Below are 72,089 nucleotides of genomic sequence, written 5' to 3' on the forward strand. Positions count from 1 at the left end.
GTGGGTCTCAAAAATCCACTTTTGAATGGAGACAAACTAAGATCCGAAATTGATAGGGTAGGGCTTAGAGATGTCGGTGAAGCTAGTGGTGGTGGTGGTTTGCCGTGGGTGGCGGCGCAAAGGGTGGTTTTAGGCCAAAGATGTCCAAATCGGAAATGGAGATAGATAGGCTTCACCGGTGACGGATCGGAGCTGGGTTGGGTCCATTGGTTTGCTATGAGGTCGAGGATGAAGTGGTGAAGAAATGATGGCCGGAGGTGGCGCGACGGCGGCGCGCGAACTAAGAGAAGGCCGCGGCTTGGACGGTTCGTGAAGGCTAACGGCGGCGTGATAGGAGCTGAGACTGGAGGGAGGTGGTTGCCGACCGGTGGGGGAGTGAATGGGCTGGGTGGTGAGGGCCACGACGGCGTGGCGGCGGTGGGCTGGGAGAGGGACGAAAACGCACGGGGAGAGAGAGTGAGAGTGGTGTCGTGCTGGGGGAAAGGGAATGCAGTGGAAAAGAAAAGAAAAAAGGAAAGAAAAAGAGAAAAAAGAAAAGTGGAGAAAAGAAATAAGGTCCAATCCTCACCTCTTGGGTCACAAAAATAATCCAACGAAAATGATTTCAAAACAGCAAGTTAAATAAAATAATTTAAACGTAATGATACAATGAAAATAAAATAATTAAATTCAACAATCAATTAATTTAAAAAGAAAAAAAATTTAATGCATAACAATAAATAATATTAAGAAAACATATCAAATTTAATTTCCACAATTTAAAGATCGTAAAATAAACCATTTAAAATATCCGATAATTTTAAAACAAGAGAGTAAATTTTTGAATTATTAAAATAATCTTTCAGTAAAAATATACTAAAATAAGGGGTGTTACAATTGGCACGGAGCCAAGCAGTATGATTAACACATTGATTAGTAGGAGAAGCAGTAATTGAACCATCAATGAAAGATACCTTGTTCTTGTTCTTAAAGAGGGGGGGGGGGGTGTTGGAGTATAGCCTCACAAATTGAGCAAATGGAATTAAAGTCTAAAGAAGCACGTGTTAAAGTAGGAAAAGATGTAGAAAGTTAGATATTTTTCTGTTATTATCTTTTATCTCAATAAATACATTCTGTACTTGTATTAATTCATCAAGTCAATTACATGAAAGTTTTTCCCTTCATCTCCTCTGCTTCTGTTTTGTGTTCATCAGAAAGTTGAATTACTTTCGGTTTTCATTAATTTCCAACGCTCAGTTGAATTACTCTTTAGTTCAAAAATAAAATCCATCCAAAGTGATTGGGGAGGTGAATTTCGCCCCCTCAGTCATCTTCTTAAATCCAAAGGAATTTTACATCGAATTTCTTGCCCTCATACTCACCAACAAAATGGTGTCGTCGAGCGCAAACATCGACACATTGTGGCTTAGCACTCATGGCACATGCCTCACTGCCTCAACATTTTCGGGCAGATTCCTTCCACACTGCTGTGTATTTAATAAATCGTCTTCCTTCTCCCTTACTTCAACAGCTTAGTCTGTTTGAAAAATTGTTCTCAAAACCTCCTAATTACACTTTTCTCAAAGTTTTTGGAACTACTTGTTGGCCTCACTTACGACCATATAATCGTCATAAATTGGATCTTCGTTCCTCACAATGTCTTTTTATTAGGTACAGTGACTCTCACCATGGCTATCGTTGTCTGCATCTTCCTACAGGACGTCTCTACATCTCAAGAGACGTTGTGTTTGATGAGCAACTATTCCCTTTTAATCACACCATCATCTCGGATTCAAGCCCATCCCTAACGCCTCTCCCCTCTATTCTTGGTCCTGGTCCCACTTAGCCTACACGCACTGAAAATCCACAATCTGAAAACAACCAAGCATGGCCTAACCAACCAACTCAGCCCACATCTCCCTTACCCAGCTCACCCTCACCCACAGAACACGTAACACAACCCCACCCTTCATTTCGGCCTCTTACAAGTCCAACCATCCCAACAAATGAGCCCATCATGCCCCAAAGCCCATCCTCATCTCCTACTCAACCTGATACTCCTCAGACCCCCTCTCCTTCCTCAAACACTCTTGAACCTTCTCACCAATCTCTACCATCTGCTGCGCCTCCCCCCCCCCCCCCCAAATCAGATCATCACTAGATCACAAACAAATTATCTCTCTCCCAAAACTTTCACTGATGGCACTATTCTCTAGCCACCCCCCGAAGCTTTCTCACAATTTCTTCCCCCATTTCTGATGATCCTACGTCTTTTACTGAAGCTTCAAAACACCAAGTATGGAGGTCAGCCATGGCATAAGAGTTTCAAGCACTGATGAACACTAACACGTGGACTCTAGTGCCCTCTTCAGGAATCAACAACTTGGTAGGATGCAAATGGGTTTTTCGCACCAAGAGACGTTCGGATGGCACCATCGACAGACACAAGGCTCGTCTAGTCGCCAAAGGGTTTCATCAACAGGCAGGTATTGACTTCTCTGAAACTTTTAGTCCAGTTGTGAAGCCAACCACAATTCGCATAATACTTTCCATTGCTGTCACCGAAGGATGGTCCCTACGGTAGTTAGACATCAACAATGCCTTTTTGCATGGGGACTTCCAAGAACAAGTTTTCATGACCCAACCCATCGGTTTCATCCATCCAGATCACCCAACCCATGTCTGCCGCTTGAATAAGGCCATTTATGGCCTTAAACAAGCACCACGCGCTTGGTTCTCCAAGTTGAGTACCAAGGTTCTTGAGTTTGGCTTCACACAATCTCTGTCAGATCCCTCGTTATTTTTGTATAAACACTCCTCTGTCACTCTCTTTTTCTTAGTGTACGTAGACGATATCATCCTTACTGGTTCCAGTATGGCTGCTATCACCATTGTGTTACACTCACTCAACTCCTTCTTCCCAGTTAAGGATCTTGGATCCCTTAGACTTTTTCTAGGACTTGAGATCCAACAACTCTCACAGGGTCTACACCTATCACAAACAAAGTATGTTTGTGATCTGCTCAAACGGACCAAAATGGACCTTGCCAAACCTGTCTAGACCCCCATGGCCTCCTCTACTCGACTTTCACTCGCAGATGGTTCTGACTTTCCTGATCCAACCCTCTACCGCAGTACAGTAGGTAGTCTTCAATATATGTCTCTTACCAGACCCGACATTGTATTTGCTATCAATAAAATTTGTCAGTTTATGCATTGTCCAAAACTACCTCACTGGCAAGTAGTCAAGAGGATCCTCAGATACCTCAAATCCACTGCTCACTACGGTCTCCTCATCCGCCCCTCCTCTACTTATAAATTACATGCATTCTCTGATGCGGACTGGGCAGGATGCCCTGATGACCGTCGCTCCATTGGCGGTTTTTGTGTGTTTCTTGGTTCAAATTTAATTTCCTGGAGTTCCAAGAAGCAGCCCACAGTTGCAAGATCCAGTACAGAAGCTGAATACAAAGCACTGGCAAACACTACTACTGAACTACTTTGGCTTCAGTCCCTGCTCAAAGAACTTGGTATTTTTCTCTCTCAGCCCCTACCCTCTGGTGTGACAATTTGGGGGCTACATATCTTGCAGCTAATCCTGTTCTTCACTCACGCACAAAGCACAAGGAGATTGATTTTCAATTTGTGCGTGACCCTGTCACTTCCAAGTCTCTACAAGTTGCCTTCACTGCCTCTCGAGATCAAGTTGCTGATATATTTACCAAGCCCCTACAATCATCTCGGTTTCTTCAATTAAGAACGAGTCTCACAATGGTTCCCATCATGGACTCGCGGGAGGGTGTTAGCAGGTCAGCCAAACCAAGATCAGACTCCAACTCACCTTAGCAAACTCTCACAAAATCCACCTCAGCAATACATGCATCAGTCAAGCCTTCTCAGCATGAAGACTCTTCCAGAAACTCCTAGAATACCTTGCTGAAATTCTTTGATTGGTTTCTGTTATTCCTTTGTAAATGGCATCTTGCAGTTACAACAATAGGCCTGTAAATAGCTCTAGGCAACACACACACCATGTGCTTGATCAAATGTCCAAACTACCCTGTAATTCTCCTATAGAAAGGAGACCTTGTAAACAATATTGGGAATGATATGAATATAGAAATTCATTAATCGTTCAGAAATCAATTTTTTTGATAATCTCATGATCATTCGTGAAATTATAAAACATTTTGATTTCCCGCCCAAGTCGCACATGTAGTTTAACCTTAAACAATTCAGTTACGATTGTAATGTGACAATAATGCAACCCAATTACAACTTATACATAACATAAACTACTGCAAAAATATGATATTTTTTTTATAATGTACGTGTACTAAATATATTAAAATTAATCACACTAAAAATATCGCTCTCATTTATTTTCAAGAAAACATTTTGGGCATTTTTCATTTTTCAAATTTTTTTTCATTATTTCTCTTAAATATACAATTGAAAATAGACATTGAATTGAATAGTTAAAGTAAAAAAAAAAAAAAAAAAAAAAAAAAAATGAAAGTATCGCGACTGAATATTTGCAAATCAAGATAGTCAAATTAATAATGTGTTTAAATAACAAAACAAGCAATATCCATATATAAGATATCCTTATATGAAAAACAAAACAAGAGATCGACATGCCACATGACAAGCTATTTGTTGGAAAACTAAAAAATCTAAAACATGTTTTAGCTTCAGAAAAATTTAAAACATATTAAAAATAATTTAAAACTTAAAACATGTAAGAAATAAATAACAAATTTAAAGATCTCAAAATATATTAATATAGCTTCAAAAAAATTAAAACATAGAAAGGGTGAGAGAGGAGGAAGATTAGGGAGAGGAAGGAAACCGAGAGATCGAGGGAATCGGTGAGAAATTGATATTTCTGAATATTAAACTAAAACCAATTTTCAGAATAGAATAGAATAGAATGTTTGATTTTTTATTGATTGAAACTATTTAATTTTCATTTACTGATCACTTTTTCAAACACCACCAGAGAAATTATTTACGAAAATTGTTTTATGGTGAAACAAATTAAATATCATGCATTCGATGCACAAAAACTTTGGTGAGAAAATATGATTTTTCTTTATAATATTGACCAAATTGAAAGTTAAACTTAACACACTATAACAGAATATATTTGCTAAATTAAAAAAAAAAAAACACAAGAATATATTTGCTCCGAAAAGATGAGAAGTAATTACTTGTCGGACATGTTGTCCAAAACTGAAGCGTATCTTATAAAATCTCACTTAGCCGTCGGACGGGACGGCTAAGGATATCGACCACAAGAGAATTTTTTTTTTTTGAAAATAACCTCAGTATTCATTCATTGATCTGAACCAGTATTACAAAGTTTTTCCTTATACAATATACTCTCAATACAAGCTGGAACCTCTTCTATCCAAACAATTTCAGAAAACAAAGATAAGGCTTCTTTAGCTAGGCAATGTGCTGCTTCATTTGTTTTTCTGTAAACAAATTTGACACTCCATTGACTTCTTCCCTTTAACAGTTTCTTAACATCTTCAATGACACATCCATATCTGGAAAAATCTTTGTTATCTTCATTGACAGCATTCACAATGACTTGAGCATCACCTTCAAAAACAACTCTGCTGAAATTAATATCTCTACAAAATTCCATAGCTTTCCTTAGTGCATAACCTTCTGCTGCTGCAGGATCAGATACAAGACTTCTTTGTTCACCAGCAGCAGCCATAATTTCACCTTCCTCATTTCTAATTACTACTCCAAGGCCTACCTTTTTTCATTCTTTATCAACAGCTGCATTCCAGTTTGCTTTTACAAGACTCTCCCTTGGTCTGCTCCACATTGACTCTCCTTCTATTACTCTTTGCTTTCACTCCGCAATTTTGTTTCCATCAAAAAGATCACATTTGGCCTCTTCTTCTTTACCAAATGGGAAAGGTCTTGAATTGTCCGAGGGTTGCCAAGCCCTCCGCAGTTCCAACTTAGTGTTTTCATAATGATTGGTGGGGCTGTCCACAAGCCTCCACCAAAACAATTTGTGTCTCTTTCACCTCACTATTACTACCTTTTGCTTTTTTCCTCTCCCTTTCCACCACTTCTCGTTCCCCATCTTGTCTAAATAGCCTTTTTGGTAAGCAAGAAGCACTGTTAGAAACCATAGAATTGTGTTTTTCCCTTGCTTTCCTCTTCCAAACCCCCATAGTTCTTCCTTTTGCCTTCATTAAGCAGTCAATTGTATCAATTCTTTCACCCAATTCACTCCTTTCCTCTCTTGATTCCTCACTCTTTTTCTCTTGATTTTCTGTTGTAGTTTCCTTCCATGTTTCAGTACTAACCATTTTTGCATTCCCCCTTTCATCTTCTTGAAAACCTTCGCTTTTACTCATCACCTCCTCACTTCCTACATTAAGTTCTTCCTCGCTCTGAGTTTCATCTTGTTTCTGTCTTCCTTCCTTCTCCTTCACACTATTATTCTTTTCCTCATCCTCTACTCCAACTACATTTATTGCTGTCGTTTTTTGTTCCCATCTCACATTTCTACCCTCCTCTTTCTGCTTAAATTTTGCCCTCATCCCTGCCCTCATCCAAGTACCAAAGTGAATCTCTTCCTCCTCCTTCCCCAAACATCCTCCTTCTCCATGGATAATACAACCACATTTAAAATAGAAATGTGGAAGTTTTTCAAATTTCAGAGGAACCCAGTAAGTTCTCCCTTTAATGGCGATAGTCCTTCCCCTAGGCAATGGTTTCCCAAGTTCTATTTCTATTAAAATCCTCAGAAATGAACCCCACCCACTCCCATCATCCTGTGACTCTACTTCTAGTACTCTACCCACAGTCTCACCTAGTTTTTCTCCTCTTGCCTTATTCATACATACTATTGGTAAGTCATGAAACTGAACCCAAAACCTCTCCCTACTGAAATCCATCTGCTGTGGTGGTATGAATCCATCTAAGGGAAATATCACAAACATCTGGTTGTCGAATAACCATGGTCTCCCATCAAGGATCCTCTGTTTATCAGCTTGGTTAGCAAAGGTGATTACAAATATATTTGTGCCCACCTCGTGAAACTGAGCCTTCCTGCTTATCCTCCACACTTTAGCCATCATTGTTTCAATAACTCTCTGACTTATATTTCTTTCCATCCATATATTTCCCACCAGACTACATTCCCCCTTATTTTTCAACTCCTCCGATATCTCATCATCCAGGTCTACTTGCTGAGATTCTTCCTCCGTCAACTTCAAACATTCTCATTTTTTTGCAAGATCATTCATCATTTCTAACCACCCCCTTCCACCTCTTTAGCGTAAGGAATGAAAAAAACAGACCCCCGACTCTTCCACCACCTTTCTACCACCACATTTCTCTAGGTTATTATGCCAAAGCAGATTTGAAAATGTCACCACCACCTCTCTACCACCACTCAGCTACGTAAAGCAGACTAAACCAACCCTTCCACCACCTTATTGCCACCACTCAATGCCGTTGCGCACACATCCCGTACCCCTCTGCTACCTCCTAATTCTGTTAGAATATTCGTGGACCCCACTTCACCTCACACCTGACACAGGAGTGTTTGTAGATCAGCCCAATGAATCCAATGAAGCCACTAAGCCCAATGACTCCAAAGACCAACTCATTACCCAACCCATTGTCCAACACGTTATTTGAAACGTCATTCTGGGAAGATTCTGGATGAATTATCCAGCAAGCTATATCTCATTGGAAAGCCTTATGTCTCTAGTTTCCAATCAACAAACGGTGTGCAATTTGGAGTTTTCTAGAGGAAGTTATAAGGATTTTACTAAAGGGCGTGCAAGGCTGGTGGGATGTTGCGAATTTTCAGATTTTTCTTGTCTTTTGGAATTCTCTAGGCAATAGTCTTTTGAAATTCTCATGTCTTTTGAATTACCCATGCTTGGAGGGTTGTTCCAAGTTTTTCCTATATAAACCCCTTTATGCTAATGAAAAAGATAGACTTGAGTTGATTACAAAAATTGAGCTTTTAGCTTGTGAAGAAGAGTTTCTTCTTATAACTCTTATCCTTTGGTGGATTCCGATAGGTGGCAAGTTCTTGCTCTGTATCCCTTGTGAGTTTCCTTTGGGTGGTGATTTCTGTATCCCTTTGGTGTTCTTATTTGGGTGGTAAGCTTATCTTTCTTTGGGTGGTGATATCTGTATCCCATTGGATCCCCTTATCTTTTATCTTTTTATTTCCTATCATAAGCCCGGTATCAACACCCCTCCCCGAGAGAAAAGATAGAGAGAAGAATTGCTAAGGATGTAACTTGTGTATGAGTTGGGATTATGTTGAATAGGACTTGACCACACGGGAGTTGAATACTACTATATATATACGAACTAAAAAGAAATGATATCGACCACACAGGACGGCTAAGGATACTAGCTACTACGAGATCAAGAATACCCTTTTTGTTTTTTTACCAAAGAGAAGAGGACTCGAGTCATTTTTTCTTCTTATTTTGACAACTACCACGAGATCAAGAGGATATATAGTGCATAGTGCAAGTTATAGTTGGCGACGTAAATATAAAATCAAATCCTTTCACTGTTTCACATGCTCATTTGGCCTCCTTCAAAAACTTCCATTATAAAATAATGAGAATGATAAAAATTGTAACGGAAAATGATATTTATATATACTTGCATTTTTACACATACAATCTTACGTCAGCAATTGAAATTGTGAAAATTTTAAAATTTCAGTTTTGAATTATATTAGAAGTATTGTATTATTCATTCAGTTTCGTTAGCTTAGTTATAAACCAAGTTACAAGTTAGTTAGTTAGTTAGTTTTCAATTTACTTTTCCCACCTATTTTGGCTTGTATATAAAGGGCACATATGTACTCTGCTTAATTTATACATTGTTACAAATTCTTGTAAACCTCTGAGGTTCTCTCAAGGCAATGGTCCTCGAATTTTTCAATTACAACAATCCATTGCATCTCTTACACAAGATGATCTTTCTATCAGTGCGTATTTTACTCATATGAAAGGCCTTTGGGATGAATTGATGAACTACCGTCCCCTACCTGTTTGTTCTTGTCGTGGTTTACGATCCTTGATGAATATGCATCAACATGACTATGTCATGCGCTTTCTAGTGGGATTAAATGATTCCTATTCGCATGTTAGAGGTCAGATCCTTCTCATTGAGCCTCTGCCTCCTATCAACAAAGTATTTTCTCTGGTTCTTCAAGAAGAATGACAGCGTGATATTGGATCTGTTTTAGTTCCAAACATACCATCTGCTGCTTTCTCTTCCACTACAAAACATGCTTCTATGGCCAATCATTCTACTCGTAGACCTATTTGCTCTTCATTGTTCTATTCTAGGGCATACTATGGAAAAATGTTTTAAGTTACATGGATATCCTTCTGGATATAGATCCAAAGGCAGATCCTCCAATTCTACATCCACCTCTCATTCTTCTGTCAATTCTGCTCATCACAGTAGTGTCAATGTTGCCAATTCTACATTGAATCCCTCCATGCTTTTTACTCCACAACAGTGTCAACAACTTCTGGCACTTCTTCATCCTGCATCCTCAGATTCTTTACCACAAATAGCTAATCTGGTAACTTCTCCACTTGATCAACTTTCTGGTAAGTTCTCTTTTTCTTCTATACATTCTATCTTTTCTCTAAACATAGCAAACATTACTTCAAGTATTTATGATGAATGTATCATTGATACTGGTGCCACAGATCACATGGCCCATTCTATTTCTGTGGCGCCCCGACTCCCACATAAAGAAACGCGGGAATCGTGACATCGGGATGATGACAACACGGTCACGCATCCCAACGATAAGTGCCAAATATGTGTACATGCAACAGTGTACAATGAACAAAGCAGCGAATAATTTAAGTAAGTCAACTAAGTATCAGAATTGTTTAATACAAATTTACTTACATAAAACGTTTAAAAAGAGGTATACAGTTATCTCAAAAAATATAATACAAAGACTGAACACATGAACGAGTGATCCCATATCACTCCTCCGGCGGAGCCAAATCGTCCGGCTCAACATCAGCATCATCTGCATCACAATCTGCGATACCATAAAACGGTACCGCAAGTAAGTAATAATCCAAACAACCCATGAGATAAAAATGCATTAATGCAACTAACAATTATGCATGCATATGATGAAGTATGCATTATGCCCAAAACATCATTTTTCTTGAAAATGAATATTTTCCAACGCACACCAAAATCCCATTTTGGCCCAAAACATCCCATTAAAACATTTCCCGCCATTTTCTCAGAAAATGGCCTAAAACAATAATCCACCATTTTCCCAGAAAATAGTCCACATAAAACCCTTTTATCCAAAATACGCCATTTTCTCAGAAAATAGCCCATTAATCCATTTTTTTATTGTATGCACCATGATCTCCCCTAAGGACCATCCGCACACCCTGGCTCCCTTCGTCACACCACTGGTAACGACAGTGCGAGTAACTTCGTAACGAGCGATGCCTAGTTTCGCGCCCAGCGCGTTCGTGGCCAAGCATCCTCTAGCCCCCGCCAGCAAGAGGGGCCACGGAGTCGGCACGAGAGCGTTACCATCCCTTCGATTCCGTTGTCGCCCAGCGACAACCTAGGGGACGTCACTCAGTATATTCCGCTTCTGAGTGACCATCCACTGAGATAATGCCCCATCTCGGCTTGGGGTCGTGATACACACGCACCTAAAATCTATTTTCTCACATGAAAACCCAATTTTCAAATATACACATGAACATGTATGCAATTATGCGAAAATCCAGTTTTCATTTACAAACATGAACATGCATGCAAATATGCGATGTACATGACACGACACAAATATCCAACAACCAAAAAATCCCCGTATAACCCAATCACACAACAACTTCATCCACCAACCCAACCGACCCCCTTACTCCTCGGACTCAGTTCGGCACATCCAACCAGTTCACAGTAAATATGAGTTAGTGTAAAAATACATTTAAATCTCAAAATTTCTTTGGAAAAATACTTACAGCGCTATAATATACTTTTCGAAGGGTCACGAAGATGCTAGAAGTGGCGGTACGGTAATGTAACAGTGTATTTTAGATTATGGCCTTGGGTCTCAAAAATCCAACTTTTGAACGGGGACAAACGAAGACTTGAGATTACTAGGGAAAGGCTTAGGGGTGTTGGTGAAGCTAATGGTGGGGGTGGTTGTGGGTGGCGACGCACGAAGGAGATCGGCCAACTTTGAGGAAAAGAGGTTGTGGGAGAGTGTGAGAGAGTGTGGTTGCTATGGGTAACGGTGGGGCATGAGATTGGATAGAGGATGTCATTGGTGGGTGGGGAAGCCGTTGGTGGTGGTGCGGTGGCCAAGCGATGGTGAACGGCTGCAACATGGAGGAAAAGTCATGGGGCTTGGTGAGTTTCGTGGGAGCGGACGGAGGCGAGTTAGGGGCTGAGCTTGGTGGGGGATGATGGAAGGCGGGAGGGGAAGTTGTGTTGGTGGTGGTGGCGCCGTTGGGTGGCGCCCGGCGGCACAGAAAATGCACAACCCAAATGGGTTCCACACAGCCAGCGGAGAGAGAGAGAGAGTGTGTGTGTGGGGAAGGGAAACTGGGGTGAGGGAGGTCACCAGAGGGTGGTGAAGCTGGTGGGCTGAGCGGTGACGCTAGATGGCGGCACACGGTGGTGGGCTGGGGGGAGAGACGCACAGAGAGAAAATAGAGGGAGGGGGATCGCACGGGCTGGGAGGCAGGGGAGGGAAATGAAGAAAAAGAAAGAAGAAAATAGAAAAGGGAAAAAGAAAAAGAGGAAAAAGAAAAAGGGAAAGAAATGAGATTCAGGCTTTTCATCTTGGGTCTCAAACTGATCCAACGAAAATTAATTCAAAACAACAATTTAAATAAAACTAATTTAAACATAGTGACTAAGTAAAATAAAATAATAAAATCCAACAATAAACTAATTTAAAATAAAGATCATTTTAAATAATGAACAATAATTATAACAATAAAACACATTGAATTAAATTTCACAGTTAAAATTCATAAAATAATACCTTGTAAATCATCTAAATTTAAAACAAGAAAGCCCATAATCCTAAGAAATGCAATAATTACTTAGTCAAAATATATGTAAATACGGGGTATCACAATTTCCCTTTTTCAATCCTTTAAACCAGTTCACAACTCGTTTGTCAAATTGCCAAATGGTCTTTCCGCACTAGTTATACATATTGGATTTGTTCATTTGTTTCCTCAACTTGTTTTGCACAATGTGCTGTGCATTCCTTCTTTTCATTACAACGTCCTTTCTGTTAGTCAACTTACTAAATCATCCCCTTGTTGCATAACCTTTTTCCATGATACATGTGTCATACAGGACCTTATCCATTGGAGAATGATTGGGAAGGGTAAAGCCAAAGAAGGACTTTATTTGCTGCAACCACCAGATTCGCCTGTGAATTGCTCCAAAGATTTGTCATCTTCACATTATGTTCTTGCTTTGCAGTCTAGTCATCTTTCTTTTGATGTTTAGCATAAGAGATTGGGACATCCATCTCTTCCTAGGATGCAAATGTTATCTTCAATTGTTCCTAGTCTTTTTGTTAATAATTCCACAATTTGTGATGTTTGTCCTCTTGCTAAACACAAGAGGTTACCTTTTCCTTCTCATAGTCAACATAAATCAACTTCTTCATTTGAGCTTATACATTGTGATATTTGGGGGCCATTTCAATCTCATTCATTGGATGGTTTTAAATACTTTTTGACTATAGTAGATGATTTCTCTCGCAACACTTGGGTTTATTTGTTAAAATCCAAAACTGATACTCGAGCCTTATCACAGCATTTTATTAATATGGTTGATACTCAATTCAATTCTAAAATCAAATTCATTCAAACTAATAATGGTAGTGAATTTTCCATGCACGGTTTCTTTTCTAGTAAGGGCATTATTCACCAACTTTCTTGCGCAGCTACTCCCCAACAGAATTCAATGGTTGAAAGGAAGCATTAGCACATTTTAAATGTAGCTCGTGCTTTCCTTTTTCAATCAAATCTTCCCTTATATTTTTGGTCAGACTCTATCCTCACTGCTGTGTATTTAATCAACAGAATTCATTCTCCTCTGTTGAACAATAGAAGTCCCTATGAATTACTCTTTAACAAATTGCCTTCTTATGCTCCTCTCAGAGTGTTTGGCTCCCTCTGTTATGCTTCTACATTAACACATAACAGGTCTAAATTTTCCCCTCGAGCTAGAAGATGCATATTTCTTGGTTATCCTCTAGCCATCAAAGGCTAAAAGTTATATGATCTTGATAATCATACATTTTTTGTTTCCTACGATGTTGTGTTTCATGAACACATTTTTCCCTTCAAAACCCCATCTCCCCTTATTCAACTTCATGTTTTTGTTGTTCTTCCTCAACCAATTTTAGATCAAATTTTGTTTCCTGTTGCCTCTTCTGATTCTATCCTACCTACTGCCTCCAATTCTGAGTCCCCTGAGCATACACATCTTTCTTCAGACCAACATACACACATTCCTTCAAATCCACCTGATTCTTCATCTATTTCCCATGTTCCCAATCTTAGAAGGTCCTCTTGAGCTCACAGGCCACCTGGGTACTTGCATGATTTTCATTGCGATCAGGCATCTTCCAAGGCTTGCTCTTCTTCATTTTCCAATGAGATTTCAGCTTCTGTTTCAGGTACTCTATATCCTCTTTCTAATTCTATTTCATATTCCCATTTGTCATCTAAACACAAGGCTTTAGTCATAGCTCTTTCTATTATATTTGAGCCTAAATTTTTTCAACAAGCTGTTAAACTTCCACATTGGAGAACTGCTATGGCTGAAGAAATCATAGCCTTAGAACATAACCAAACATGGACTTTAACTAATCTCCCCCCTAGTAAGAGTACAATAGGCTGCAAATGGGTCTATAAAGTGAAGATTAGTTCTGATGGAACACTTGAGAGGTATAAGGCTCGATTAGTTGCTAAGGGCTTTACACAACAAGAGGATGTTGATTATTTTGACACATTCTGTCTAGTTGCTAAGATGGTGACAGTTAAGTGTCTTCTTTCAATAGCAGCAGTTAAGGGTGGGCATCTCATTCAGTTAGATGTCAATAACGTTTTTCTTCATGGATATTTGTTAGAAGAAGTTTATATGGATTTACCCCCTGGTTTTGGTGATAAGCATGATAAAAGGGTTTGTCGATTGAATAAATCCTTGTATGGATTGAAGCAAGCTTCCAAGCAGTGATTTGACAAGTTTTCCACTACCATCATTTCTCTTGGTTTTACACAATTCAAGACAGATTATTCACTCTTTACAAAGACTCAAGGATCTAGTTTCATGGCTCTATTGGTTTATGTCGATGACAATCCTTATTACCTGCAATGATATGGTCTTTGTTAATACCTTCAAAGCCTTTCTTGATCAAAAGTTTAAACTTAAAGATTTTGGACCATTGAAGTATTTTTTGGGCCTTGAAATCACAAGGAATACATCTGGCATTTCTTTATCCCAAAGAAAATATGCTTTAGATATCCTCTCTGATACTGGTTTTCTTGGTTATAAATCAGTTAAAACACCTATGGAACAACATCTAAAGCTGTCCAGAACAGATGGTGTTCTTCTTGATGATCCCAAATCTTATAGAAGGTTGGTTGGCAGGTTACTTTATCTTACCATTACCAGGCCAGACCTTACATTTGCAGTTCATGCATTGAGTTAGTTTATGGATTCCCCTCGATTCCCCCATTTACATGTTGCTTATAGAGTTCTTCAGTACATCAAAGATTCACCTGGTCAAGGCCTCTTTTTTCCTTCCACTTCAGATTTAAAACTCAATGCATTTGCTGACTCTGACTGGACAGGGTGTCAAGACACCAGATGGTCCATCATAGGTTTTTGCATATTCCTTGGAAGCTCTCTCATCTCTTGGAAATCCAAGAAACAATCTATGGTTTCAAGGTCATCAGCTGAGGCTAAATATAGAGCTCTTGCTAATACAGTTTCTGAAATAGTTTGGCTTCTATCCTTGATACAAGATTTACAAGTCTCTCATACCAGTGCAGCTGCTTTGTAATATTGTGACAACGAGTCTGCCATCCACATTGCCACAAACCCTGTATTTCATGTGCGTACAAAGCACATAGAGATCAATTGCCATTTTGTCTGTGAGAAGATTCAAGATGGTTCTGTCAAACTCGTCCATGTTAATTCTCACAATCAACTTGCTGATTGCTTCACTAAACCTCTTGGTTTTCCATTGTTTTCCACTTTAGTTTCCAAGCTGGGTATTCTTAACATTCATCCTCCAGCTTGAAGGGGGGTATTAGAAGTATTGTATTATTCATTCAGTTTCGTTAGCTTAGTTATAAACCAAGTTATAAGTTAGTTAGTTAGTTAGTTTTCAATTTACTTTTCTCACCTATTCTAGCTTGTATATAAAGGGCACATATGTACTCTGCTTAAGATATACATTTTTACAAATTCTTGTAAACCTTTGAGTTCACACTTATCAAATTAAAAAAGAAAAAGCTGAAAAAATTGAGGCCGACACTCAATACGCATAAACTTGTGTAAAATTGAAATTGTGTGTAAAGTAGTGTGTGCATGAGCACTACTTAGTACTAATAATGGTTTTTCTTTCTGCATGCATTATGTGTTATGCATGCATACTGATTAGCGAGGTAGACATGATCTATTAAGGTAATTTAAAAAAAATTAAAACACCAATCAATTTTTAGCATAGTTGATAGAGAAATCTTCCACACTGAATGTGTATAAGATAAACTTCTAAATAGATTTTATTAATAAACTTTTTTATACACTATGAAGTCGTACAAATTTAAAGGAAAAGGCTCCTCTCTGCTACAAAGGTCCATAACCAATCTATAACCTGTTATAAGACACCGCCCCATGCTACAACAACATTGAATTTAACCCTCCGCAAAATCCATCTCAAAATAACAACACGTTTGAAGTTAGATTTTATATTTATATAACTGATTTACTTAGATAACATCACATGCATGCTGTTAGAATTGTATTCTATACATCATTGTGCATCTTTTAATATAGCTTAATGTAGCCTTTATATAAGAGGTCAAGACAATACAAAAGCCTCACTCAAGCAATGTCGGACTCCTATTCATACACATAATTAACACACTCACATATGCACTATTAGCCTCTTCAAACTCAAAGTAGATGAGAAACCAACTTGAGGTTGTCAACCAAATAACGAAACTAAGCCGTATTGTGCTGACGTGGCAAGATGATGATGTGGTATAATGATTAAGAAATTTTGTAGCAGTCCTTGGCGTCTGCAGATTATGTTTGATAGCAGTGAGAATTGCCTGAATGGTGGCAAGGATCAGCCGTAGAAGTCAGGTAGTGGAGGAATGCCGAGAAGGATGAAGCTGAAGTGGTTGCTGACGTGGCAGATTGCAGACGTAGTAGTCCTTGCAACGATTGCAAATGTCTGGCGGCAATGAGCAACATCTGGATAACGATGACAAGGCACAGTCGGAGAAGACAGATGCAGGGGAAGAATGCTGAGAAGGACGAAGCAGACATAGCTGATGATGTGGCTAATTGCAAACATGGTTGTTGACGTGGCAACCACATGGCACAATGACGTGGCTCTGATACCATGCTATATTTAATTTTTTGACAAAGGGTTTCTCAAAATAAATTAGTTTATATTTAATATATCTCAAACGTACGTACGTCAAGATATTGCCATATCCAAATACGCTCAAACATAAAAAGTAAGCACATTCTGACAATATAGTATGTTCTTGAAATTATGGAGAGGTTAATTTGCTTAATTAAGAGTGATGTTAGATACAGTTTTTTAATGTGCAAGTTTGCATACTCTATATGAAAAAAGTTGAATCCATTATTAAAAAGTATATTTTTTTATGTAGGTCCAAAATTTGTCTATTATTTTTAATTAATGGCATGAGAGGCATTTTCGTGATTATTCATGGTGATTAAAGTAAATTATAGTACTTGTTTTATATGCTCACGAACGAGGTGATAAAATGCACATGGCTTTTATTGTCTAGCTAATTAATTGAAGTCTAAGTTGTTGTGTAACAGTAATATTTATAATATTTGTTGCTACAGTTGCGCACAGGCAGATTGAATAACAGTCTTTCACCATCAATGGAGAACTAGTCAATGAGGTCGTTACACAGTCTCATCTAATTTAATTGCGAAGAGGCCGACTTGCTCCAATAAGATGCGAGACTATTACCAGTGCATATTACAGCTGGCGAGGAAGACTGCATGATCCAATAAGAGTTCTTCCAGTTTCAGCTGAATGCATGCATGATATGATGCCCATTTGGCCTCGTTCCAAAAGATTACGTACGTACAATTAAAAGATGGGCAATCAATCAAAATCATGAAAGTCAAATATCATTAATGTGATCACATGTTCATTGACATAAGTCAGTATAGATATGGTCCTGGTTGTTATGGGTAACCACACGTTAGCTGTGCGGCCTGCCTTTTTCCATGATAGGACGGTTCATCTAGTACTACCGATGACTATAGCAACCACTCTTTTTTTTTTTTTTTGGGAGTTCACATAATTTATACATTTTAAAATTACAAAAATACTGAAGGCAGTCGCCCATACAAATGGTGGGTAAATGGGACGGCACGTCAGCTCATATTTATTGAAAAAAAAAAAAAAAAGACAAAAATCAGATCAACGTACAAAACTCTTTTTGTAAGAAAATGGATTCCCGCTGCTCTGGTCAAAAGCTTCTATCCATCGATCTCGTCTTTGATTTGCTTAATAGTGTTGTTCCTCTCGGATCGTTTACTTGCGTGATGTTGTGGTTTTTGACTTCTTACGTTATGATCTTCAAGTGGATCTGTGCTCATCCATTCGACACTGTCATCTTCCTCGCGTGGCTTTTCGGCTTCAAATCAACAAAACGCCATTTGTAGACTTCAAATTGTTAGGTTTGCTCTTTTGGAGTCCTACATCGGTGGAGAGAATTGAGCAGCAGGTCTCAAGGCCTATAAATAGGATGCTTTACCTTTTAATTAATTACACTAAATCATAAGCTTAATTAGTAACTTGTGACTCTAAGAAAAGTCCTCTATTAGCCTATTCTTGTAAAAAGGAAAGAGGTGAGAATTAAAATTTTACTAGTAGGAAAGCTTTGTAGGTGTCATTTGGGGTGAGGTGAAAAATTGTGTGATTGTAATAATTTTTCATATAGTATATTTTCTTCTCTAGGTCTGGTGGTTTTTCTCCTGTTTTTTAAGAATTTCCACGTAAATTTTTGTGTTGTTATTATTTTTCTGATTTTCTTCATATTTCATCAAAAAGTGAATCCTAAGCTTTATATGATCACCAATCAGTATTAATAATAGAATAGTTGATGATGTGGCATTAGAGCGAATTTATCAATTGAATTTACTGGTTGTATATAATGAAGTTCCTCACTAGACAGAAATTAACTAATATAAAAAAACAAAACAAAAAAGAAATATTAATTTGCTTATATCTATGAGTAAACAAATTTTGTCTTTTTCTTTGCAGTACTGTCAGCAATGTTTCGCTATCTAGTTTCTGGCCGAGTCCTTAACGTCTGTGGTATACCCTCATGTACACTCCATCAAAATCATTGACTGATTTTTTAAAATTTTTTATCATTAATTTTATATAATTCCATTTAGTTAAACTAATTGACAATGTCTAAATATATAATTGTCGAAGGAATCACGCAGTTGTACGAAATGAAGAAGATCCATGTCCAGTGCAATGAAATTCTTTCTCAAATGTGTAAAGTGATTTCAGAATCCCAAAATCAACAACTTAAGGATGGTCTAGTTTATACTGCCAAAATCCGTACGTTCAAGAACGGGAATTTTGTGTTAGTTTCTAAGATGCTTGAAATGGATCGAGGATTTATTTGGACCCGAGATGGCAAAAGGAACAATATTTTTTATTTTTTATTTTTAAAACCAAACTGCTTTATTAAAAACCTCACTAAGGTGGAGGGAACCCAGGTACATTAAACGACAAAACAACTAACCAAAACATAACAACCGAAACTATCACTATAAACTCCTAGCATTGCATTGTTGGAAGACCCAGCTTATCAACCTTCAATATTCCTTTGAGTCGATGAGGAACATCACCGAACTGTAGCCATTTTCCAGAACATCTCCCAGAGGCCATACGTGCTAAATAATCCGCCCTTGCATTGCCTTCCCTATAAATGTGCCAAATCACAACTTGCATTCTAGAAAGAATTCCTTGAATTTCCTCCCAATAATCTTTAAGATAAAAAATACCACATCTTCCTTTTTCCAACCAGTTTACAATTAAAAGGGAATCCATTTCCACTTCTACCTTATGAATTCCTATCTCTCTACACTGTCTCAAGCCAAAAAGAAGTGCCAAGAGCTCTGCCGTGTTATTTGTTCCTTGGTCTAAACATTTCGCAAATGCCAACGTTAGCCTCCCTTCATCATCCCTTATGACTCCCCCCGCTCCCATACGTCTTGGATTTCCCAGACAACTACCATCTACATTTAGTTTAGACCACCTAGTAGCAGGTTTGTGCCAACGAACAAGACTAACTTGCTTCCGTTTTAGAGTCTTCAACGGGATAGAGAAAGCCTACAACACTTGTTCATTACCAGCATGCCATTTCTTTCAAGCTCTAACCCGAAGTCCCACCCATGCAATGGCTGCTTTTATCGACAACCAAAGGGACTCCATCGAATTTCTTCTTCCTTCCATGCGCGCTTTACACCTCCACACCCATAGAGACCATGTTACAATAACAGGTACAAGTCCCAGCAAATTACCTATTTGAGAAGAATGTGCTGCCCTTCGGAACCAAAGTTCCATTTTATCTTTCCGTTTTGGTCTGGGTCAAATGGCATACCTAGTTGTACTGAAGCACGACGCCATACTTCCTTTGCCACCAACCCTGTAGCAAGAACATGATCCTGATCCTCCACGTTTCCACCTATACAACATTCACACTTGGAGACCATCGGAATCCCCAGTGCACTCACACAGCCATCCACACTAAGGCAAGAGTTCTTTGCCTTCCAACAGGTAATCGAATATTTTTTTGATAGAGCTGAGTTCCACAACCAGTCCGACCAAGATGATTTTGGTCCTCTAACACGTACACACTCCCAAGCAGATTTGGAAGAAAATTCTCTATTGGTATTCGGTTTCCATATAAGTATATCTACACCTTCCTTATGATCGCCAAGACACTCTAGGATTTCTTCCAGTTTGTTATCACCTACCAAACTCCTTATTAAACCCACATCCCAACCATTATAAAGTCGGCAGTCCTGCACTTTCAACCTAGGCCAATCATAGATAACTAAATCATCCACTAGTGCTCCCGACTTTAGCCAGTTATCTCTCCAAAAGGAAACCTTCCCATCCCGTATATGCCATGCCGAATTACTCAATACCTTCGGAGTTGCCTCCATAATACATCTCCAAAAATTCGAGCCTTTCTTTGAATCAATTAGAGTGATATGCTGATCTTTGATGTACTTTGCTGAGACAAACTTAACCCATAAAGAATTTTGTGTAAGCAAATTCCAGGCAAACTTCATAAACAAAGAAACTTGAACTTCCTCCAAATTCCTCAGTCCAATGCCCCCTCCTGCGTAGGTTTACAAAGCCCATGCTAGGCGACCCACTTTCATTTTGGTTTCCCATTTGAGGATCCCCAGAAAAAGCTACTCATGATCTTATTTAAAGAAACCGAGACAGCCTTTGGTGCTTGCACAATAGAAAGAAGATGGACTGACATACTAGCCACTACATGCCATAACAGGAGGGTTCTAGCACCAGAAGACAACATTCTGGATTGCCAACCCTCCAAATGCCCTCTAATATGGCCCAACAAATCATCAAAATGAGACACTCTTAAGCGACCAGAAAATAACGGAGTCCCCAAATATTTCACAGGAAGAAGGCCTTCTGTAAAAGATGTTAATCGCAATAATCGTCTTTGCCTACCAGAAGGGATATACTTAGAGAAGAAAATGGAAGATTTTTCTTTATTCACCACCTGACCAGACCAATCCTCATATAGATTAAAAATGTCCCTGATTCTTTTAAGGGAGGGTGTCCCTCCATTAATGAAAACAATAACGTCATCTGCATACAATAAATGGGATATGAGCAGAGCACCTCGCAGATGTGAGAAGGGAATAATTTTTCCAGCTTCAAAATTATGCTTCAACAACCAAGATAACATCTCCTCCACCAAAATGAATAAGAAAGGCGACAAAGGAACCCTTGGCGTAGACCATGACCACTTGGAAAAAAACCTTTCGACGTACCATTCATAACAACTGAGAACCATGGGGTTGAAATACATTTCCAAACCAGATCACAAACCCCCGGGGAAAAACCAAAAGCTTTCATCACATGTAGGAGAAAATTCCAGTCAATGCTATCATATACTTTTGCCATATCCACTTTTATAAAAGCATTCCCACCACGAGTCGGTTTATTAAGCATATGAATCATTTCTTGGGCCAAAACAATTTCTTGGGCCCCCAATGTTTTATAAAAGCAATGTTCATTTCTTGGGCAAAAGGAACAATATATTTATGCTTGGTCAAGAAAAAATTGTTAGCATTCTATACGGGCTAGATACGATGATGAACTATTTGACGGATTTAAAAGATGACAAAAATAACATGTTACATATGGCAGGGATATTGATAGAAGAATCCACTAGGGTTAATCAGATCCCAGGGACAGTTTTACAAATGCAAAGAGAGTTACAGTGGTTCAAGGTCATCTCTCTCTCTCTCTCTCTCTCTCTCTCTCTCTCCCCATGTCGTCGGTCTATCGTTTAACATGGACTGCTCTAAAAATGACATTTTTGGAAAACTTTTTCTTGGCCTTCTGAACTAGAAATCATGGGTTAGTCAACTTAATTATTATTATTTTATTTTATTTTTATTTTTTTTATCAGTATTTACAAGTACTACAGCTAGTTTGGGCCTGGGGTATTTATAATAAGGATCCCAGTACCCCCAATTTTATATCTTGATTAATTTATTAATATAGGTTAATCTTTTTTTATTTTTTATTTTTTATTTTTTATTTTTTTTAACAAAGAGCGAAGGTCACATGTCCACTTGTGACCCTGTCCCAATTTTATTGATAAACCCTCACTTGTGGCGGAGGAATACCATGGTTACATCCTAAGGCCTGCATTTATAAATATAGAAACTAAGACCAAAACCAGACCTCAAAAATCCCAAGTAACTTAAATATGATACAAAAAAAACACCAGTGGCCCAAAGTATTAACTTGCAAAACAAAATAAAAAACCAACCTGCACGAACATAAGGTCAATAAAAACTTAAAGCAGTGGCAAGAAAAACATACCTGGAGCGATGCCCCCCAGCCAACTCTGCGAACTTTTCGAATATAGGGAAGACCCCCTCTATCAAGTCTAATGTTACCTCTAATGGAAGCAGGCAACTCAGATAACGTAGCCAAGAACCAGTTAAACCTTTTGCACCCATTTTAGCCAATCCATCAGCAACCGAATTTCTTTCTTTGTAACAATGGACTAAAGAAACTTGAAGTCCAGCTAGTCGTCTTTGTATTTCTTCCCAATAATCCTCCATATACCATAGGCCACATCTCTGAGCCCTCAACCAGTTAAGCACTAACAAGGAATCCAATTCAATTTCTACAAATAAAAGACCCAATTGATCTATGTGCCGAAGCCCATGGAGTAAACCCATCAACTCAGTAAAGTTATTAGAATTATACCCCGTCGCAGCAGCAAACCCACAAAGCAAATCCCCTTTATAATCCCTAATAATTCCACCCACACCCGAATCTTCGGGATTACCTAGAGAGCAACCATCCACATTCAACTTAACCCAACCTGGCTTAGGATGTTTCCACGTAACCGAAATGGCAGTCTCCTTTCTCAACGAATTTAATGGCAGATTGAAACACTGTAAAATGCCTTCATCTCTCCGAGAGAGCACATTTACCTCCTTATGTTTTAATGCAATCCAAGACACCCAATATTTTATAGAACACCAAACCTATTGGATCGAATCCCTCACACCTTCCATCCTAGCCTTGCAACGGCGCCCCCTAAGCCTCCAAGTAATGATAGCCGGAAGAATACCAAGTAATTGACCAGGTCGATTGGAGTTCCTTGCCATCCTATGCCAACAATCCACCCTCTGTCTCCATGAACTACCTACCATCAAAGGTACTCCCAGAGCAACCGAGCGAATTCTCCAAATTTTTTCTGCAAAATCCCCTCTCACAAGAACATGATTGAGGTCATTATCACCATATGACAAACAACAATCACAACGGGAAACTAGAGGAATACCAATTTTCTGTATGCGATCATCCACTGGCAAACAATCATGAATGGCCTTCCACATTGTAATCGAAATTTTTTTTGGAAGAGCTGGATTCCAGATCCATTTTGCCCAAGGAAATTCTGGACTCCTCGAACAAATACAATTCCACGCACTTTTAGAAGAAAATATCCCATCTGCATTCGGGAGCCAAATCAATACATCTTGCCCATCTTTAATGCTACCCAGCTGCAAGATAATATCCTCAGGTTTTTTATGACCAATCAACCTAGTAAATAACTCCAGATTCCAACCTAACTCAGTTTTACAATCTTCCAATTTAAGATTCGGCAAATCCGAAATTTGAGTACTCTCACTTAAAGGAGTAGGATCATTCCAATTATCTTGCCAAAAGAAAAGATTTCCCTCCCTCACTTTCCATTTAGAATGAGCTTGCACTAGGGGAATATTCTTTAAAATCATCTTCCAAAAAAGTGACCCTTTCTTTGGATCCACCATAGAAATATGTCTATCCCCAACATATTTAGCATGAAAAAAATTGGACCAAAGAGAATTACCTTTCATTAAATTCCAAGGAAGCTTCATGTGGAGAGATGACTGTACTTCTCTCAGATTACGAATACCCATACCACCTTCCGAAATCGGCTTACAAATATCCTCCCAAGAACGCCATTTTTTCTTAGGTTTACCATCTTTTACGCCCCAGAAAAAAGTACTAATGATTCTTTGAATTTTCTCTAGAACTGATCTAGGCGTCCTTATTATGGACAGACTTTGCACATGAATACTTTGGAGCACGTGTTTGATAAGAATCAAACACGCCCCACTGGATAACAATCTAGCTTGCCAACCCTCCAACTTGGCCTGTAGTTTTGCAATCAAATCATCAAAATGCATAATCTTTTACCTACCTGAAATAATAGGAACTCCCAAATATTTGAAAGGAAAACATCCTTCTACAAAACCAGTGAAACGGATAAGATCCCTACATCTAGATAACGAAATCTGCGAAGAAAAAAATATATTGGATTTCTTTTGGTTAACAACTTATCCCGACCATCGTTCATAAGTCTTCAATACCTCCATAATAGTTCTCAAAGAAGCCTTTCCTCCATTACAAAATAGCACCATATCATCAGCGTAAAGCATATGAGAAATAATAGGAGATACCCTCGAATGATAAAACGGAATGATCTTACCCATATCCACCTGTTTTTTAATCATTCTCGAAAAAATTTCCTCAACTAAAATAAACAAGTAAGGAGAAATAGGATCACCTTGTCGCAATCCTCAGCCACCTTTAAAGAATCCCTTAGGAACTCCATTCATAACCACGGAGAACCATGGATTAGAGATACAATGTCTGATCAACATGCAAAAAACTTCCGAAAACCCAAAAGCTTTTAGAACATGCACCAGAAAGAACCAATCCACACTATCATAGGCCTTTGCCATATCAATCTTCAGAACAACGTTACCACCATATGATGGTTTATTGATGGAGTGAATCATTTCTTGAGCCACACTTATGTTTTCAAAGATGTTGCGGCCTGGAAGAAGGCTCCTTGTTCCGGAGAGATAATTTTAGCAAGCAAAGGGGAAAGACGATTAACCAAAATTTTGGAGCATATTTTGTAAAACATTGAGCAAAGGCTAATCGGCCTATACTTATCAAAGCTCGTCGAATTTTCTACCTTCGGAATTAAAACAAAAAAAGTAGCATTAAGAAACCGCGGGATAGCCATACCTTGAAAAAATTCTGCAAACGCCTCAACAACATCACTACCCACTATATGCCAATTAGATCGATAGAAACCCGATCCAAACCCATCAGGACCCGGGCTGCTATCTTCGGGAATAGAACAAAGCGCATCATACACTTCTTGATCTGAAGGAACCTGGGAAAGGAAATTATTATCATCCAACGAAATAACTGGAAGGACCAAATCCTCCAACAACGGGACATCACAACGATTTCCAGCTTCCAAGAACTGAGAAAAATAAGTAATAGCCCCATCATGGATCTGCTCAGGAGAGGATAGAATCGTGCCATCCACAAGCTTCATCTCTTTAACCTCTTTATGCTTATGACGACTGACAGCCCGTAAGAACACTGAATTAGCTTCAACTTGCTGAATCCAGTCTTGTTTAGCTTGTTGAGATAACCGTTTTTCTTCTCGCTCCAGCCAAACAGAAAGCTCCATTAGGGAGGCAATTAGATCATCCTTCACATCCTCTGAAAAATCAGATTGCAAGCTAACCTCCAAACACTTAATACGCTCTTCAAGAACCGCAATATGTGTATCCATCCTACCAAAAATATGCTTGTTCCAAGATCTCAGTGCAATCTTTAATCTTTTAAGTTTAGTCACAAGCCTATACAGACTTGAACCTCCAATATCTTCACCATTCCAAGAAACCGACACACAATCAAAAAACAAAGAATGAGAAACCCACAGCTGTTGAAATTTAAAAGAAGGAAATCCATAGGGAACAAACAGTTTATCCAGCGAAACCATCATCGGAGCATGGTCAGAAGAAGAACGCGCCAAGTATTCCATATGCGCATCAGGGAAGACATCCAGGGCCTCCGTATTGATAAAACAACGGTCAAGACGCGCCCAATGTCTCGATCGACCGGCATGACCATTACACCAAGAAAAATAATTTCCGCTAAACGACATATCAAGCAGACCGCAAGAACCTACCCACTCATTAAATTCCTCCATAGCCAAGGCCAATCTCGGCCTACTCCCTCTACTTTCCGACTCATTTCTAATAATATTAAAATCCCCTATCACCATCCATGGCAAATTATGAATATTTGCAGCCCTCAAATGATCCCACAACCTTCTACGCTCCAAATATGAACACTTAGCATAAATAAAAGTAAAAAGGAACATCTTTGACTGCTCTTTAATCTGAACTGTCAAAGATTGATCCCTCATACACTCAACAACAAGATCTAATTCCTGATACCAAAACATCCATATTTTGCCTCCATCATCAACATTAGAACAACAACAATCAAAATTCAATCTATCACGCCACATATCTAAACGGGAGTTACTTACCATTGGCTCCGCAATAACAAGGATTCTAGGATTTGGAAACCAATTTCTTAAGCCGCTTCCTCGAAGTGCCAACCCCACGAGCATTCCAAAATAAATAAGCTAACTTCATAAATTAAGTCTGGATGGTTTGCTTACAATCCTGGAAGAGCCTCTTATTTTAATTCCTTTTCCATTCAATTTCTTAACCGAGGGAAGATCCAAATCTGAGACCACGGGATTATCTTTAGCAAGATGTTCCAATGTCCCCTCCGACTCAGAGTCTGAATAGACTTGTCCTTCAGGAAAATCATTCATGCCTTCTACCCCTTCAATTGGATTACCACCTTCCTGGGCCAGGTTTACACCAATACTACACTGCTCTTGATTATCAATCTTGGACCCATCACAAATCACAACTACCTTTACGTTCACGACCGGTTCACCAGAATTCAACACCTCCGCATCTTGTAATTTTTTTCCATCCATACCCAGACACAGATTCTCACCGCCATCAGACGACGCAGCAACTGTCAACCCCTTCGGATCCTCTTTACCAGTAGATTCTACGTTAGAAATACCTTGTTTTCCCTGGGCATCCTCGGAACTATGTTCTGTGAAAAACTCAACCTTCTCTAATTCAGCCGACTCAGTAGTATGATCCCTTTCTGTAATATCCACTATCTTTAATTTTGAACTATGTCCCACAGCAAGCGGTTCTGAAGAAATCTCAGTCTGGTTAGTTTCGGCACCCTCAGTAGCAAGAACCGTACCCGTGATCAACTGAATCGCTGCCCTCTTACTCGATTCACCATTCGGATTCATGATAACTGGACGCTCAATATTTTCCTTCATTACCCATATTGAATCCGTCTTAGCCTTATCTTTCGGTTCCTTCAGATTCACTTCTTGCTCTTACTATCCCATTTGCAAGTCTTCTCATTATGGCCCTGGACATGGCATCTTTAATTGCTGAAAAGAAGGCAAGGCATCCCTTTGATCTCTAATTATTAACATGATTGGTAAACAAAATCCCATGCAATAGTTCCATGAGAAAACCGATTAGCTAAAAATAGAAGTTTATAAAATGAGTACTAGCTCATAATCGGTAGCCTTTTAGGATTGCTTGAGAGTTGTGCAGTGTTCGGGAGTTGAACTTAATTAACAATTCCGCGTGATCATTCTCCCAGATTGGAATAAGACTGAATTTAGATTCTCTTAAGTTTTTGTTCCAACTTGAGTACTGCCTCAAGTGAAACCGAAATAAAAATATGAAGTAGCTAGGCTTCCAACAAGACTTGACCCTAAGTCTACATTAGTTTTCCGCTTCATGGTACAGATCAGAAAGAAACACCATTAATGCCACATTGAACACCTATTACATGCAGGTCATGAAATATTAGTCATAATTCTTCCAATGCAACATCCAGTTGCAGTCCGGTTCTTCTTCTTCCAAATTGGGACAGTCATGTTGGCATTTCGGATCTTAAACAATATTATAACACGTAAAGAGCATGAAATGAAAGGTTGTGAGACCTTTAATTTCTATCTTCATATATATTTTGATCAGGTCGTAGAAGGCTGAGGCTAAGGTACTGGGATATATTATAAGGATTAATGGTATTATAGATCAATTCCAGTCTTTTTCTCTATGCTTGTACATGTCTTAAATATATCTAGCACTATATAATGTTCAATATTAATGGAGCTGACGATTTTAACATGGAATAGGTAGATTAATCATAATTTGGAAGCAATATTGAGCTTATTATATTTATCATTTCTTCTGTGCAAGGACGTTGGAGTTTTAGTCTTTATAATACTATACATCCAAAGTAAGAGAAATGAAATTTGCAGTCATTGAGTAAGCAAGCACCATGCACTTTTTTCTGAAAAAAGTGAGTAAACATATAACCCACATGAAAAAATTATTTTTCTAATAGTGGACTTCACTCATTTTAAAAAAGGGTGTACGGTACTGCTTTCACAGCTCATCACTGTCTCTAGCATTACTCTCCAAATAAGTAGTTTTGGTAGCATTCTTAATCTAACAATTTATTTCTAACAAATGCAGGAGATAGAGAGAATTGTCCATCCCAAGGCTAAGGAAACTACCAACAAGGATGGTTTTACTCCCCGACAAATGTTTACAAAGAACCATAAGAACATGATGGAAAGGGGAGAGAAATGGATGAAGGACACAACATCGTCATGTACAGTGGTGGGTGCTCTGATTGTTACCATTATGTTCGTTGTAGCTTTTGCGATTCCAGGTGGTAACAACCAAAATACAGGCTTTCCAATATTCTGAAAGAAAAAATTATTTATCCTCTTTATAATATCCGATGCATTGTCACTTTTTTCTGCCCGACTTCGGTCTTGATGTTTTTGGGAATCCTCACATCACGTTATGCAGAAGAAGATTTTCTTGAGTATTTGTCCAGGCAGATGATTATAGGCCTTTTGACCCTCTTTTGCTCTATTGCGACCATGATGATAACCTTTTCCAGTGCTCTTTTAATCATCCTACATGAGCAATTACAGATTGCAATTCCTCTCATTTGTTTGGCTAGTGTTCCGGTTACCTTCTTTGTACGAATCAATTCCCAATTCTTAAAGACATGATCATTTCAACTTATGGACCAGGCATCTTCGACAAGACAATGAAAAGTAAATTAATATAATTGATCCACTGTGTAATTATGGTGCTTCCATGCACACTAGGAGATCATCATTTGTTTTTATTGCATGAATTATTGGCATATAAGCCAAAACCGAAGATTTGTTCCCTTTTGTTGGATCGATAACGGATGGATTTTCAATAGGTTTATCTTGCATATATTGTGATTAATTGTGTTCTACCTATATATTCTCATTCATCAATAATTAATTATCCAACTATTGTGATATTTAAACGTTTTTATATATACATTGATCATGTACCATTTAATAATTTTGAGAAACAAGAAAATATGGATCGAGTAACTAAGGCCTTGAATTGATGGAAATCCTTGCATCAATTTCAATGTCGAAAAGAAATTGTTCGATGCATTCTGTAATTACTAGTTTCATGTGGATGTGGCTGAGAGAGGCAGAGAGAGAGAGATGCTGCATTCCGTAATATGCACCACTCGTGCTTCACTTGAAAGAACATTAATTCGAGCTGGTAAAAAAGATCTATCTGTGGCTGGTCTAATGCAAAATTTAGGTGGCTGGTCTGCAGGATAGTCCAACACTGTGAGGGCAATAGCCTTCAACTTTAAGGGCAGTCTGTGTCTCCGTCTCTAACTCTCTATCTGTGGGATTATTCCTATCTTGGACGGCTCCTGCTGTATCTTGGTGGATTGGTCTTGGCAACATCAACAACTATCATCTAGCCATTAATGATCTACAAGGACGAGCAACCAAAAGTAAGGCAGCCTTTCTATTATTGAGAGTTTTTTAATTGCTTTGTGATCCACAATTCTGAACTAAAACTGAAGTGAAACCAACACATTTATTTATGAGTATTAAAAACGAGAAATACAAGATTCATATGAAAAAAAATATGTATGTGTATATATATAGGGAAAGAGGAAGGGGCCGGGGAAGATGCCAGTCAACTAACCTTGCCATTCATCTCTTTGAGTGCTGTACTAGCAGCTTCCTCTTTAGTGTACTCCATGAACGCATAATCTATGGACCTTTTAGAAATTTTGTCCATTATAATTTTTACTGTTGTGAAAGCATTACAACAGTATGAGCTTACCGATCCTAAGAAATTGAAATGCTGCATTTTATGAGCACAAAATTGCAACCTACTTTCAACAAGCTCGCCAAAGCCTTCAAATGCTGCTCGTAAGGTTTTCTCAGATGTATAGAATGACAGGCCTGTTTATTGAAAGAGATCTCAAACCGTTGTCGTACAAGAAAAGCGGGAGAAATGAAGTTAATTACTGCTACATAAGAAATTTTTTTACGATCTCATGAATAGAAACTGATAATAAATGCTTACATAATGGGAAACCTTACTGTGTTTGAAGTTAATTTGAGAGATTTAAGTCAATGTCAACTAAAAAAGACATACTTCAACAACAACAAAAAAAATCAAAAAGAAGCACGTATGCTCGGTAAATTAATAAGAGATCTTTTGCATCTTGAATTATATCACTTTTACATGCAAAGAATCCACAAGTCAAGTCCAAGCTGCAGCATACCGGTAATAAATAGTTTTGTTTTTATTGGGGCTATTTGACTTGCTTATGAAGAATCTGCCTAGATCCATAAAACTCTGTAAATTTTCTGGAAAAAAAATCAGAGAAAAGATATTTATAACTGTAAATTATGTAACCATCGCGTAATCGTTTGAAAAAAATAAATAAAATATAGGATCTATATGAAATAATTAATTTTTTAATAATAGACCCCATTCGTTTTTCAAAGTGATTACGCAGAATTTATATACGGTTGTTATTATCCATAAACACTCTGGCATGCACCCGGTAACATGGCAATAATTAGTTATTATTTTCAACGTCAGCTTCCCTTGCAAAGACATTGAGCATCTCTCTTCCTCAATACATCTCCAGAACATCCAGCAGCTTAGCTAGACAAATACCGGATTGGCAACAACACTAACCTCTTTCTTACCCCAACATCATATATGTTTCCAATCTGGCTATGTTTTATATTTAAATTATTTAATATATCTCAAAGATCAAGATATCACCATAAACAATTACGCTCAAACAGATAAGTGGAATTCGAAGCTAGTAAAGACAGAGAGGATATGATGCTTGCATTGAAATTACAATCAGAAATAGATATTATATGGAAGTGGATGTATTTTTACTTAACAAAGGGGCAAACCACCATAATCCTTATTCTCTGACTCAAAGTTTTTATCTGGCAGAACACCTGCATATTTGGAAGCAATTGATGCAATTTTTCTGTGGGGCCAAAGTCCAACAATTAATACGGTCGAAGGATACACAATGATGGCTTGAGCATTGATACGGTGCTTGGATGTCTATCCATGAAGCAAATAATAAATGAAGAGTAAAAACGTAAAAAAAGAATGATAAAGATTTTCGTGATTCAGAATAAAAACATATATAATCTATTATGTTTGCTAATTATAAAATTTCTGGTAACTCACATATTTCTCAATAATACAATGGAGATAATAAGATTAAGGGGAGGTTGAATTAGATGTTGTCCTTGTAGAGATCTAGAGAGAGAGAGTCAATGGGAGTCCCACGTTTGCAGAAATTCACTCCTTAGGTATTCTAATACCTTCTTCATGGTTAAAGATTTAACTTTATCTTTTCTTCCTCATCTTTTATGATCTTCCGGTCCTTTTATTCTTAAAATAGGCCGGACCAATTCACCAGACATTACAAAGGGCCGGTAATGATTAAGGTTCTTAATACTTTTTCAATGTTACAGCACGGGTAATGATGCTTTGAATTAAGGAATTATATATATTTCAAATACATGATTTGGAATCTCAGGGCATCTGCTTTAATCAGGAAAAAGAAAAAGAAGAAATGATTAGACCCCAACAGGTTTAATTAATTTATTTGGGTCATGATCACGTCGTCTTCTGAAGTAGCGATAAGAAGAGATTCCAAGGCATATTTGAGTGTGCAGGTCATCATTTCTGCAAGACCGATCGTTGTTTTCCGGAGACTACAACAGTCAACTCATCAGACTTACAATCCGAGAGTTAATTTCGGAGAAAATCCCTCCCGTCCAACGTCGTAAGTTAAAAGTTTCAATCTGCTCAAATGTCAGTTTACGTACCTTTTTTGAGTTCCTTAGGAGCTATATTTACAGGAAGATGAAAAGATCTAAATCCACTGTTTTCTATATCCTATGTAATGAGTTTAGGCGCCGTTTTTTTTAAGAGAAGGGGATGGAAGATCCAAACCAAAGCTTTCCTAATTACATAACACAAAAAGACAAAATTTGTGGATATTTAGTCGTTAAAGAGTCACTTGACTAACTTAGCCATATCTTAGTGCTATCTAAGATATGAAAAAAACTGATCTGCATGAATAGAATAGTGAAATATAAGTCATCTGAGTCATGAGCTACACTAATTGCTCATATATGACTTTAACCACCTAAATGTTTTTGCTATTTTCTCTCTTCCTCGCTGGCCAAATGGTAAGATCTTTACTGCATCGAGATCTACTCACAAATTTAAGTTATTATATATTTTAATTACTAGATCAGTGAATATAAAAGCATGATACTGATTTTGTACGTAGTTTTATTTATGCTAGATTCCTAGAAATTATAAGTAATTTCTTTTCACTTTTATGTTTAGTACTTGCAAAAGATTCTTCCGTCACAATAATACAATACGTATACGTTGCATGTAGGGATATCATCAACATGACAACAAATCACATCGGAACATATGGTACTACATCATCAGCCGTCTTTAGTACTGCGGTTGTTCCTCAAGAAATACTGCTTCATGACGAATATAATTATGAGGAATGGAAGGTTAGGGTGAAAACGTACTTGCTGTCTCAAGATCTTTGGCAGGATGTTCAACAAACCGACGAACCCTTTCCGGGAAGAGGACGGGAGAATTTCATGGCTTTACATGTGATCCAGATTTCATGCGGCCCACAACCATTTTCTGAGATTAAGAACATTATGAATGCCAGAGAAGCTTGGAAGACTTTGGCAGATAGGTATGGACGGCGGCATGTAGCTATCGAGCAAGGTCTCTCTCTCTCTCTCTCTCTCTCTCTCTCTCTCTCTGTGTCTCTCTCTCTCATAACATTGCACGTGCTCAAAAACTGATTAATACCTCCATTTGAAAAGAAATTAAAAAAAAAATGGTATTCATAAAGAATTGGAAAACTGTCTTAGAAGTTAGTATTTAACCCTTATCACATTAAAAGACAAAACCGCTAGTCAAATTAGACAAGCCGGTTCCATACCTAGCATGCATGGTAAAACAATGAACAGTTTGGGTTTGATCAAGTACTTGACTCCAATTTAATTAGTTATATATATAAATATAATAATCTAATCAAGCTTAGAATTAAGAAAATTAATGTAATATTCGATTGTTAAAGAGCCAAAATGGAATAAAGTTGTCCGAACTCGTATAAACTTATTGTTATTTTAATAATATTAACTTTATTATAAGAAGAACATCTTGTAAGCTTAAAAAAAAAAAATTAGAGTGTAATGTTAGATACAGTTTTAGGATGTATAAGTTTTAGCAGTATTTAACCCTTGGACTGTAAAAATCTTTTCCAAAAAAGAATTTAAAAATTAACTAAACCCATATTTGAAAAAAATAATAATAAACGCATAAATTATATATTTGATACTAAGAATAACAATTTTAGGATGGCCGCAGATACATCGGAGGAGAATTCCATGAGTCCCGAATGTCGAAATGAAGAGTACTTATGTAGCTATGAGAAATTGTACAATGCTGTGCGAGACGGTAATCTGGATGAGACAACTAGAATTCTTCGTATGGAGCCTTTACCCCACGATGCATTGAATAGGACAATCCCAAATAAAGGCGAAACGGCTCTTCACACTGCTGTTACAAATGGACATGAGCATATAGTGGAGGCGTTGGTGATGCAAATGTCGAATGAGGGATTGGCCATGTATGATAGTGACGGTTACACGGCTCTAACCACGGCAGCCGTGCTTGGAAAATGGCGAATGGTGAAGTGCATGCTTCGAAAGTACCCTTACTTGATCAGCATTAGACATTCCGAAGGGAAAAATCTTCCAGTTGTTATGGCTATTGATTTCGGGCAAATAGAGATGGCACGCCATTTGTATTATCTTACTCTAGATAAAGATTTAATTCTACAGGATAATGATCAGGAGTTTCAAGACCGCAATGGTGCTACGCTTTTTACCCATGCCATCTATACCGAAACTTTGGGTAAGAACTCGTACGTGTTTGATAAGAAATTCTATACATGATTGGCATGGTTTAATATGATCTAATTAGTAGACCAGTTAATAATTTATTACATTAAGCCACCTCATAAATGTATAAATTTTTTTAGTCTAAACTTAAAACTTCTGATCCATTAATTGGCTGCCGTTATTTATATATATATATATATACATTTCAGATCTTGGCAATATAAATATAATAATTCCTCTTTGACCATTTCTATGCATCTTCTGTACATGATGCGCCTGGTACGTACGACGTACACATTAATTAACAGATATTGCTTTGGGATTAATCCTAACCTGCCCACGTTTGGCACTGGCTCTTGACGAGTATGGCGAGTCTCCCATCTTAGCACTGGCCTCGATGCGTCATTCCTTCCCAAGTGGAAATCAGCTCGGGTTTTGGAAACAATGCATCTACTCCTGTATTACCTCTCTCCTTTACTTCTCTTGCTTTACGTACACTGTAATTAATATTCTTCAATATTAATTGTTCATTTAAAGAAACACCGTCAATAATATTGGATTATGTTTTCTTAGTAATTAAAAAAGAAATCAAGAGTTATTAAAAAAAAAAAAAAAAAAGGATCAAGACCCATGCATGAGAATATATACCTTAAAAATATATTCTACAGCATAGAGTAGTACTTTTTAGTCCCTGATCTGTTAATTGAATTAGCTAGGTGAAAGACAAGGCCGGCATTTTCACTGCAAAATTGTGTTGTGTTAATTAAACAATAGTTGGGATAAAATATTTAAAGCCCCTCTGACTATCACAAATTTAATTTCCAATCACCCCCGAAATTATCAATTATAACAATTGTCCCCTCGAATTATGAAAAGTTAGCGAATACCCTTGTTAAAACATTAGCATGAGTGCCATTAGTATTTTAAAAATATTTTACTTCAAAAATATTTCTATTTATTTTTTAAAATAATTATTTTTATCTTAGAAGATATTTATCTGAGAAATTATTTGAAATTTATTATTTTTATTTGATAGACCGGTTATTTTGTGAGTTTAAAATCTTTTTAATTAGGGGTAACTTTTTCTTTTAAGTGAAAAATTAAGAGGGCAGATTGCAACTTTTTGGCAGTTTAAGGGATTTTCAAAATTGATACTTTGAGGAGTGTGATTGTAAATTGGCCAATAAATATAAACCACAATTTCAGATATATTTTAAAATCGTATATAAATGAGTTAAAGTATAAGTCCATAACTTATACTTTCGATAAAATGAAGATAATATGAATCTAAAAGTATATTACAATGCAACTCAAGAATAAAACATATAATATGAATCTAATAATTATATATAGTTTCGATAAGAATGCATTTCATGTATCCGACTCCATGTATCCTCATATTTTTGGTTAATTTCAAAGGTCCTGTTTTATTAAAACACTTAAATATACTCAAGTTATAATTAAGTCGTCGATGCTATACCTTAAGTTGTTTATTCTATTATTTTTTTGTTATCTTTGGGCATACTAATTAAGATTGGATTTGTTGATTTTTTTTTTTTTTTTGTCATTATAAGGAAGATTGATCATTCAAAAATTCTAGTATATTGTTAATTAGATTAGTTGTTAACTTTTTCTTGCTAAAAAGGTATGCGCGACGTCCCAGTATTGGCTCTTCCAACTGGCGACATTCATTTAATGAACGTTTCAAACGGAGAGCAACGCCAAAGCAATCAAGACGATCAAAGTAACAGATCAGGTAAGCTAATTTTGCCTTGGCTTACTTCTCCATAATTTTGGCTTGTAATTAATTGGCCAATTAATATCTTCCGGTTTTTTTTTTTTTTTTTTTTTTTTTTTTTTTTTTTTTTTTTTTTTTTTTTTTGTAATCTACGATCTATTACTTGGTATATAAAATTTTGATATATAGTATGGAACATTTTACTCCTTTGAAGCCTCATCATATATTCCTATCAAACTACTGCATGCACTTATTTAATTATAAGTCCAAGAGCGTTAATGATCGATAAACTAATTTAATTAGTACACCTTTGATATTTCATTTTTGCAATTTTTTTTATAATTTTTTTTTCCTAAATAGATCAGGGTGGTTATGTAAAAATAATTTGAAACTCAAGTAAAAAAAATATATATATATTTTTTTTAATGAAGTAGCACTATAACTTTGATTGATTGCAAAATGTAGAAAATAAAATATAATAAACTAGAAAATTGGGGATGGGAAGGCAGAAGGAAGGAAAGAGAGATTTTGAAGGTTACATATTTGATATTCTTAATTGTCTTTGAGTACATATATAACATCTGTCCCTATTTATATTTATAGGTAAATGAGGACCAAGAAATAATGAAAATACAATAGATTAATTGTATTATTTGACACTAATTGATTTATAACACGACAAACAAAATGTATGTGAGAGAATAAGTTATATTACCATATATACTAAAATATTATGAATATATTCTATAATAAGTATGGTAATATTACAATATTAGGGAATAAGTCATGTTACATATGCTAGAATATTATGAATATGTTCTATCATAATTATGGTAATATTCTAACACAAAATAAGATTGTGTAAAATAGTTATAGGAGGAATATTATCACTACTCTTAATTATCTAATTATTTATAATGGCATTGAATCTAAATTAATTAATTATGAACAATCAAAACACAAATAAGACATGCATGCATGCATGTTCATGTACGTACGTACGTACGTAGTTACAATAATGGTCATTAATCGATGCCTTTACTAACATATTTCAAAATACTATTTGTTGTTTTTAATTGAATAATTTCAATTATGCAATGCATGATTATTTTCAAGAAATCTAGTTCACGTTTTAATTTTAATATTTACTCACTTGACTTTTCATTATTAATATAAGAATGGATGATGTACGTAGTATGATCAACATGATGAGCAAATGTCCAATCTTCCAAAGTTATATATATATGCTATATATAATATAAGTTAGTAATTTAATTTGATATATTATTTTTTAGAATTTAATTAATGCATGCTATATAATATGATAGTAATTAAGACAAATAAGTGAGAAGTAATATGATAGCTAGTACGTACGTACTCATGATAATTTATCGAATATATATTTGATCATGTGATGTGGCTTTAGAGCGAAGCTTGCTCATGATCATGATGTACGTACTTTGATGAGTACTAAATATATATTTTGCGCATCAATTTAGTTAGCCGGATGTATATTAATTATAATAAAGTTCCTCACTACACAGAAACAAATGGGAACTTTGCTTATAGCTTGAGTATATATCAAATTAATTTGCTTATAGCTTTGTTGAGGAAAAAGTTTTCTAATATCTTTAAGTAAACAAATTTTGTTGTTTTCTTCGCAGTACTGTCAGCAATGTTTCGCTATTTATTTTCAGGTACTCAACTTCCTTGTACACTTCATCAAAATCATTGACTGGTATTTTTAAATTTTTTATTAGTAATTTTTTATAATTTTATCTAATTAAACTAATTGACAATGTCTCGATAATTATCGAAGGAATCCAGCAGTTGTTGGAAATGAAAAAGATCCATGACCAATCCGATGCACTTCTTTCTCAAATGTGTAAAGTGATATCAGAATCAAGAACTCAACAGCTTATGGATGGTCTAGTTTATACTGCCATTAGCCGTGCAGCCAAGAATGGGATTTTCGAGTTTGTTTCTAAGATGCTTGAAATGGATCAACGATTTTTATGGACCACAGATAGAAATCAAAGGAACATATTTATGCTTGCCGTCTTGCATCGTCAAGAAAAAATCTTTAACATTCTATATGGGCTGGATAGGAAGATCATGAACTACTCATTGACATCTAAAGTAGATGTCAATGAAAATAATATATTACATATGGCAGGGATGACAGAAGATTCCACTTGGGTTAATAAAATCCCAGGGGCAGCTTTACAAATGCAAAGAGAGTTACAATGGTTCAAGGTCCTCTCTCTCTCTCTCTCTCTCTCTCTTTCTCTCTCTCTCTCTCTCTCATTGGCCTAGCAACATCCTTACTTTGATGAGGTCGTAGAAGGCTGAGGCTGAGGTGGGATAAGGATTGGTTTTATAGATCAATTCCAGTATTTTTGATCCCTAATATCCTTGTACTTTATATTCAATATTGGAGCTGATCATTTTAACATGGACTAGGAAGATTAATCATATAATTTGGAACCATTGGCCTTATTTTACTTACTACTTCTTCTGTGTAAGATTAGATCATCAATTTCCAATCTTTCTAATATGTAATATATATCGAAGTAAATAGTTTTGGTAGCATTCTTGATCTAACATTTTCTTTCTAACGAATGCAGGAGGTAGAGGGAATTGTCCATCCCAAGGCTAAGGAAAGTACCAACAATGATGGTTTAACTCCCCGACAATTGTTTACAAAGAACCACAAGAACTTGATGGAAAAGGGAGAAAAATGGATGAAGGGTACAGCAACATCATGCACTGTGGTGGGTGCTCTGATTGCTACCATTATGTTCGCCGCAGCTTTTACTGTTCCAGGTGGCAACGATCAAACTACAGGCTTTCCAATATTCTTAAAGCAAAAATTGTTTATGCTCTTTATAATATGTGATGCATTGTCCCTTTTTTCTTCCTCAACTTCAATGTTGATGTTTTTGGGAATCCTCACATCAACTTATGCAGAAGAAGATTTTCTTGAGTATTTGCCGAGGCAGATGATAATAGGCCTTTTCACTCTCTTTTGCTCTATTGCAACCATGATGATAGCCTTTTCTACTGCTCTTATAATCATGTTACATGACCAATATTCTTGGATTTTGATTCCTATCATTTCTTTGGCTTGTGTCTCAGTCACCCCTTTCATATTGATGCAGTACTCCCTTCTTAAAAATATGATCTTTTCAACCTATGGACCTGGCATCTTCGACAGGAAAAAGAAAAGGTAATTAATATAATTGATCATCCAATACTATGTAAGTATGGTGCAGCTTGCCGTAGGACATCATGTATATTTGTTGAATGAATTATTGGCATATCAGCCAAAACTGAACATTTGTTCCCTTTTGTTGGACCGATAATCGATGAATTTTCAACAGGTTTATCATGTACATATTGTGATTAATTGTGTTCAACCTATTATATACATTGGAAGGTCTAAATACTTCCAATGGATCATGGGGTGTTAACATGGACTCGGCCCTACAGAGCCCAGTAAGACGTATGAGGCCTAAATACTCATCTAACCCGATAGACTTCAAGCTAGATTGGTAAGGGAGATTCCCGCCCATTACCTCAACACTGTTAAGGATATTTATCCACTCAAAACAGACAGATAACTCCGAAAGACTGATATTCAAGTTTCAAATGATAGATAAGGTGATTAAACCCAAATGATAAGAAGAAAGCAAAATATCTATTTAAAGGGATCAAGTACGTAAAATAAGAAGAAAATGAATTGGCCTAGAGATTACTCATATTATTACTGACTTAAGCATCAGAGGCTCCCCTTCCCTGCCCCGGTGTCTTTTATTCTTTGCGTTATAAAAAGATTTTGTTTCTTGTTTAGAAAACAGACAATATTTTGTGATAACACCTTTTTGTTTCTTTCTTATAAAAACTTTAGATTTTCACCCAAACAGAAGCTGAATAATCACAAGAATCAAAGTATGATACCAACCACAACAAGAAATAACAGTATTACAAGATATGACCAGAATATAGATATCAAATAGTATAGAACAATAGGAAGCACAAAACCTTATCAAGAACATAAAAAGATATCAAAGAAATAAAAGGAAATATACCTGTAAAAGGAAATAAACGAAATAACCGAATAAAAAGGAAAGAACACACCGATATACGTGGTTCGACTCTAATGGTCTACATCCACGCCACATAGATCTTTATTGATGAACAATATATCACAGAGAAGCCTCAGTACTTTAGAGTTACAAATCTCTCTCACTCGCTACCATAAATCGCACTGATTTCTTCTCTAAGAGCAAAACCCTAGAAACCCTAAGAATCGCTCCCCTTCTTTGCTCTCTCTAAGCTGCTATCAATATACAAAATGAGAATCGAATTAGGGTTACAAGGAATAGCAAAGAATATATATGGTACAACAAATGTAGACACGTATAGCAATCCAGCAGCTCAGCAATTTTACTCCTCAGATGCAGTCACGGATCTCCCACGTGATTTAAGCAACTCAGCCTTAATTGCTTGAAGGGTTCAGATTGTGCCACATCAAATCCAATTATTTATAAAAGAATAAAACACATTAGTAAGTAAACAACAACAGATAAATGTATTGACATACATATTACAAATCTCTACCTTGGCAAAACATTTATTTGCCAAAAGTTCATTTAATCCTCATCATGGGCACATTTTTGCATTGTTCTCCTAATGGGAACTGACTCTAGAATCCATACCAATTAAGTTCAAATAGTGTCTGAACTTAGACTAAGGGACAGACTTGGTCATCATACCTAAGGGGTTATCCTCAGTTGAGACCTTTTCCACACCTACTACTTTAGACTCTATAACATCCCTAACAAAGTAAAGCCTCACATCAATATGTTTAGACCTTTCATGAAAAACTTGATTTTTAGCTAAATGCAGTATGCTTTGATTGTCACAGTGTACTGTGATGTTATCGTTGAAAATATTTAACTCACTTGCAATGCCTTTTAACCATATGGCCTCTTTAATGGCTTTTGTCAATGCTATATATTCAGCTTCTGTGGTGGACAAAACCACCATAGATTATAAGTGTGATTTCTAACTAATGGTTCCTCCAAAAGCAGTAAACACATAGCCAGTTAATGACTTCCTAGTGTCTACACTCCTTGCAAAGTCAGAGTCTACAAAACCAGTTATTTCACAACCCTTTTTCCACTTTGTTCCCAAAACTGAGATCTAAGTTGATAGTGCCAGCAAGGTACCTCAATACCCATTTAATGGCCTACCAATGAGGTTTTCCTAGGTTCCCCATAAATCTGCTAACTACACTCACTGCATAAATCAGATCAGGCCTAGAACAAACCATTGCATACATTATACTTCCGACCATGCTAGCATAAGGGATTTGTTGCATAAAACTAATATCTGAGTTTGTGTTAGGAGCCTAATCTATAGATAGTTTAAAACGTTGTCCTAAGGGTGTATTTACAGGTTTTACTTGTTCCATACCAAATCTATTGAGAATTTTAGAAATGTAGTTTCTTTGAGACAAGTATATCATTCTAGCACTTCTGTCCCTTTCAATTTCCATTCCTAAAATTTTCTTAGCAGGGTCCAATTCCTTCATTTCAAATTCTGATTTCAGCTTGCATTTAACTTGTTCAATTAAATCAGTGTCTTTACAAGCTACCAGCATGCCATCAACATACAAAAGGAGATAAACAAATATTCATTTTTCTTCTTTGTAATAAACACAACTATCATGGCAGCTTCTTTTAAAATTGTTACTAATAATGTGTATCAAATCTTTTATACAACTTCCTAGGTGATTGTTTAAGATCATACATAGATTTCTTAAGGAGACACACTTGATTATTATTAATTTTATTAGTAAAACCTTCAGGAGGCTACATATAAATTTCTTCTCTAAGTTCTCTATGCAGAAAAGCAGTTTTAACATCTAATTGTTCTATATGCAAGTTTTCAAAGGCTGTATAATCTAGCAGTAGCCTAATTGAACTATGTTTAACCACAGGTGAGAAAATTTCATTAAAATCAATTTCTTCTCTCTATGTAAACCCTTTTGTTACAAGTCTAGCTTTATACCTGGTCCCTTCTACCCCTGGTATGCTTTCCTCTTTCTTATAGATCTACTTGGATCCAACAAGTTTAACCCCTTTAGGTTTAGGCACTAAAACCCAGGTCTTATTCTTGTTAAGAGATTTCATTTCCTCATGCATGGCAAGAATCTATTTAGATTAATCCTTGCTAGTTACTGCCTCTTTATAACTTTTTGGTTCCTGATAAATCACCTCATCAGCTACTGTTAGAGCAAACATAGTAACTTCTGTTTGACCATACCTTATAGGTGGTTTGATAACTCTCTTTTGCCTATCTCTAACTAGCTTATAAGAGTTAGCTCCACCTTGATCAATGTCCCCTGAGTCTCCTCCATCAGGGTTACTACTTTCCCCAATTTTAGGTTCAAATTGGGCATTAACTTGCTCCACCTCAATCTAAGATCTCCTTGGGGACTTGTCAGTTTCTTGGTCTACCTTTTCCTCTTATACCCGAGCCATTTGTAACTCATTAAAATTCACATCCCTGCTCACAATGCACTTATACCTTCCAGGTCCATCTACCCAAATTTTGTAGCCCTTTACTCCTTTAAGATACCCTATAAAAATGCACTTAAGTGCCCTAGGTTCCAGCTTATCAGTTTTTGAGTGTGCATAGGTCACTCATCCAAAAAACTCTTAGGTAGTCATAGCTGGGAGGTTTCCCAGACCATAACTCATGTGGAGTTTTAAAACCTATAGCAGATGAAGGACATTTATTTATAAGGTGAACAGCAGTAGTGACAGGTTCTGCCTAGAAGGTTTTGGGCAACCTTGAATTTGACATCATACACCTTATCCTTTCTAAGATGGTCCTATTCATCCTTTTAGCTAAGCCATTCTGTTGAGAGGTTTCCCTCACTGTCTTATGCCTAAGAATTCTTTTTTTTTTATAGTACTTATTAAACTCATTGGATAGAAACTCTAAACCGTTGTCAGTCCTTAGGGTCTTGAGTTTTCTACCTACTTGGTTTTCCACTAGAGTCTTCCACTCCTTGAATTTTTCTAAAGTTTCACTCTTGTTTTTAAGGATGTATATCCAGACCTTCCTAAAGTAATCATCCACTAAGGAGAGGAAATAACTCCCTCCACTATGTGAATTCACTCTTGCAGGTCCCCATAGGTCAGAATGGACATAATCTAGGGTTTGTTTAGTGTTGTGGGTTGCTGACTTAAAACTAACCCTCTTTGCCTTTCCATAGATACAATCTTCACAGAAAGGCAAGTTCCCTAGGTTCTGGTCACTCAGCAGCCCTTGTTTTTGTAATTCTAGGAGACCCCCTTGACTTACATGCCCAAGCCTCCTATGCCATAACACAGCTTTATTTTCTACTATGTTTTGAGTTGGGGATGCTTCCCTAACTACTGTTTTCCTAAGTAGAGTACACAACCCATTTTTAATTACCCATTTCATAATAACTAAGGAGCCTTTAGTAACTCTAAGAACCCCTGCCTCAGATTTGAAGGTGTAGCCTGCCAAATCAAGCATACCAAGAGAAATTAAATTTCTCTTTAATTCATATATGAACCTGACCTCCCTTAAAACTATTTCAATCCCATCATGTATTTTAAGTTTAACTGACCCTATCCCCATGACTTTACAAGACTTATTATTCCCTAGAATTACATGTCTCCCATCTAACTCAGATAATGTGTCAAACCAATCTCTAATTGGACACATATGAAAAGAGTAGCCAGAGTCCATTATCCACTCTGTTTTTTAATCAGCCTCACTCACTGTAAGTACCTCAGCACTTTCATACCCAATCTAAAACTACAAAAGCATCCCTTGCCTCTTTAGTCTTATTCTCAAGGTTTGTTTTCCTATCAGGGCAATCTTTCTTAAAGTGCCCTTCTTTGTGACAGTGAAAACATTTAAATTGTTTTCCCTTTGACTTAGACCTGAATTTCTTGTATTCATTCTTACTCCTTTTTTCTCTCTTTTCTATTCTACCCCTAACAGACAAGCCTTCCCCATGATTCTGTTTGGCTTTTCCTCTACTTTGTAGTTCCCTAGTATGAAGTACAGATTGTACTTCATCAAGAGTCAGTGAATCTCTACCATACATCATAGTTTCTTTCAGGTTTAGGTATGATGAATCTAAGGAACTCATCAAGGGGATGGTCTGATCCTCATCCTCCACCCTAATGTCTATATTAGCCAGATTTAGAATAATTTTGTTGAACTCATCAAGGTGCTGCCCTATTGGAGTTCCAAGGGTCATCTTGAAAGTATACAGTTTGGTTTTCTTGTGTAGTCTGTTTGCTAAGGATTTGGTCATGTACAAGTTTTCTAATTTTAGCCATATACCTGCAGCAGTGTCCTCACTAGCCACCTTTCTCAGGACTTTATCCCAAAGAGAGAGAATTAGGGCACTATGGGCTTTCTGGAGGGTGTCCTTATGGATAGTCTCTTTTTCTTCCTCTTTCGAGGAAGAGCCCTTCTATTTCTCACCAAGGAGGGCATCTTGCAGTCCATGTTGGACTAGCAATGTCCTCATCTTGATTCTCCATAAGCCAAAATCATTATCCCCAATAAACTTCTCCATATCAAATCTCATGGTCCCCATGAACCTGTGCTCTAGATACCAATTGTTATAAAAAGGTTATGTTTCTTGTTTAGAAAACATCCAATATTTTGTAATAAAATCTTTATGTTTCTTTCTTATAAAAACTTTAGATTTTCACCCAAACAGAAACTGAATAATCACAAGAATCAAAGTTTGATACCAACCACAACAAGAAATAATAGTATTACAAGATATGACCAGAATACAAATATTGAACAGTATAGAACAATGGGAAGCACAAAACCTTATCAAGAACATAAACAGATATCAAAGAAATAAAAGGAAATATAACATGTAAAAGGAAATCAACAAAATAACCGAATAAAAAGGAAAGAACACACCGATATACATGGTTCGACCCTAATGGTCTACATCCACGGCACAGAGATCTTTATTGATGAACAATATATCATAGAGAAGCTGCAGTACTTTAGAGTTATAAACCTCTCTCACTCTCTACCAGAAATCGCACTGATTTCTTCTCTAAGAGCAAAACCCTAAAAACCCTAAGAATCGCCCCCTTCTCTGCTCTCTCTCTCTAAGCTGCAATCAATATACAAAATGAGAATCGAATTAGGGTTACAAGGAATAGCAAAGAATATATATGATACAACAGATGTAGACACGTGGAGCAATCTAGCAGCTCAGCAATTTTACACCTCAGATGCAGTCATGGATCTCCCACATGATTTAAGCAACTCAGCCTTAATTACTTCAAGGGTCCAGATTGTGCCACATCAGATCCAATTATTTATAAAAGAATAAAACACATTAGTATATAAACAAAAGCAGATAAATGTATTGACATACATATTACACTTTGGTTGTTAGATCGTAGGTGATAAGCGGTCAAAAACGTCCTTAACATAAATGAATTATCCAACTATTGTGATATTTAAATGTTTTACATTGATCATGTTCTATTCAATAACATTGAGAAACGAAAAAATTTGGAGCAAACTATCATCCAACCTTGGCAACATCAACAACTATATCATCCAGCCATTAATGATTTGTTGCACTAGCCATTATTTTATATACAATTATGAACCAAAACTGAAGCGAAACCAACCTATTTTTGGGTATTACACATTAGACATGAGAAATACAAGCAAGATTCATATGAAATAAATATGTAAGTATATATATAGGAAATACAGCCTTTTCCCATGAGTTTTTTTTTTCCAAGATCTACATTCGTGGCAAATACTTAGCTTATGACACGAAAATTGTCTGTGGACAAACTTCATAGATATATATTATATGTGGTGTTATGGTCATGGCAGTGGAGAAGAAGTGTTAAAAATAGATTAAAGCCCTTGTGAGATGCATAAGAGTTGTATGAAGACTTTATGCATTCTACGAATAAGACTTTTTGATTTTTTCAAGAGTGAATTCTAGTTTTTCAAAGTTTTCTTTTAGTTTCTCAAGAGTGTCCTTTTTATTTTTTTCAGGAGTAATTTTATGGTCATCAAGTACAATGAGTCTTATGTGCCTATATATAGGCTGATGCATTGTAATCTATTTTCAAGAGAGTGATAAAAAAAAATTTCTTAGACAAAAATCTCTCCATCTCATTTCATATGTCAACATAGTGATATTAGAGCAAGGTTCGAATCAAAAAGTGGTTGGGCGTGAAGATTTGTAGTAGGAAAACAAGCCCCAAAGAAGACAACAATAATGACAAGTACAAGCAATCAAAATATGAGAGTGTAACATCCCGTATTTTAGTGTATTTCTATTGAATGATTATTTTTATTAATTCAAAAATAATTCTCTTGTTTTAAAATTGTCAGATTTTTTAGTGAATTTAATTTTATGATTTTTAATTTGTGAAAAATTAATTTGTTATGTTTTCTTAATATGTATTATTGTTATGCATTTAAATTGTTCTTTATTTTAAATTAATTGATTGTTGGATTAAATTATTTTATTTTTATTGTATCATTACGTTTAAATTATTTTAATTGACTTGCTGTTTTAAAATTATTTTCGTTGGATCATTTTTATGACCCAAGATGTGAGGATTGGACCTCATTTCTTTCCCTCCATCTTTCTTTTTCCCTCTCTCTCTCCTCTCCCGCGCGGCCTCTCCCCTCTCTCCCCCATGCGTTTCCTTCTTCCTCCCAGCCCACCGCCGCCGCACCGCCTTGACAGGCATCGCCCAGCCCATCTTGTTCCCCTCCCTCCGGCGACCACCTCCTCCAGTTTCAACCTCCCTCGCACCGCCATTTGCCACCACGAGCTCCTCAAAGCTATGGCCTTCTCTTCACTCTAGCACAGCCGTCGCGCCATCTCCGGCCACCATCTCTTCACCATTTCATCCTCGACCTCCTAGTAATCCAAAGCACCAATCCTTAGCCCCGATCCATCACCGGTGAAGTACATCCAACTCCATTTCCGTTTTGGGCATTTTTGACCTAAAACCGCCTCCTACGCCGCCACCCACGGAAAAACACCACCAGCACTAGCTTCACCGACATCCCTAAATCCTAACCTATCAATTTCGGGTCTTGGTTTGTCTTCGTTCAAAAGTGAGTTTTTGAGACCCACGACCACAGTGTATTTTACACTGTTTCGTTGCTGAGCCGCCACTTCTTGCACCTCCGGGATCCTTCAAAAATTATATTATAGCACTGTAAGTATTTTTCCAAAGAACTATCATGATTTAAATATATTTTTGCACTAACTCATATTATTGTGATCTAATTGGTTATGCCGGACTGAGTCCGAGGAGTTCGGGGGTCGGATGTTGTTGGTTGTTGATATGGCGTTGTTCATGTGCATGGCATATTGCACGCATGATCATGTTTGTAAATGAAATTGGATTTTTATGTAATTGCATTCATGTTCATTTGTTTATTGAAAACTGGGTTTTCATATGTTAAAGGATATTTGGGTGCATGTGTATCATGACCCCAAGCCGAGATGAGGCATTATCTCGGTAGAGCTCCTCTGGTTACTTGGGAGCGGAATATACTGAGTGACGTCTCCTAGGTTGTGGCTGGGCAACAACGAGGTCGGACGAGATGGTCTCGTACCGACTCCGTGGCCCCTCTGCTGGCGGGGGCTAGAGGATGCTTGGTCACGAACGCGCTGGGTGCGGAACTGGGCATCGCTACGAAGTCAGGACGTGTGGATGATCCCTATGGGAGATCATGATGCATATGATTAATGGATTAATGGGCTATTTTCTAGGAAAATAGCATGTGCTGAATAAAATGATTTTTATGTGATTCATTTTCTGGGAAAATGATGTTTTATTGATTTGGGTCATTTTCTGAGAAAATGAAGGATTATTATTTTTGGGCCAAAATGAGATTTTGGCGTATGTTGAAAAATATCTATTTTCAGAGAAAATGATATTTTTAGGTCTGACGCATATTTCATCATATGCATACATGTTGGTTGCATCAATATGTTTTTATCTCGTGGTTATTTGGTTTATACTTACCTGCAGTACCGTTCTATAGTAACGCAGATTTTGATGCAGAGGTGGATGAGGGTGAGCCTGAGGATTCGGCTCCGCCCGAGAAGTGATTGGGATCACTCGTTTATGGTTTGAGACTTTTATTATTTTATTTGGGATGACTGTATAACTCTTTTAATTATTTTACTTATGTTAGTTTGTATTAAAAATTATGGTATTTAGTTGACTTATTTATATTATCTGCTGAGACTTTTGTTGTACACTTTTGCATGTTGCACACACTTGAGCACATTTCTTTAGGATGTGTGACCGTGTTGTCACCATCCCGACGTCACGATTTTTCTGTTTTTGTACGTAGGAGTCGGGGCGTCACAGAGAGCCCAACAACCATCATTTCCTCTTTTCAATGGAGAAAATTATGATTTTTGGTATGTGAAGGTGAGAACTATTTTACTTTCGTATGATCTTTGGGAATACGTAGAAGATGGGTACAAAGAACCAGTAACTATCACAACTTTGATGGATGCTCAAAAGCAACAATTGAATGGGCATAGGAAGAAAGATGCAATAGCTTAACCTTGTTTAACCAAGGTATTCCCGACACAATCTTCCCAAAAATTATCAATGCAATCAATGCAAAGGACGCTTGAGAGATTCTTCAAAAGGAATATAGAGCACATTGAAGGTAAGAACTATAAAACTTCAATCCTTGAGAAGACATTTGAAAATATGAAGATGAAAGAAAGGGAGTTGTTGATATTTTTCTAGACTTATAGAAGTTGTGAATCAAATGAAGACATATGGAGAAAATATTTTGGATCAAAAAATTGTTGAGAAAATATTAATTAGTTTATCGGAGAAGTTTGATTTCATTATTGCCATTATTGAAGAAACTAAAGAAATTGACAAGTTGAGTGTTAAATAATTGATGGGTTCAATTAAAACATTTAAGCAAAAGTTGAGTAGTTGTTTCAAAAAATCAATTGAAAGTGTCTTGCAATTTAAACTTTTTGTTAATTCAAAAATTCAAGAAATAGACTCATTTAAAAGTGAGTCCTCTAGAGGTGGAAGACATGGTAGAGGAAGAGGAAGAAATAATTTTGAGAGAACTGGAAATGTGGAGTCCACACAACAAAAATGTGAAATTTGTAAAAGAAGTAGTCATGTTGATAAAAATTGTTGGTTTCGAAAAAAACTTCAATGCCACAATTGTAAAAATGTTTGGGCATATTCAAAAAGATTGTCAATTAAAAAATAATGTCCGAGCAAATTTTTCCAAAGAGAAAGAAAGTGAAGCAAACTTGTTTTATGCTTGTCAAGCGGCATTGGAGTAAAAGAATTATGTGTGGTTTCTTGATAGTAGGTGTAGCAATCACATGACTGTAGATGAAATTATTTTTGTGTAGATTGATACTTCCTCAAATTCTCTAGTTAAGATGAAAAATGGTTCTTTATTCCAAGCAAAAGGAAAATGTACAATTTGGAGCAAAACTTATTAAGTGTTGGGCAACTTGTAGAGCATGGGTACTCTCTTCAATTTGAATGTGGCTTTTGCAAGATTTACGACAAAAGGGAGAGAAGACAAGTTGTGGCAACAATCAAGATGGAGAATAATAGAAGCTTTCCTTTCACTTTCCTGTATTAAAAAAATATGGCCTTAAAAATGGATGTGGTTGATGAGTCATGGCTTTGGCATAGAAGACTTGGGCACTTGAGTTTTCAAAACTTGAAGACTCTCCAGCAAATGGACATGGTGTATGGGTTGCCAACAATACAAGAAGTGCAAGAGGTTTATGAAGGTTATGCACTTGGCAAGCATCACTGAGATTCATTTTCCAAGGAGAAAGCATGGACAGTCAAAGCACCATTGGAGCTTGTCCATACCAATGTGTGTGGGCCTATGCCATAACCTACTCATGGAGGTAACAAATATTTTATAATTTTCATTGATGACTTTAGAAGAATAACGTGGGTGTGCTTCTAGAGGCAAAAGACATAAGTTTTCTCCATTTAAAAAAAAAATTCAAAAATTTGTTGAGAGACAAAGTGGACACTTTATGAAAATATTGAGAAATGAGTACCACTTCCATGAATTTGAGAAGTTTTGTGAAGATAATGACATAGAGAGACAATTAACTGTTGGATATACTCCACAACAAATTGGAGTGGTGGAAAGAAAGAATAGAACCATTGTTGAGATGGCAAAGTCTACGCTTTATGAGAAGGGGTTACCTAAGTCCTTTTGGGGTGAAGCGGTATATACGACGGTTTATTCGATGAATACATGACCTACAAACACGGTAGAAAATAAAACTCCATTTGAGGCTGGTGTGGAAAAAATCATCTTTGAATCACTTGAAGTTATTTGGTTGTATTTGTTTTGCTTATGTCCCAAAATCAAAGGGCTATAGACTCTTTAATTTGAAGAAAAATAAGTTAATTATTTGTAGAGCTGTGTTTTGAAATGAGAAGGACTCTTGGGATTGGAAAGAAAAGAAAGTTCAAGATCAAGTTACTACCTTCAATCGAGAATTTGATAATCAAGAAGATGAAGTTAAAGATGTTCTTGAAGCTACACATGAGATATCTCCTATTGCTAGATCAAAATCATCTCAAACTTCTCCATCAAACTCAAACTACTCATCTCCAAGTTCAACTCCAAGAAGAATGACAAGCTTTAGGGATGTTATTGCAAGTTTGTAATTTTTTGTGGTTGAACCGGAGTGTTTTTAAGATGTAGTTAAAGAAGAAGCATGGAAGAAAGCCATGGAAGAAGAGATTTATGTGATTGAGAAGAAAAAAACTTGGGAGTTCATAGAGAGGCCAAAAGACAAAGAAGTGATTGGTGTGAAGTGAATTTTCAAAACAAAGTTCAACCCGAAAGTTTCCATTCAAAAGAACAAAACAAGACTTGTAGGAAAAAGGGTATAGTCAACAACTCAGAATTGATTTCCTAGAAACATTAGCACCAGTGGTTCGACTTGATAATATTAGAGCTCTTATTGCTTTGGCGGCTCAAAAAGGTTGGTTTTTGCATCAACTTGATGTAAAATCAACCTTCTTAAATGGAGTTTTGAAAGAGAAAATTTATTTAGAGCAATCACAAGGCTTTGTAGCAAAAGAAGAAGAGAATAATGTGTACAAGTTGAAGAAGGCCTTGTATGGTTTAAAACAAGAACCTCGAGCATGGTATAATGAGATGATGCTTACTTCAATGAAAAAGACTTTGAAAGAAGCAAAAGTGAGCCAACCTTGTATGTCAAGACACAAGGTAGAATCGGTATTCCTATTGTCACTCTTTACGTTGATGATTTGGTGTTTACCTGTAGTGATGAAAAATTATTAATGACTTTAAATTAGAGATGATGAAAAAATAAGAAATGAGTGATTTAGGTTTATTGAAATACTTCTTGGCCATTGAAATTTATCAAAAAGATGAAGGTGTTTTTATATGCCAAAAGAATATGCAAAAGCTCTTCTTAAAAAATTTAAAATGATGAATTGCAAATCGGTTGCAACTCATTTGGTTGTGAATGAAAAATTGATTAAAGAAGATGGAAGCAAAGAAGTTGATGCATTTATTTATAGAAGTTTGGTTAGAAGCTTACTATATTTGACGGCTACAAGACCGGATATTATGTATGTTACAAGCTTATTGTCTCAGTTCATCTACAAGCAAATTCCAATGCATCTTGAGGCAACCAAGAGGGTGTTGAGATATATTCACTTGATTTAGAATTTTTTATGAAAAGAATGTTGATGCAAAGTTGATTGGGTTTTGTAATAGTAATTGGGCCGGGTGTGTGGATGATATGAGAAGTACTTCCGGTTTGCATTTCCATTTGGTTTCGGTGAATTTTCATTGGCAACCAAGACGCAATAAAGTGTTGCACAATCTTCTGCCGAGAACGAGTATATTTTGGCATCATTAACAACTTCACAGGCAATATGGCTAAGGAGAATCTTTGAAGATCTTGGGAGAAGCTACTCCACTTTTGTGTGATAACAAATACGCTATTGCTATGGCAAAGAATCGCATTTACCATTGCCAAACAAAGCATATTGCAATCAAGCATCACATATTAGAGAAGCCGTGGAAGATGAAGAGATTCAACTCAAGTATTACAAAAATCGAAGACCAAGTTACTGATATTTTCACTAAGACTCTTTCAAAAGATAAATTTCAATCTTTGAGAGAAATATTAGGTGTCACACAAGGCATTAAGGGGGAGTGATAAAAATAGAATTAATGCCATTGTGAGATGCACAGGAATTGTATGAAGACTTTTGTGCATCTAGGAAGAAGAATTTTCAGTTTTTCAAGAGTGGTTTTTAGTTTCTCAAAGTTGTCTTTCAGTTTCTCAAGAGTGTCCTTTTATTTTTTTCTAGAGTAAATTTATGGTCATCAAATACAATGAGTCTTATGCGTCTATATATAGGTTGATGTATTGTAATCTATTTTCAAGAAAATGATAAACAAAAATTTCTCTATCTCATTTCATATGCCAACAAAGAGAACTTCCATGGGTGCTTCTACGGCTTAATGGCAAAGCTCTCAGCTTTTATGCCTTTTATCCCTACTTGTTATGTGGCGTCCACAACCCCCATGTAAGGAGACATAGGAATCGAGACGCCGAGATGATGACAACAGGGTCACACATCCCAACGATAGTGCCAAGTGTGTGTACATGCAACAGTGTACAATAAACAACGTAGCGGATAATTAAGTCAACTAAGTACTAGAATGATTAATACAATTTAAACAATCAGTAAAAAGGTTTAAAAATCATACAGTCATCCAAAATAAATATTTTACAAGTCTCAAACCAAAATGAGTGATCACAGATCACTCCTCGGGCGGAGCCGAATACTTAGGCTCACCCTCAGCCTCATCTGCATCGAAATCTGGGTTACCATAGAACGGTACCGCAGGTAAGTATAAACCAAATAACTACGAGATAAAAATATATTAATGCGACCAACATGCATGCATATGATGAAATATGGATTAAATCTAAAAATACTATTTTTTCCGAAAATAGATATTTTCCAACACAAGCCAAAATCTCATTTTGGCCCAAAAAGAATACTCCGTTATTTTTCCAGAAAATGACCCAAATCAATAAAACCTCATTTTCCCAGAAAATGACCCGAATCAATAAAACCTCATTTTCTCAGAAAATGAATCACATAAAATCCTTTTAATCAACACATGTCATTTTCCTAGAAAACAGCCCATTATTCCATTAACCAATGCACCATGATCTCCCCTAGGGATCATCCGCACGTCCTAGTTTCGTAGCGATGCTCAGTTCCACGCCTAGCGCATTCGTGGCCAAGCATCCACTACGCAACGAGCGATGCCCAGTTCCGCGCCCAGCGCGTACGTGGCCAAGCATCATCTAGCCCCCGCCAGCAGAAGGGCCACGGAGACGGCACGAGACCATCTCGTCCGATCCCATCGTCACCCAGCGACAATCCAGGAGATATCACTCAGTATATTCCGCTTCCGAGTGACCAGAGGAGCTCCACCGAGATAATGCCCCATCTCGGCTTGGGGTCGTGATACACACGCACCCAAAATCCTTTAACACATGAAAACCTAGTTTTCATAAAACACATGAATATGAATGCATGTACACGAAAATCCAGTTTCCTTTACAAACATGATCATGCATGCAATATGCCATGTACATGACCAACACCAAAACCAACAGCCAACAATTCACAATACAATCAAACACACAACTCCGTCCATAATCCATCATACTCCCGAATTCCTCGGATTCAGTCTAGCATAACCAACCAGATCACAACAATATGGGTTAGTGCAAAAATATATTTAAATCACAATAGTTCTTTGAAAAAATACTTACAGTGCTGTATAATAATTTCCGAAGGATCATGGAGCTGCAAAAGGTGGCGACACAGCAGCGTAACAGTGTAAAATATATTATGGCCATGGGTCTCAAATACCCACTTTTGAATGGGGACAAACTAAGACCCGAAATTGATAGAGTAGTGCTTAGAGAGGTCGTTGAAGCTAGTGGTGGTGGTGGTGGTTGGCCGTGGGTGGCGGCGCAAAGGGTGGTTTTAGGCCAAAGGTGTCCAAATCAGAAATGGAGATAGATAGGCTTTACCAGTGACGGATAGGAGCTGGGGTTGGGTCCATTGGGTAGCTGGGAGGTCGAGGATGAAGTAGTGAAGAAATGGTGGCCGGAGGTAACGCAACGGCACAAGGAATGCCGCAGCTTTAAGGGGCTCGTGGTGGCTAACGGCAGCGCAAGGGAGGCTGAGATTGAAGGGGTAAGGTCGCCGGAGGGTGGGGGAGCTAGTGGGTTGGACGGTTCCAAGCACAAGCAGCGCACGGTGGTGCTGAAATAAAGAGAGCGCTGCGGCTTGGTGTTGTGCGTGGGAAGGAATGGCAGCGAGTTAGGGGCTGAGATTGGTGGGGGATGATGGCCGGCGGGAGGGGAACTTGTGGTGGTGGGCGGTGTCGGTCTCGGGCGGCTCACGACGGTGGGCTGGGTGGAGGAGAAAAATGCACGGGAAGAGAGAGGGAGAGGGACGTCCAGCGCGGTAAGCAGGGGAAGAAAGAAAAAAGAAAGAAAGGAAAAGAAGAAAAGAAAAAAAGAGAAGAAAGAGAAAATGGAGGAAAAGAAATGAGGTCCAGTCCTCACATCTTGGGTCGCAAAAAATGATCCAACGAAGATGATTTTAAAACAGTAAATCAATTAAAATAATTTAAACGTAATGATACAATGAAAATAAAATAATTAAATCCAACAATCAATTAATTTAAAATAAAGAACAATTTAAATGCATAACAATAATTAATATTAAGAAAACATATCAAATTTAATTTTCACAATTTAAAGATCATAAAATAAACCATTTAAAATATCCGATAATTTTAAAACAAGAGAATAAATTTTTCAATTAATAAAAATAATCCTTCAATAAAAATACACTAAAATACGGGGTGTTACACATTATACTCATATTTTTTGCCACTTGAATGCTGAGTCAGGGATTTAATGCCAAACCGGTGGTGTTCGATTCTTTTCAGTTCGGGTGGATTGTGTTAGGTTTGGGTTGGTTCATTTCAAGTTATGCTGTCCTTAACCCCCCACTTGAGATTTGGAGGAAGTCGTGACACGGGGTTCTGGCCACTCGAGTCACACACCACAAGCACATTGTGAAAGCAAGTGTGTAGAAAAATAAAAGGGCAGTCTGAAATGCTATAGTACCAAGAGTTAAAAATTACATCACCCAGCCACATAATCCATAAGTCACCAAGACTCCCAAACACTGACATAAAGTTAATTACAATCATCTGACTAAATAATAGTAAAACACTAATCAACGATACATAAGGGGAAAAGTCTCCAAGTCTTCACTCCTCAAGTGGAGCTGATCCTCCATATCTGTATCCTTCCTTTACATCAAGGTCTACAGTTACATAGAGCGGAACCGCAGGTGGAGACACCACAATGAGATTCCGCAATCTCAGTGGGTAAAGCCGTAGATTAACACCCAAAAATACAAACATGAAAAAATATGTATAAACCATAGCAAAGGGGAAAATTTGAGATTTTAGCAAAACCGAAATTTTACCAAACCAATATTCTTCTGAACAATTAAAGAAAAGAAGCCAAACACTCAAAATTCCACATTTTCATTTTGAAAACATCCATTTAATTATGGTATCCACTATGGTCTCCCTTAGGGACCATCCGCACACTCTGATTCCATTCGTCATACTACAAGTAAGGACCACGCATGTGACATCGTAACAAGCGATGCCCAACTTTGCACACAGCTTGTACGTATCATCTAGCGTTCACCAGTAGAGAGACCACAAAGTTAGCATGAGAGCGTTACCATCTCGTCTCGGTCCGTTGTCACCCGGTGAAAATCTAAGGAACTTCACTCAGTTTTATATGCTCCCAAATGACCGGAGGTACTCCACCGAGATAATAATCCATCCTGGCTTGTTATCGTGATATGCACACACCCACAAAAAAACATGTTTTTTAATGTTTGACTCCAAAACCAAAGTTTTTTCAAGTTTACATTACAAACACAACACAGGGCACCATTAGTACAATATAATGACATGCAATAATTTAAAATGCAATTCTGCAACATGTAGTTATTCGATGACTTGGCATGCAAACAAACATAGTGTAGCACACAATTTCATAGTTTCGCATTTTCACAACTACATGCGATTTCCAAATTTTCACCTGGCCTATGGCTGACAATCCATCACCACCTACAGATTTTATCCCAATGCTCCACAGGACTCTCGATCACTTTACTACTCACAATCTAACTTCAACAAATACAATTTAATGATTTTTCCACATTAGTATTTCAAGGGTCGGTCTGGAAATTTACTCACAATGTAGAAGGGAAATTCTTGATGATTTAGCATGCTGACTTAAAGTACCCTTCTTAGATTGAGAGAAAACTGTAGTGTGTGTGTGTGTGTGCGCGCCCGCACAAGTGTGTCGTGTAGTGTTGGTTGAAGGGATGCATAATGACAGAGGCAAATCTTGGCAAAAGAGAGGGATCTATGATTGGGAAAATTAAAGGGTGGCAGATCCAACATTTAAAAAGGTGGAGGAAGGGGATATCCCTGTGGAGGGTGGTGGTAGGAGGCGGAGTAGAACCCTAAAAGTGGATCTAGACTCGAGTTTGGTGGATCTAAGAAAGGGAGCAGGCAGAGTAGAACGGAGAGGGTGTAGGGGTGGTCGGACGACCACTAAGGAGCTCTTGGACGCAGCGGACTATGGTGGCACACGGCGAAACTCTAGACAAAAAGTTTCTAAACTCACGAGCTGAGATAATTGAACGAGATGTTGGAGGATTTGATAGTAGAAGACAGAATAAAGAGGAAGAGAAAACGTCTCATAGGGTGGCAACAAAAGTGGAACATGGATTGGGTGGTGGAGATGCGATCTGATGGTGGTGGAGGGGGACGAAACGACGCTGCCAAATGGAGCCAAGGTGATGGCGAGCATCAGTGGTGTAACAACCGCTGCCTATTGGAGGGAAAAAAAAAACAAAACGAAACAGGAAAGGGAGAAGAGACGCGCAAGGCTGGGAGAGAGAGAGAGAAGGCTAGGGTTAAAACCCTAGCTCAAAATGTTGTCGTTTTGCATAGAAGGAGGGGATGGGCTCGAAATTTGCATCTACTCACAAAAAATAAATATAAAAAAAAAAAGGGACCCACTTGAACAACATGTTGGACTCCCCTTCACCAAAGAAAACACATACATAGGTAGACTTGGAAGTTGAACCAATTCTTTACTGTCATCATGATCTTTTAGGTTTTTCTTGTATTCTTTTAAAAAAGATTATAAAGTCTCAGACTAAATTACCTAAGTCAAAAGATAGTCAAGGGTGTTCGATTAAGGTCCATTGAGTTGTTGTTCAAACTTGAGAGTCTTAAATAAGAGAGAAATAAACACATAAAATAAGTCATGCTATCCATCAAAATATTTCGGGAAGCTGTACGTGTATTAAATAAGCAATAGATGTTGGAGGATCCGATCCATTCATAAGATCTTTTTCCCAAGACAATATATCAAAGTTCAAATTTATATTAAATTAATTTGGTTCGTCTTTCAAATTAAAATAATTTTTTTTATGATTTCATTATTAAATTACTAAATTTGTCCTCAAAACTATCATTCACTTTCTAATTACTTGACCTAACTTTGACATGCCAATCGATTCATATATATAAATTTTTTTGTCCATTTTGCGATTAAAATTAGATATTGATCACAAATAGATAAACTAATATAACTTTGTTTGAATTAAAGAGTTAAATAAAAACTTCATACGTACTTAGTGGCCGTATTGCCAAAATGATAATAACTTGATAAATAGTATATGACTTTTTCCAAAATCTAGAGACATAACAAGCATTTGTTCTCTCTTTCAAGAAAAGTCATGGACAGAAGAAATGACTTGAGAGAGTGCAAGCACACTTGAAATCAGGCACTCAGGTATGGAACCTCCAACGCCACGTGGAAACCTCCTCCATGGACATGGAGGTACGTACGTAGGGTAACATTCGTAGAGAATCAGTAATTCAACGAGTACAAGATCACAACCTCTACCTCAATGTTTATAGTGTACGTTGAGCAACAAACGGACAATGGTCATAAAAGGAGAATTGAGAGAGGAGAAATGTTACAACTCGACACAGAGTAAAAAGCCCAGCCTACAAAAAAAATTAAAAATAAATATATAAATATGAAGAAGCCGCAATACATGCGTATTGTCTCAGCAAATTTCCCCCTATCTCTTCCTCCTTTCGAAGTCTCCAACTCTCTATTAAGTTGTAAAGTTATTAAATTAATTGTAAAATTATTCTTTTACACGTGTACAGTTATATTTATATTGTATTTTATATTGTATAGTTTTCTTTAGGGCATTTTAGTCTTTAGCTCTTAGTATGGGCAAACTAGTCTTTTTTGTTTTTTTCTAATTTCTTGTATAAATAATTGTACTATTTACATTTAATTTTAATTTATGGTTCAATCCCAGACGGCTTCTTGAATATGATTGCCTTATAGGGTTTTTCATTATTGTTATGGTATCAGAGTCAGGTTCACATTCCTCATTTTCATAGTGCTTATTCTTTTTGTGACAGTCAAGCTACGCTTCACATCGTTGACAACCCTGTTTTTCAAGAAAGGACTAAGCACATTGAGCTCGACTATCATTACATTTGAGACAAACTCCAAGCTGGAGTCATCAAAATCCTGCCTTCTCTCTTCGTTTTCTCTACAACTTTCCGTATTTCTTTCCCTCTTGATGCTTCCTCACTGGCTACATGTCGATCTCCTCGTTGGCAACTTTTTATTCCATCTCCTGATTTTCTCATCTTTTTTCCTTTGATCATTCTCTTGTTCTCGAGATTTCCTAGCTAATTTAATTCTTCGCCATCTCTCTCGCTAGCTATATGCATGGAACAGTACCTACGCTTTGATGATCAGAAATTAAGCACACATTGCACCTCACATTCGACTCTCTTCCCTCTTTGATCTCATATATATTTTCTTTCTGTGTTAGTCTCCCTCTTGTGTGCGTAATTTCTTCCTGCGGAGATCGATCGAGTGGTTGTTTATCCTCTACTTTGGTAAGCTTAAAGTTTTGTTTATTTTTCTTCTCTTTTCGAGCATATAACCAAGCATATATGCACAAACGTTTATATGAGAAACCAATTAAGCACAAACGTTAATATATATTCGCTGAATAGATGATGATAAACAGAGTCTTAGAAACACACATGCATGCAAGCATTTTGAAATTAAATACCAAACCAAACTAGCTAGTACGTACAGAGTGCGACGCCCATTAAGCAACAAACATAGATGATCGATCAACGACGTAGAATTTGTACATATGATCAAAGTGATGATCTAATGATCATCTACTCATTATTTATCGATATATATGGAGATCTAGATGGTCATATATATATAGTGATATATATCATGATGATCTCTCCGATCATGACATAATATATATATATATATATATATATATATATATATAAATTACTTCCAGCTGGAAGCTAATTTTGGAGGCGATCTTCCACAGTTTCGAGGAGCTCCTCCATGTCATTCAGCAATGACTTGATGGTTTTTTTCAGAGTTTTGATGTCTTTTTTCAGAGTTTTAAGCCATTCCCTATCATCCCTTGACGTTGAGGTTTCAGGATCTTTTTCTTTCGGGTCCCCCGGCCTTTCCTTTCTGCTTTTTGAAGTACCTGTACTACTTTGGGAATTCTTAGCCAGCTTTGATTTCGAACCACCTCTTCGTGTACTACTATATGATTCCAAACCACTTGATCTACTGCTATATGATTTCGAACGTCCACGTGATTTAGATCTGGAGAAATACAAAGATTTAAAAAAAAAACGTGTCATGTAGATAAATTGCTAATGCACTATGCATAACACTTTGATATATCGAGTTGATTTTGTGGTTAGCCCTATCGTACCTAAAAATTGATCAAAATGCTTAAAGCTAGTGATAACCAGAAAGCATAGGTTAACATTACTCAACACTAATAATGGTTTTTCTTTATACATGCATGATGTGTTATGCATAGTGCATTAGTGAGGTAGACATGATCTACTAAGAACCTTTCACCTACTCATTTGCTCTCGTTCGAAGATTATATTATATATAATGATTATAATAGTAATAATAATAACAATGATTTTTTTTTTACAGGATGATATATATGCACCTTGCATGGTTGGTACGTTACCTATGATCACTTGGCGGTGAGGGTTCACGAGGAGGCCCCCTATTGGACATTCTAGCCTGCTTTGATTTCGAACATCCTGATTTAGCACTGGAGAAGTACAAAGATTAAGAAAAAAAAAAAAAAAAAAAAAAAAAAAAAAAAAAAACGTGTCATGCATGTAGATAAATTAATATATCGAGTTGATTTTGTGGTTAGCCCTATCGACCTAAAAATTGATCAAAGTGCTTAAAGCTAGTGATAACCAGAAATCATAGGTTGATTCCAGCGAAAAAAAAAAAAAAAAAATTGCACATGCAATTATGTCTTTTAATTTTTATACGATCATGTTTTAAATGAGGGGCATATTGTTTTACAGAAATACCCTCAATTTAAAATATAGTTGTATAAAGGTGATAAAAAATTGTTGTACGTATATTACTACTCTTCGGACAAACCACCAAAATAGAACAACACAGTTCCAAGTAGACCCCTAACAATGTCCATAAAAAATATTCACTTGTTCTGAAATTACTAACAAATAAATCAACAATATTATTGAGCCAACAGCTAATAGATCAATAGAAGATCATCAGTGCTTAACAAAATCGGTATTAATGCAGCAATAATCACTCATAAAAATATCCATATATGCTGATCATCACCGCCGTTCTATCAATCAATTCCTCCTTGGAAGTCTAAAAGTTTGGTAATAGACAAATTCTCCCCCTTCCTTTTGTTACAAGAAAATTATTTATTTATTATCAGTTATTTTTTATTAAAATGGATCTATTCTCATCACAAATAATTCGTCATGATAAATGTTCATTTTTTTTTTTTATAGTAGATTTTTTTATCACAAAATGATGAGGCCGGAGACATGTATGACATCATGATGTGCAGTACTGTCATGTGCAATTAGTAATTTTTCATGCAAAGTAACGTCATATAACAAATAATTGTACGCACCGTGTTAAAATCACTGATCAACTGATCACCAATGTATGAAAATTCGTTAAATTATCAAAAACTTCGATTTCCCACCCAAGTCGGTCGCACACATGTAGACTTTACCCTCAAACAATTCAGTTAGCTAGGATTATTCTTTCGTGACAGTACTACTGCAACCCAGTTATAACTCATACATATCTTAAACACCTTTAATTTGTGAAAACATTGTATAATAAATGCCTTTTTCAAATGTACATATATGCAATAAATATATTAGAATTAATCACACTAAAACTATTGATCTCATTCATGTACGTACAATAACAAAACATTTTGAGCAATTTTCATTTTCTTCGATTGTTTTCATTCTTCCTCATAAAAATACAATTGAAAATAAACATGCAATTGAATTATTAAAGAAAAAACAACAACAAAACGAAAATATCTGAACCATATTGATATTTGAAAATCAAGATAGTAAAATGAATAACGTATCTAAAATTATAAATAATAAAACATGCAATATCCATATATATAATATGAAAAACAAGCTCACAGATCATCATATATGTTATTCTAAGAGGTGTGATCACTAAACGGTGTATCCCTTGGAATGATATTCTCTAACATGGTGATAGTCTCATGAGAGGTGATGTTTAAGGAAGTGTCAATAGACACAACCTTTTGATTTAGTTAAAAGGTTGTGTGTGACTAGTAAAGTATTAAGAGACACAACATTTTGATTTAGTCAAAAGATTGTGTCATTTCTTAAGATTGTAACCTTTGGGTTGTCATTGGTTTACCAATAGTTGTACCCTTTGCCAATAGGTTGTATCAATTCTAAGGTTGTGACCTTTGGATTACTATTGATTAACCAATAGATGTGTCATTTGCCAACCGGTGCATGATGGCCTATAAATATGGGTAATTGGTGCACAAATGAATGCACTCAATTATCTTTATTTATCACCAACTTGTGGGACAAATACTCTCACGGAAGTGTCACCATCTTGTCAAAATCTCACTTTCATTTGTTCTTTATCTCAACAGTATATGGCATGCCACATGACAATTAAGCTGCCATTTGTCAGAAAACTTAAAAATATACTAAAACATGTCAAAAAAAATATTTTAAAAATTAAAACATGTTAGGAAAAAAAAAAAAAAAACTAATAGCTCAAAATAACAAAAGAGGAAAAAAATTCAAAATCTCAAAAATCATAGCTTCAAAAGAACTAAAATGTAAAAAAGGTGACAGAGAGGAGGAGGATTAGGGAGAGGAAGGAAACCGAGAGATCGAGCGAATCGGTGAGAAAAAGAATGGTGCTTTATTTGAGACTTAAGAGCTGTCGGGTAAGATTGGAAATCGGTGTTTGTGAATTTTTGAACTAATTAAAACCAATTTTCAGAAAAGAATGTTTGATCTTTTGTGTATCAATCGAAAGTACTGTTTTTCATTTACTCTTTTTCAAACACATTCAAATACCAAAAAATAAGAAAAATTATTTACGAAGATTGTTGTATGATCATGAAACAAATGAAGCTTTTACATACAACAGTACACTTCTTCATATCAGCAAGACGACCATTATTCGATCGATGCACAAAAGCTATGGTGGAAAAATAAGATTTTTCTAAATGATATTGACCAAGTTAAACTTCACCACAGTACAGAATATATTTGCTAAATTAAAAAAAACAAAAACAAAACATAACAAAATAAAACAAAACAAAAACAAAAACAAAATATATTTGCTCCAAAAAAAAAAAAAAAAGTTCGAAGTAATTACTCATCACTGGGATTGGGATGGGGCATGTTGTCCAAAACTGCAGCGTGTCTAAAATCTCGCTGGGCCGTAGTACGTAGTCAGGGGACGGCGATACCAATATATATTACTGTTGAGAATAATTAAGAATAGTTTTTTTTTTTTTTTTTTCTCTTATTTTGACAACTGCCACGTGATAAGACGCGGATAGTGCGCATATAGTACATTTTACAGTTGGCGCGGTAAAATATAAAATCAAATCATTTCACCTGCTAATTTGGCTTCTTTTAACAACCTTCCATTAAATTATAATGATAATCATACTAAGATCACTTTTATTAGATTAGTTAAAAATTAAATTTAATGAGTATTTAATTATTAAAAATTAAAATATATTCACATTAAATTAGTCAAATTTTAAATATTTAAAACCGTCCCAATATATATTACTGTTGAGAATAATTAAGAATAGTTTTTTTTTTTCTCTTATTTTGACAACTGCCACGTGATAAGACGCGGATAGTGCGCATATAGTACATTTTACAGTTGGCGCGGTAGAATATAAAATCAAATCACTTCACCTGCTAATTTGGCTTCTTTTAACAGCCTTCCATTAAATTATAATGATAATCATACTAAGATCACTTTTATTAGATTAGTTAAAAATTAAATTTAATGAGTATTTAATTATTAGAAAGTAAAATATATTCACATTAAATTAGTCAAATTTTAAATATTTAAAATTTAGCTACAGTGATTTTTAAAAATTTTTTTAAATTTAAAAGTTATTGTATATACATCAAATATATATTTTATTAATTATTTCTCTCTAATTTTCTTTTTATCATATATTTTATCACAATTGATATATTAATTTGAGTTAGTAATATATTAATTTAATAAGAATATAATTATTAATTAATATATAATGGATAGAATAGTAAAATATGATAAAATAAAATAAATTAGTAATTAAAAAAATTAAATATTTTTGAAATTATTAGTTATTTATTACTATATAATGAATAAATGTATAATCTGTTGTAGAGATTTGATGTGAATAATTGAAACTAAATTCATCTTATATTATTTTATTATTATATAATAAAAAAATAGTTATTCCAATGTAGAAATTTATGTCAATGAAATAGCTAAAAGTCAAATTTATCTTACATTCATAAAAAATGTCCTTTAACTTTAACTAATCTAATGAGTGTACTCTAAGCGCAGGTTTGGAATTTTCTATGAGATACATAATTTTCATCTTATTTCATCTTATTTTTAAACATAATTTAAATACAAAATTTTTAAATTAATCATTACAAAATTTTTAAACTAATCATTATAATATTTTCAAACAAATCCCCAAACAAGTCCTAATAATATAGTAACAGAAATGTTATCTACATTTACAAGTTTAAGTACTTAATTATACATGCTAACATGTCAGCTATTATTGAAATAATGAAGATTTTAAAATTTGAATGAAAACTGAAGAAATGAGGCCGACACTCAATACATGTAATGTTGTGCATAAAGTTGTATGAAGATATAACATTACTCAATACTAATAATGGACCAATGGTAGACATGATCCATATACTAAGAACCTTGCACCTACTCATATGCTATCGTTCGAAGATTATATTATATATAATGATAATAATAACATGAATGATTTTTTTACAGGATGATATATATGCACCTTGCATGGTAGGTACATTGGTTAGGTAGACAATATAAGATCCTTTTACCAGTTCCTTTCACCTCATTCGAAAATTACATTATTATAACAATACCAATACTAATATATATATATATATTGCTTGGTATCATGCACCATTTAAAATATATTAATTATATGATCTTTCACCTGCGCTTCTGGCCTTCTTTGAAAAATTACATTGTATATATATGATGATAATTAATGTACTAATTTTTTCTTTTAATTTAAAAAAAAAAAATCATTTAAGATCTTATGGAAACATATGAAGAACGTACATAGATCATTTTCAACATATATAATTATAAATATTATTTTGAAGTTTATTTTAGAATTTATGAATTATGGGAAAAGAGAGAGATTATGGAAACGAGGTTAATATTTACAGCAGAAAACGTTTACAGCAGGTCAATAAAGCACCAAGCGTACGTTGTTTAGGGGTAGTGGTGGCCAATTCTGCCCACGTCACAAAAGCATTTTCTGCCAGGTTTGAATCAATCCAACGTCACAAAAGCATTTTAATGCTTTGTTGAGGATATGGGCTTGCGGGCCTGGGCAAACAATCATCCCGTGCACAGCCCATCAGCGGTCCCACAAGGGACATGGGAAATTTATATCATGGGTTGTGCCTTTCCAGACTCGAAATGGTGCAAACTGATTGGATCGATATTGCAAGCTTGACAGTTAGTAGAGTTTGTTTTTATTCATGAGATGAATTATGAAAATAAACAAGACTTATAATCTAAGTCAAACACATCTATCTTCTGATAACAGTGCAAATATATATATATATAACGATTTTGAAACCATTTTAGCAAAATAAAAATGGTTAAATATTAAAATAGTTCATGAGCTTTACCTTTGAAACAAATTACTCATTACGTCTTTTAATTCCGAATTTTTGTACTCCTTATATTTTTAACTTTGATCAAATTAACCCTTTTGTTATCATTATAACAGTCAGCTGTTAGTAGTCATTGCCCAGCACCATTAAAAACTTGACATGTGCATCACCCGTAGGAGTTAGTAGTCATAGGCCAGCACCATTAACCCTATTGCCTGACCTAACGCTTTTTATTTTTTAAAAAAAAAAAATCAATTTTTATACCACACATATATATATATATATGTATATATATCTTATTTTAGCATCAAGAAATTATTTTTATCAATTTATAAATAGAAAATAATTTTTAGAAATCCATTTATAATAGAAAATGAGTCAAGTCTTTCTTTTCTAAAAATTTAAGAAAAAACAGAACATAGAATAATACAAAAAAAGTCATACAAAAATTAAACAAAAACTTCAATTTAAAATGAATATAACTTTTAGGATTTAATCCCAGTTTTAACTCCTAAAACTATTTAAATAAATTTTTAGGATTTAACTTGAAATTAAAATTCAAAAAGTTTCTAAAATAAATTTCAATCATTACTTTCTTTAAACAAAAACATAACTCGTAAGAAAAACATAGTTATTCATTTTAAATTGAATTTATTTCAGAAGTTTTTAATTTTTACTTTTTTTTAATAATATTTGTTTTTTTTAATTATTTTAAAACATTTTATGAGAGTTAACCTGACATTTAACGGCTGACTAACTAAATAGTAACGAAATGATTACTTTGGTCAAAATTGAAAGTATACGGAGTAAAAAGTTCAAAACTAAAACTTTGGGACTAATCAGTCTTAGAAGCAAATCACAAGGACTATTTTAATATTTAATCTAAACAAAGAATTATAATTTTTGGCTGACATCATTTAGTCATCTATAAAATAGATGCCCCTATGCCTAGAGGTTCATTTATGCAAATAAGTTTTTGAAATTCTCCCTCTCTTCTTTCATTTCTTCAAAATTAGTTATTAGTATTTGTTTATTATGCAGAAAATAGATTACTAATCTCATGGAATAATTGTAATATTGGAGGGTTTTTGAGTCTAATTTTATTTGTGTATAACGCAATTAAATAGTAGACTTATTTTAGACTTCATTATATTTTGAAGACAAATTCGTCAGTAACTCGTGTATATTGTTACTGGTGGAGGCGAATATTATCTTGATGAAAGCAACATTGTGCACGCCCTAAAGCAAACACTTTTTATTCCTTTCTGTAATATAATTTCTATTTAACTATTGTGCATAGTTTGAGAGAGTTTGTTGTAGACTTCGTAAAACTCAAACGCTTTGATGAAGCCAGTTTTCGATGTTGGCAAAAGAAGACGCATTTCCTCATTAGCAAATCTCTAGGTGGTGTATGCTCTAGCCACTCCCATACCTTCTGCAAATGAGGATGAGATAATTACTTAGAGTCGAGCAAGGATTAAACAAGAACATGACTAAAGTCTCAAGGGACATGTTTGCAATGCAATATCTAACAAATTTTTTGGCACTTACAAGAATAAGGCAATCACTAAGGATTCTTTGTATACACGTGAGGCTCAATATCTTTTAGAAGACGTCACAAGTAAGAATTTTTGGCTTCCAAATGTATAAGGCATCCATGCAAAGACAAGAGTTTGTTAAAGAGGTACGAGTTAGCAAAAGATGGATGTGTTATTTACTTGGGAAACTTGTCTACTGCTGCAGTTCGAGGAACATGCATAATAGCTTTAGAGTTCACTACTGAAACAATACGTATTCTCAAGGATGTATATCATGTATCAATACTTAGGAAAAATCTTGTATCCAGTAGTTGTTTGAATAAGTACAAGTTTGAATTAACTTTTTAGCTAGGGGTGTTTGGCGGATACCCACATCCAACCCTAGCATCAAGTGAGCGGGTGGGTCCTAGGTGTGGATCCCACCAGCCTACCCCCATATATATATATATATATATTATGGACCATATGACCTAAACTCACCCCCACCCCCATGATTTGCCTTCCCTCTCCCCATCTCCCAGCCCATACGTGACAAGTATCATCTAGCGTCCATTAGTAGAGAGGCCACAAGGTCTGCACAAGAGCATTACCATCTCGTCCAGGGCCGTTGTCTCCCGGTGAAAACTTAGTGAATGTCACTCAATTTTATATGCTCCCAAATGACTGAAGGAACTCCACTGAGATAATAATCCATCCAGGCTTGGAATCATGATATGCACACACCCACAAAAAAACATGTCTTTTAATGTTTGACTCCAAAACCACAGTTTTTTCAAGTTTACAGCACAAACACAACAAAGGGCACCATTAGTATAATATAATGACATGCAATAATTTAAAATGTAATTATGCAACATGCAGTTATTCGATGACATGGCATAGCAAAGTACGGCAAAAAATCATGGTGTAGCACACAATTTCATTGTTTCACACTTTCACAACTACATGCGATTCCCAAAGCTTCACCCAGCCTATGGCCGACAATTCGTCACCACCTACTGATTTTATACCAATGCTCTACAGGGCTCTTGGTCACTTTACCACTCACAATCTAACAGTAACAAAAACAATTTAATGATTTTTCCACGTTAGTATTTCAAGGGTCGGTCTGGAAATTTACTCACAATGCAGAAGGGAAATTCTTGATGATTTAGAGTGCTGACTTAAAGTACCCTTTGCAGATCGAAAGAAAAAATGTAGTGTGTGTATGTGCGCATGTGTCGTGTGGTGGCGATTGAAGGGGTGCATAGTGATAGGGGCAGATTTGGGCAAAGGAGAGGGATCTATGATTGAGAAAATTAAAGGATGGCAAATCCGACATGTAAGAAGGTGGAGGAAGGGGATCTCTCAGCAGAGGGTGGTGGTAGGCGGCCGAGAAGAACCCTAAAGGAGGATCTAGACTAGGGTTTGGTGGATCTAAGAAGGGGAGGAGGCCGAGTAGAAGGGAGAGGGTGTGGGGGTGACTAAGGAGCTCTTGAAGGCAGCGGATTACAACGACACACTACAGAATCCTAGACAAAAAGTTTCTAAACTCGCAGGTTGAGATAACAGAAAGAGACGTTGGAGGATTTGATAGTAGAAGACAGAATAGAGAGGAAGAGACGAACGCCTCACAGGGTGGCAACGAAAGTGGAACATGGATTAGGCGATGGAGATGCGATCTAACAGTGGTAGAGGGGGACAGAGTGACCCTGCCACATGGAGCCGAGGTGATGGCAGGCGTCAGTGGTGGAATAGCCACTACCTACTGGAGGGGAAAAAAAATGGAAAGGGTGAAGAGTCGTGCAAAGTTGTGAAAGAGAGAGAGGATAAAGGCTAGGGTTAAAACCCTAGCCCAAAACGTTGTCATTTTGCATAGAGGGAGGTGATGGGCCTGAAATTTGCATCTACTCACAAAAAAAAAAAAAAAAAAAAAAAAAACGGGAAGAAGAAGAAAGAACCCACTTGAACAACATGTAGGGCTCCTTTTCAGCAAAGAATACACATACATAGGCAGACTTGAAAGTTGAACCAATTCTTTACTGTCATTATCTTTTAGATTTTTTTTGTATGCTTTTTAAAAAGATTTTAAAGTCTCAAGGCTTCGTTTGGTTACTCAACTCATCATTACAATTTTTTCAAATTTCAATACAAAATATAATAAACAATTCAACTTTTTCAAATCTTAAAATAATAATAATAATAATAATAATAATAATATTCTAACAATATTTTATCATTTCAACTCAATTCAACTCAACTCAGTTCAACATCTAAACATAACCTAAATTACCCAAGTCAAAAGACAGTCAAGGGTGTTTGATTAAGGTCCATTCGACTTGTAAATGAGAGAGAAATAAACACATAAAATAAGTCATACAATATCTATTGCTATCCATCAAAATATTTTGGAAAGTATTAAATAATCAATAGATGTTGAAGGATCCATTCCATGTGTCTTTCGCTTGAGGTCGTCAAATTCAGGCCGTAACAACTTGATCATAAGATCTTTTTCCCAAGATAATATATCGGCGATGTCGGTCACGGGCGGCTCACGGCGGCGGGCTGGGTGGAGGAGAAATCGGACGGGAGAGAGGGAGGGGGTGCATCGCGCGGAGGGAAAAGCTGGGCGAAGGAAAAGAAAAAAAAAGAAAAGAAAGAAAAGAAAAAGGGAAAAAGAAAAATAAAGGGAAAGAAATGAGGTCCCAATCTCCACATCTTGGGTTACAAAAAAAATTCAACGAAAATGATTTTAAAACAGCATCTCAATTAAAATAATTTAAACGTAATGATACAATGAAAATAAAATAATTAAATCTCACAATCAATTAATTTAAAAAGAAGAACAATTTAAATGTACAATAACAAATAAATATTAAGAAAATATAACAATTTAATTTTCACAATTTAAAGATCATAAAATAAACCATTTAAAATATCCGATAATTTTAAAACAAGAGAATAAATTTTTGAAAAATAAAAATAATCCTTCGGTGAAAATACACTAAAATACGGGGTGTTACATCCTCCGCCTTAAAAAAATTTCGTCATCAAAATTAGCAAGGTCAAACATTAAGGCTAAGACAGGAATAAGATTCAACTAGGAGCAAACTTAAACATACCGCCAGTCAATCAAATAAATACGGATACTGCTCTCTCATGACAGCTTCTCTCTCCCAAGAGAAATCCTGAGCCAACAAATCGCCCCATGACACCTTCACCAAATGTACTGTCTTAGACCTTAACCTTTACTCTTTCCCATCTATAATCTGAGTTGGGGCAACTTCATAAGAAAAATTAGGCCGAAGTTCAATGCGTTCAGAGTCGACAAAATGAGGCTCTAACTGTCCAAAACTCTTCTTCAAAGACGACACATGGAACACATCATGGACATCCCCAAAATAATCCAGCAGGGCAACTCTATAAGCAACTAGCCCAACTTTCTCTATAATCTGGAAAGGGCCAACATACCTCGGACTAAACTTTTCTTTTTTGCCAAAGTGCTTAACCCTCTTCATCGGAGAGACTTTAAGGTAAATGTAACACCCCGTATTTTAGTGTATTTTTACTGAATGATTATTTTTTATTGTTCAAAAATTTATCCTCTTATTTTAAAATTGGTTGGATTTTTAGTAAGTTTATTTCTATGATTTTAATTTGGTGAAAATTATTTTTATGTGCTTTCCAAATATTTATTTATTGTTATGCATTTAAATTGCTTTTAATATTTAAATTAATTACTGTGGGATTTAATTATTTCAATTTGACTTTACCATTACGATTAAATTATTTTATTTAACTTGTGGTTTTAAAATCATCTCCGTTGGATCATTTTTGTGACCCAAGTTATGAGGATTGGACCTCATTTCTTTTCCCTCTATTTTTCTTCCTCTCCTTTTCTTTTCTTTTCTTTCTTTTCTTTTTTTTCTTCTTCCTTATTTCTCCCCTCCCCCGTGCGCGCAACTCCCTCTCCCTCCCTCTCTCTCCGTCCGTTCTTCCTCTCCCCCAGCCCACCGCCGTCGCGCCGCCGTGCGCGACACCGCCCGGCCGACCAGCTCCCCCTCTCTCCGGCGACCTCACTCCCCAAATCTCAGCCCCTACCTCGCCGCCGGTAGCCCACACGCACCCCACGAAGTCGCGGGCCACTTTCACGCCAGCGCCGCCGTGAGCCGGTGGTGGCCTTCACCGCCCAACCCGCTAGCTTCCCCAGCCGCCGGCGACCTCACCCCACCAACCTCACCTCCATCCGTGCCGCCGTTAACCACCAGTAGCCCTTCGAAGCCGCGGCACTCTTTCCGCCGTTGCGCCGCCGTCGCACCACCATTGGCCACCATCTTCATACCACTTCATCCCCGACCTCTTGGCAACCCATTGGACCCAACCTCAGCTCGATCCGTCACCGGTGAAGCTCCACCATCTACATTTCCGATTTGGGCATTTTGGTCTTCTACCGCCCATTTCGCCGCCACCCACGGCAAACCACCAGCACCACTAGCTTCACCGACCTCCCTAGGCCCTACCCTACCATTTTTGGGTCTTCATTTGTCCTCGTTGAAAAGTGGGTATCTGTGACCCACGGCCACAGTGTATTTTACACTGTGGTGTTGCTCAGATATCACCACTTGCAACTTCGTGATCCTTCGGAAATTGTTATATTGCATTGTAAGTATTTTCCTTAAAGAACTTTCGTGATTTAAATATATTTTTGCACTAACACATATTATCTGTGAATTGGTTTGTTTTGCCGGACTGAGTCCGAGGAGTTTCGGGGGTCGGATGGATTGTGGACGGAGTTGTGTGTTTGTTTGCATTGTGAATTGTGGT

At 36.4% G+C, this 72,089-nt stretch overlaps 3 protein-coding genes and 2 long non-coding RNA genes across 5 annotated transcripts; 3 read left to right on the forward strand and 2 right to left on the reverse strand.

Moving 5' to 3' along the window:
• Positions 1 to 14,386: 14,386 nt before the first annotated feature.
• Positions 14,387 to 15,100, forward strand: LOC121241465 (uncharacterized mitochondrial protein AtMg00810-like). The gene is made up of 2 exons (XM_041139247.1): positions 14,387 to 14,673; positions 14,791 to 15,100. The coding sequence occupies exons 1-2, from the start codon at positions 14,387 to 14,389 to the stop codon at positions 15,098 to 15,100; spliced, it is 597 nt and encodes a 198-aa protein (XP_040995181.1).
• A 6,556-nt stretch (positions 15,101 to 21,656) lies between these two features.
• Positions 21,657 to 28,771, forward strand: LOC121240977. Its single transcript, XM_041138498.1, has 2 exons — positions 21,657 to 21,837; positions 28,531 to 28,771. The coding sequence occupies exons 1-2, from the start codon at positions 21,697 to 21,699 to the stop codon at positions 28,765 to 28,767; spliced, it is 378 nt and encodes a 125-aa protein (XP_040994432.1). The 5' UTR covers positions 21,657 to 21,696; the 3' UTR covers positions 28,768 to 28,771.
• Positions 28,772 to 29,749: 978 nt separating this feature from the next.
• Positions 29,750 to 30,123, reverse strand: LOC121240978. The gene is made up of 2 exons (XR_005935612.1): positions 30,064 to 30,123; positions 29,750 to 29,844 (listed from the first exon to the last, which is right to left on the reverse strand). It is a non-coding gene; the product is annotated as an uncharacterized LOC121240978 (long non-coding RNA).
• Positions 30,124 to 30,136: 13 nt separating this feature from the next.
• Positions 30,137 to 30,680, reverse strand: LOC121240979. Its single transcript, XR_005935613.1, has 3 exons — positions 30,653 to 30,680; positions 30,258 to 30,326; positions 30,137 to 30,170 (listed from the first exon to the last, which is right to left on the reverse strand). It is a non-coding gene; the product is annotated as an uncharacterized LOC121240979 (long non-coding RNA).
• A 1,329-nt stretch (positions 30,681 to 32,009) lies between these two features.
• On the forward strand, positions 32,010 to 39,332 carry LOC121241466. The gene is made up of 8 exons (XM_041139248.1): positions 32,010 to 32,197; positions 32,825 to 33,177; positions 33,826 to 34,374; positions 34,670 to 34,879; positions 36,007 to 36,117; positions 37,764 to 37,796; positions 37,919 to 38,355; positions 38,727 to 39,332. The coding sequence occupies exons 1-8, from the start codon at positions 32,025 to 32,027 to the stop codon at positions 39,330 to 39,332; spliced, it is 2,472 nt and encodes an 823-aa protein (XP_040995182.1). The 5' UTR covers positions 32,010 to 32,024.
• The last annotated feature ends 32,757 nt before the right edge of the window (positions 39,333 to 72,089 follow it).

Source organism: Juglans microcarpa x Juglans regia, chromosome 7S, assembly GCF_004785595.1.
Source record: "Juglans microcarpa x Juglans regia isolate MS1-56 chromosome 7S, Jm3101_v1.0, whole genome shotgun sequence".
NCBI lineage: Eukaryota > Viridiplantae > Streptophyta > Magnoliopsida > Fagales > Juglandaceae > Juglans > Juglans microcarpa x Juglans regia.

Excerpts from the sequence above, each read along its gene's own strand:
- LOC121241466 (XM_041139248.1), top strand. The coding sequence starts at position 32,025 with ATGATCACGTCGTCTTCTGAAGTAGCGATAAGAAGAGATTCCAAGGCA. Across the intron at positions 32,198-32,824 it reads AATCCCTCCCGTCCAACGTC|GGATATCATCAACATGACAA; the intron begins GTAAGTTAAAAG and ends CGTTGCATGTAG. Across the intron at positions 34,880-36,006 it reads TGTAATTAATATTCTTCAAT|GTATGCGCGACGTCCCAGTA; the intron begins ATTAATTGTTCA and ends CTTGCTAAAAAG.
- LOC121241465 (XM_041139247.1), top strand. The coding sequence starts at position 14,387 with ATGACAATCCTTATTACCTGCAATGATATGGTCTTTGTTAATACCTTC. Across the intron at positions 14,674-14,790 it reads GATCCCAAATCTTATAGAAG|AGTTCTTCAGTACATCAAAG; the intron begins GTTGGTTGGCAG and ends TGTTGCTTATAG.
- LOC121240977 (XM_041138498.1), top strand. The coding sequence starts at position 21,697 with ATGATGAACTATTTGACGGATTTAAAAGATGACAAAAATAACATGTTA. Across the intron at positions 21,838-28,530 it reads GAGAGTTACAGTGGTTCAAG|GAGATAGAGAGAATTGTCCA; the intron begins GTCATCTCTCTC and ends TAACAAATGCAG.